Source organism: Macrosteles quadrilineatus, unplaced genomic scaffold (assembly GCF_028750875.1).
Source record: "Macrosteles quadrilineatus isolate MER2022 unplaced genomic scaffold, UCM_ALF_1.0 Scaffold_2__2_contigs__length_208266976, whole genome shotgun sequence".
Lineage (NCBI taxonomy): Eukaryota > Metazoa > Arthropoda > Insecta > Hemiptera > Cicadellidae > Macrosteles > Macrosteles quadrilineatus.
The window spans coordinates 47,109,556-47,169,649 of NW_026542595.1; the positions used below are offsets into that span (position 1 = coordinate 47,109,556).

The 60,094-nt window shown below is 34.7% G+C and overlaps 2 protein-coding genes and 1 long non-coding RNA gene across 3 annotated transcripts; all 3 read right to left on the reverse strand.

Moving 5' to 3' along the window:
- Positions 1-900: 900 nt before the first annotated feature.
- LOC128986586 (importin subunit alpha-1-like) lies at positions 901-25,155 on the reverse strand. The gene is made up of 10 exons (XM_054407025.1): positions 24,992-25,155; positions 22,642-22,734; positions 11,234-11,399; positions 8,454-8,601; positions 7,665-7,920; positions 7,127-7,265; positions 6,301-6,476; positions 5,338-5,703; positions 3,437-3,583; positions 901-1,315 (listed from the first exon to the last, which is right to left on the reverse strand). The coding sequence occupies exons 2-10, from the start codon at positions 22,711-22,713 to the stop codon at positions 1,220-1,222; spliced, it is 1,566 nt and encodes a 521-aa protein (XP_054263000.1). The 5' UTR covers positions 22,714-22,734; positions 24,992-25,155; the 3' UTR covers positions 901-1,219.
- Positions 25,156-29,948: 4,793 nt separating this feature from the next.
- Positions 29,949-32,969, reverse strand: LOC128988034 (uncharacterized). Its single transcript, XR_008490316.1, has 3 exons — positions 32,744-32,969; positions 30,862-30,997; positions 29,949-30,152 (listed from the first exon to the last, which is right to left on the reverse strand). It is a non-coding gene; the product is annotated as an uncharacterized LOC128988034 (long non-coding RNA).
- A 14,925-nt stretch (positions 32,970-47,894) lies between these two features.
- Positions 47,895-54,570, reverse strand: LOC128987259 (probable spore coat protein DDB_G0283555). Its single transcript, XM_054408016.1, has 3 exons — positions 54,443-54,570; positions 51,898-51,958; positions 47,895-48,206 (listed from the first exon to the last, which is right to left on the reverse strand). Exons 1-3 carry the CDS (start codon positions 54,533-54,535, stop codon positions 47,959-47,961), a joined length of 402 nt encoding a protein of 133 aa, XP_054263991.1. The 5' UTR covers positions 54,536-54,570; the 3' UTR covers positions 47,895-47,958.
- Between the last annotated feature and the right edge of the window lie 5,524 nt (positions 54,571-60,094).

Here is a 60,094-nt window from a genome sequence, read left to right on the forward strand (position 1 = left end):
ATAATTCTGTAGAATAACTAGCTGTACCCGCTGGCTTTGCCCCGTTAACTAATTAATTTTCAAGATGAGCTCGTTCGCATGGCTCAATCACGTCCTGGTTGGAGCTCGTTCGCTGAGCTCACTTGCCTTGGGGTTAACTCGCCTCCAGGTTGAAGTTCGTTCGAAACGCTCACTCAGCTTTTGGTTGCAAATTAGCTGTTGTCATAAATTGTTTAATTGACACAGCTGTTAAGATTCATTAATTCCTTTTAAATATGAAAAATCATAAGGTTAACATGGGAAACTCCATTGTGTTGGTGTAGTAAGCGTTGCAGGAGGTCTACTTTACACTGAATCGACGTTCACTTTTATTGCTTTTGATCTTCCGGCACTGTTGACTCAGCGAAACTGAACTTGTATTTTACCGTATTTCGTTATATTAAAACTGCTGTTGCATTAGGTCAAATTCCCAATAAGTCAATTGCTTTAACATAGACCACGTTTTTAGCTCGGACTGTATTATTTGACTTACTGGGACTTTTGATCTACAGACACTGCAAACATTGTAGTTTTTGACCTAGCGGCACAGGTATAAATTATTTGACCTTCCGGGACTGTTGACTTTCTGCAACGCGTCCCTCATTTCCCTGCCAGGCGCCGACTGGTTGGGACGTGAAATTGTAAAACTCTGTTATCTCTGTACTAATTCAATATTTTTAAACCCTCTGGAGCGATTCGGATTTTTGACGTTTCAGTTTTTTTTCATTAAGATTTTTGACTCTCTACTGTAGCTATCCGATACTCTACTTGACAATACTAGTGGATTCTTTAGTTAGCCAGTTCTGTTACCACCCAATATCTCCTGTTGAGTGTCCAAGTAGAGGAATGTAAATGAATGGATAAACAACATAATTAATACAAATGATTTTTATTAAAATTCCAGCTTATTTCTTAACGCACCCTATCAAAATATACAAATGAGATAGAGACCGGAAGGCAGTCCATAGGACTGAGATCACAATTCGAGATCGAATGCGTTTGAGCTGACAATCATAGTACACATATAAAATTATCTTAGAGACAATATCAAAATCAACAAGAATAAAAAACAATAAAAATTGATTACGCTCATAAAAAATCAAGTAGGATAATACATTTTGATGATATACCGGTAATATGGCATGTAAAATTTATTCCCTTAAATATAATGTGAGCGAGGTTCAGTCTTCAAATCATATTGCTAAAAATTGAATCCACCTTGAGGCACATTTTGTTGAGCATTAAACTCAATTCCATTTTCAGTAGTGGTAGGAGCCATGTTAGGATCCTCTTCCTCCTGAAAAGTAAAATTGATGAGTTATTTTAAAGCAAATAAAACTGTTACAGCAAACTTGAAGACTTAACTTTCACTTGCTTTTTATTGGATTTTGGGAAGATTCGTAAGAAAAGGAAATTTCCACTGATCTAAGACAAGGCCCAGTCACGGCAGCACTTAGCACGTAAGTGTCGTTCTTACTGAATGACTGGTGTCTGTATCTTGGTGACTATAGGTGTGGAACTGTATATACGTTGTACGTTTTATATGTAGGACTCTAACTTCTAACTCCAAATATCCGATTTGCTGACTATCCGAATCACTAAGGCCTATAGAAAGTATTTTAAAAACGACCGTATTAAAAATCTTTATTAATTTAAAAAAAGGCAGAAACCGTGATTGCACTAAAATCCTGAACATCTTACTCTGTCTTGCAGACATCATTGCCTCATTTGATGTGGCAAAATCTAGATTATCTCTTCCGGTTGTGATCGTGATATCACCGTCGTCTCCTGCGGTCATGGAAAATCATCATCCTCCGCAACAGCGGCGAAAGCATAAATTTTGCAATAGTTAAATCTTCGCAGATGCGTTCTGCGATCGCGATATTAAAAGCGAGGATTGACCCAGCCTATTTAAACCATCCAAATTTCAATTGATTTGGGTAGTTCTGCTGTACTTAATTGTGTATGTCATTTTAAGCTAATTTAAATGGCAATAAAGACTTTAGTGGAGCAAACTCTCTCTCTCTACTGCTATGATAAATTGGGAGGGTTCGTAAACCCCTACAAATAGATTTCTTCGTGAAGATACTAGTAGGCTCAACTGAATGGAAAATAGCAGGGCTGTGCGAATAGTTCGAAAAACGAATCGAATCCGAATCTTTTAAGAGATTCGATTCGGATTCGAGAACGAATCTACTGTTTCTAACTGGATTCGGATTCGGAATCGATATTCGAATTTACTGGTAAGAGATCCGGGTTCGGATTCGATATTCGAATTTCTTGGAAATAGATCCGAGTTGGGATTCGATATTCAAATTTACTAGATTCTGATTGAATATAATTTTCAATATAATTTTTTAGACACTAAAAAACTACTTGTGCACTCCGATTTGCTGTTGACTGGTTCATGTTAGGAACCTGACCAACTTGGTGTTAGGCTTTAGGCACATTAGTGTAGGTCGTATTTGAACCCTATCTTGGCTATCAGTAAACTTAACCTCACAGTGTTAGTTGTTACTTGTAATAGTAATGCAGACATAGGCTTGTGTGGAGGATTAACACCGAGGTGTATAATAGGCTGGGCCTATGTTTTAGACTACACAAATTGGTAGTCCATCACTTTTAGCGAGTAACTTAGGCCTAGGTGGTATGCCTAACTTATGCCCAACTTTTTAGTTTCAAAACTTCAAATAGGTAGGCCAAAATTTTATAACTTTTTTATTTGGCCCATTTCAAGAATTTTTTTAAGCAATTAAGTTATTTCAGCCCCAGAAAATGTGGTCTAAAAATGTGAAAATTGGTACTGCTGACTTTCCTCGGATTTGGATTCGACTCTGAACACGTTTAAATATTCGGTTTCGATAACAGTTTTAAATTTCAGATTCGGATTTGATCCAGGTTCGATAATGGCTGTAAATTTGAGATTCGGATTCTACCCAGATTCGACTCGGGATTAATTAAAATATTCGGATTCGATAAAATCTGTACAGCTATGATTCGGATTCGAACCAAAATTTCTGTATTCGCACAGCCCTGGAAAATAATCCAACTCACACAATGAAAAAAAAAAAAAAAAAAAAAAAAAAAAAAAAAAAAAAACTTTGCACAGAACATTTGTACCTACACATTATACTATCCCAGTTTGACCTATTCACTCATTTGGAAATATTTTCTTTCAGCAGTTAGGACTTTCCTGTACGCCTGCTATCCTCACTAAAAAACCTAAGCCCTTGAGTTCTGTTAAATCCTTGACCTCATCCAAATATACATATTATGCTTTACTTGTTTTAGGTTACCTAAATGTCTGTCATAATTGGAGAATTTTTATGACAGCGTGCTTACTTTTTGGCTTCTGGGAACCCTGAAATAAAACGTAGGCCTACAGTGGTCCCAAGAAAAGTGTTTTTGGTTCACTTACACTAGAAAAGTAGTTGTCAATGATCTGTAGAACTTTCAGATAAATTTGTTCATTTTCATGAGTCTGCAGAGCCTCCAGCTTGTCCAACCCACCACACTCTTCTATAGCCACAGCAACAGAGGTCACTTCGTTCATCTTCTCAGCTGCCTAGAAACACAAAGAGGTTACTGATCATGCTTCGTTTTGTCAGGAAACCCAGAGTGTGGGTTATATATGAGTGTCACTATACACTATGGACACAGTCTAAAATTTAAATAAGGTATCAGCAAACTGAAACATTCTTTCTCTCATTAGCTTGTCAACAACTCCTATGAGTAAACGTAGGTGGTAACTATTTTATGGAGGAAATAATAAAAATTGCAATAGCTTTTCAACCATAATTTTCACAGCATTAGGGGTTGTTCCATTTTGTTTAGAGTTAAGAAAAACCATAATGTTCTAAGTTTTATTCAAAGATTTTTATACAATTTGTGAAATCCGATTTTTCTATTATTTTAAGGGCCAACGTTGTGTTCGTTACTTCATTCACTACTATTCTAGCTACCGATTGAGTGGAACAATTTGTCTGGCCATACTATTGAAAAACATTGCAAAAGAAAATTGACGCTCCTGCTAAATAGATACGATCGGAAAGTAAGTTCTGTTCCACGATTCTTCGCTGTAGTGCTGCGATCACAGTTCAGCGCAACCACGGTAGTTACTCTGTGTCAACTGTAAAGAAATGACGCCATTTTGAACTCTCTATTGTTGCCGTGCATTTCGTAGCGCTTGTTTTGTAAATGGCTGCGTTAATTGATAACACCAACAATTGTACGGCGATATAATTTCTTAATGCAAAAATGTTAAAGCAATTGACATTCACCGACAAATCAGTGAGGTTTATGGAGACAATGTAATGAGTGATTCTATAGCGAGAAGATAGGAAAGGTCAAAGAGGAACGAGATACAGTCCATGATGAGGAATGAAGTGGATGTCCACCTATGGTGAACGATGAAATGATTTAATCATGCAATATTGATGAGAAGATTAAAAGTTTACGATTAGTGCTCTTGTAATCTTGTAAGTGAATTTCTAAGTTTCACCAACAGTAATTTACAAGATCGTAACTAAATAAACTGGATTTTTGTAAACTTTGCGCACGTTGGGTGCCTAAAATCCTTTCTGAAAGGAAAAAAACACCAAATGAGCAGGGCACTTGTTCTTGTTTGGTTATGACGAGGATGGCGATACATTTTTATTGCAGATGGTCACAGGAGACAAAACTTATGTTGCTTATGTTATTACCTGAAACCAAACGTCAGTCAATGGAATGGAGGCACACTACGTCCCCATTAAAAGTCAAAACCAAGCAAATATTGACACCTCAAAAGGTCATGTGCACTGTTTTCTGTGAGAGAAACGGCATTTTGCTCATTGAATTTTTGCCTCGAGACCAAACAATCAGTAAAGATGTTTATTGCGAGACGCTCAGGCTTTGGCTGGCACTTGTTTGACCATCCCCCGTAACAGCCCCAACCCCGTTCTGAGCAATTTTTATTTGTTTCCCTATCTAAAGTCTTTCTTAGCAGTCAGCGGTTAAAAAGCTATGAAAAGCTGATAGAACATGTTACCTAGTTGTGAACTACACACTGTGGCAGCAACATTATAAGAGGAGGGTATACTCAAACTTGTGCTATGCTATGACAAATGCCTCGAAAACCATGGGAGTTGTGTTGGAAAATACTGTAAAAGTTGTAGTAAAAAAAATGTCTTTGCTTTATCTGTGATCGTTATTATTTTATTTCATAACAGCTTACTTTCCGTATGAATCACATTCTAGGAAGAAATATAAATTTAGTCAAATAAATGAGAAACAGTGAAAATAATAGTATCAATCCAACATTGCTGAGGTGCAACTTACAGACAGTATGTTGGCAATGCCGTCCAGAGCTACGTTGATAGTCTTGGAGTCCTTGCTACTCAGTAGGTCACACATTCCAGAGAGAGTGTCCATCTGTACCAACATGGCTATTTGCTCTACAGACCCTCCACTGGTGTAGTTGGTCACAGCCCAAGCTGCCTCCTTCTGAGACTTGTAGTCCCCAGTCTTGAGTATATGGATGAGAGGTGGGATGATGCCTGCATTGATCACTTCTTGTATCTGATCCACATTGCCTGCTGTTATGTTGGACACAGTCCATGCAGCTTCCTTGACAATGTTGGGACGATTGTTCTGCAGTAACATCCCCAGGTGGTGCAGTCCCCCTCCCTGGATGATGGAGTCTGTCTGTTGGCAATACAACATGTCCAGTAAAGTTACCATAATTACAGAGAGTACTACAAACAACTAACCCAAACTGTAACTATGATTTTGGAAATAGCAGTCTTACTGTTATTTGTGTCCTATAAAGTATTAAATGTCCTCCCCTCAATGCACAGACAAGCCTAAATACAAATAAAACTAACATAAACATCTATTTCCATATCAGTTATTTTTTGTTTAACTTGAAGCACAATAGTATGTATTTTTCTTAAAATCATTCCTAAACATTTCTATGTCTATATTTTCTCTAAAAGAGTTTTTAATTCTTTTTTTGGGTGCAACAGGGGAAAAATAATTTTGAACAAATTGGAAGTCATTAGTTTATTTGGAATCAACGATTGTAAACCAACTTTTAATGATGCAATAAATTATAACTGAAAACAACATTCAGTTTGTTGTAGATATAGAATGTACAACAAAGGAATCAACCTATGACAGTTTTTTTTTTTTAATTGTGCAATATCAAAGTAACACACAACAACCTTGTAATTTTTTTTTCTTATAACACATGGTTGGATACATATTTCTACAATTAGAGCAATGTTTTACACTTGTTTGTACCTGCAGGTCGTTTCCGGTGACGATATTGCCCACAGTTCGCAAGGCCGGAGTAAGCACCTTGACATCAGGGTTGGCCAGCAGTTCTACTAGCCGACCTACAATCCCTGTGTCCACCACTGCTTGAATCTTGTCATTGCTCCCATCTGTAAGGTAGGACAGAGCCCAGCATGTGTCCGCTGTGAACATGTACAAGCAACAAGTTATAACCAACTCCTCAACGAGCAGTAACTACAAGCATTGACTATTGGATACTGAAGTAGAAATCCCATCTATATGGACCAGCTGTCGCCATGGACTACAAATAGCCATGGTTAGGAAGGTGCTAGTGTCTAAAATTCTATTTTACATCTTATTTTTTGTTGCTGACCAAGTTGATAGTTCATAATAATAGTTGCTATAGCTCACAAAAATATACTTTTTCTATTAGACCTAGTTTGATTTGGGAGAAAATTGGGTATTTGACAGAAATTAGTAACTAAGATCAGTATAATCTGTCAGTGGCTTACATGAACTACGACAATTTTGATTTTTAAAAACCGACAACAACTTAACTATGGAGATGGAATGTCTATTTGCATTAAAAGTCAAAGCTACAAGTCATAACTAAGTTATATAAAACTCAAATGGTTTACGTGTTTAAACATTATGAGAAACAAAGCCTAAAAAATTTTCCTTTTTATAATAATGTAATTTTTATTTTGTACGCGCAACACACAATACCAGAGTGAGTGTATATGCAAAAGTTATCGATAGGCTAAATTCATCGTTAGGTTTTGCTTTTACATTGATAATATTAATAACTATGAAAGCACAAAAGATGTGTTACCTAAAACATCAGCATCTGAGTAATGCAAGAGCTTGCTGAACGCAATGAGGCAAGGCCTGACGCTCTCAAAGCTGGGTGGTGGATTCTTGTTGCGGCACAAGTTTGATAAGGTCCAAACAATATTGCGGAGGAATGGAAGCTGAAAACCAAATACAACGAACAATTAAGTAACTAAAGTGTTACATACCCGGAACACCAACAAAATTACTGTGAAATCACAAATGAAGCAAGCCACTACTATTTTTTATAAATAATAAAAAATAAGAGCAAAGCAATCTTTCTAACTTTTGAGTGGCAAGACCAAACTAATCAATGTAAGTTTGCATTGCTCTGCCCACTCCGGCGACAAGACACGGTCCCCCATCAGTGACGATGCTACTCAAAATGTGTTGAGTTGGCCGATTAAACATGAGACAACACACAATTAAGTGCGCTGTGAATAGTCAAACAACATTGCTTTGTCAATCAAACCATTTCCATTTCCACTTTAGAGTAGTGGTGTTTTCATTTTCAGAGGCCCAAGAATCTTCCCACTTACCGGAGTGTCAGGGTTGATGAGTGCCAGTAGAGCCTCTACAGAGTTGTTGTTGAGGACGAGGTCTCTAGCCACAGCACCGTCTCCTGCAATATTACCCAGCGCCCACACAGCTTGTTCTGCCACATGTGCAAACGGAGACTTGAGCAGAGCCACAAGTTTAGGCACAGCTCCGCCCTTGATGACAGCATTGGTCTGCTCGGATGTCCCAGATGCTACATTGGTCAAGGCCCATGCTGCCTCAAATTGTAAGTTAGGGCTGCAAGCAAAGTCATAACAATTACTCCCCTATGGGATGAACTGTGTGCTCCATGGCCTAACTGTACTCCTAAGGTAAGCTAGCTGCTATCATCTTTATTCCACAGTTCAAAATATGTTATTAGGTAAGTTAATTGTATTCCTTCTTACTTAATGTGTAATTGATTGCATAAAATTAAGAAAAAATCATCAACACATGAATTTGCAAATAAAACCAACCAGTTATTGTTACAATCTACATTTTTTAGTCCTCACAGGTGTTATGTCTAATTTAAGACCTACAAACTGGAGTATTTTAGGGGTGAATTAATAAAAGGTGTTGAGTATGAATCTCATGACATCTGAGATTGATGGTTTGGAATCTCATCCTTATACCTTTACACGTCAATTTTGCTTGAGTCAAATTTTAAAACTCACACATACAATCACAGAAATATAATGTTTAAATATGGTATTTGCTGTTCAGTATAACTAGGTGAAATTTAATTAAGTTTGTTTGACTAGATAATACTAAACAAAATGGCATAACCTTACTTGTTAAAGTTTGAAAGGAACTCAATACACCGTGGTACAAGACCTAATTTAATCATATCATCGATTGGAGGATTTCTTTCTCGACTTAGAGTTTTACGGGCTGCAACAGTTGCTTTCAGCTGGGCATCTTCATCAGAACTCTTCATGCCTATAATCAACAAAGATTAATAAGAGTAAAATGTTATTTTTTATACTTTTATTTGTTTGATTGATGATACAATGTTCAATATCAGTGGTAAGGTAAACCTTGATTTACATGAAACTGCAATATATAGTAGGCCTATTGATTTTCATTTTATATTAGGCATATAATATTTTAAATCACAAATTTCAAGACACTATTTCAAAACCGACCAACTGGAAGTAGGCCTACTGTATTGTGAAATACTCCCGCCGCAGCAAACATGCAGACTAAGCGAATTTCCATTTGCCTGATTGGATTTACAATGAAATATCTCCTAAAAATATCACATTTATTCCCAATCTAAATCTAAGAGGATTAAACATTAAGGAGAGGACACGCTCGAGTTTTGTTGCAGCCAGCCCGACCGCATGCCGTACCGTAGTGAGGGGGGGGGAGGCTTTGTGATCAGAAACATACATAATAACATTTTTAAGGCTAACCAAACCAGCAACCGAACACACCAACCAATTAGGACCGTTATAATGTCATATTAGAGATTTAGTTACTGAAATAGCAGTCAAGTATTTAAAAGATTTATTTAAGACTACATCGCGCAAACAAAATTAAGAACTTAAATTAGAATGGCAATATTAGAAACCTAACCAAGAGGAAGAATGTATTCATGAACCATAGAGTAAATTCAAAGATGACCAGTTAATCTGTTTTTTTCTTTTCAGGATGAATGTTTTGTTTTTTGCCTTGCTAATATTGTGTTAGTATTGATTATACCATTCATAATCTGACACTCAAATCATAAAGTAATATAAGTATTTGAACATTTTTATTTCATAAAAAGAAATTAAATAAGTTTTGAAACTATAAATTAATTAATGATACTGTACCATGATACGTACGCACTGTGGCGTCAAGAGGATGCAAGAACTGAAAGATTTCACTTTTTACTCAAAGTTTATTTAAAATTTCCTAACATAAGCAAATATGGTAATATTTCCATATAAGCTAATATTTCCTAAATATGGCTTAATATGATGTAAAAAAATCAAAAATTGAATGGCCAAGAAAATATTTTACTTTTTATATTCGTAATTTAATTGGAACGGCTGTGAGTGTTATAAAAGTGAACACAGCTTTAAATTTTATCTTGACTTTGGCTGTTTCAAATTATTTACCTAGCACAAAAATGCCTTAAAACTAGCCTAAACTAGCCTTAAAAGATAAAATGGTATTAAATATTCGAGAAAATAAATTAGGAATGTTAATTTAATATTTATTTCATCATTAAAATTGAATTTTTGATTTAAAACCTAAATTTAATAACCTTGTTTTAAAAACTGTAAAAATTAAAAAAAAAATTAACTTTTGTTAATACAATTATTAGTAAACATATTATTTTTATTTCGAGAAACTCTTAGGGAATAAATTGATTATGTGTATAGATACGTCATATTTATTTCAAAATCGTAATTTAAGTAATCATTATGTTCAAAGTCCAAAACAACACGTTGAACTTTGATCTTCAATAGTAAATAATAGTTTTATAGAAATGATTTACACCATTCGATAGGAAATTTAATTTTTTTTTTTTTTAGAATGCCATCGCTGAATAACACAGGTGTTTTAGTTTTGCGGCAATTTTAATTCAAAACAGCTCACGTTGCGTTTTTCCCTGTCTCTCCCATGCCTAACCAATGGAGAGACTCTTGCATAGCTGCGGCTTTTTGTCACTCTACGGCTCCGCGTGCCCCTCTAGTGTTCTGCCACAGCTGGCTTCACCGCAACACATATATCCCTATTCGTGTGCTCTCTCCTTAATGTTTAATTCTCCTAGATCTAAATAGCATTAGTATAACGGGTAATTAGGTTTGCTGCAACAGGGAGGGTAAAAAGTGTTTTTTTTATGTGAAAAGTTAATAGTTTAGTATAACATCAATGCATTTTCCAAATTTAATCAAAATATGTCCAAAAACAGTTTATTTATTCTCCGTAAGAATAAAAGGGGAATTTTAAAATTAAGATTTTTTGGAATATTTTAAGTAGGGTAAGCATTAGGCGCATGATAACACTTCAACATACTAAATTATTAGTTTTTTAAGCTCTACAAAATAGATGTAAAAGAAATTTAAAGAAAATGTTTTTAGGGCCAAAAGTGGAAAACCCCCATTTTTACCCCATAAAATCCCGTTCCTATAGTCCGATCATGCTGGTTCACGAACTCGTTTAAATAAATGTAGGTTTACACCAAATTTCATTAAAATCGGATCATTTTTGCACGAGTTATCATGCTAACAGACACACACATATATATATACATTTATGTATATATATATATACCTATTTGAACGGATGAAAAAAAATGAATTTGATTGGATGGTATTTTTGGCCTCTAGGGACCTCAAAACAAAAAATTTAATCGGTCCCTGGTCCAGGTTTTACCATGAGTACTATGGTAATAGCTTATTCCCTATATTGGAAATTCGCTAAAACAAAGAACAATTCAAAATGGATTAAAGAGTCCAGAAAAAGTTGTTTTTTTTTAACAAAGCTGCTCAAAGTAATTCAAATGTTTTTATTTACTTCAAAATTGGCTAGAAGAACAGAAGCTAGAAGAGTTGATTTAAAAACATTTTATCCTTACCATCAATGATTGCATCCATGCTCAGTATAGGTTGGGTGTTGGCGTTGTTTTCTTGCAAAGGACTAGCAATCTCGTCCAAACTGATATTCCTTCTTTTAAGAAGTTGATCATCTTTTCGAGCTTTGCGAAGTTCAACACTTACTTCATTACGTCTCCTCCGCATTTCCTGCACAAGTTTCAAAGCTCAATTGAGGTCTATTCTGATCTCAAAAGTCCATTCGGGCTCCGCCCCAGTGGCTCTGTAGTTCCCCATGTTGACCTTATGAGTATTCATATTTAAAAGGAATTAAATAATTCAGTCAGCTGTTATAACTATTTAAGTTGGTTCTATGATATGCAATAGCATTAAGTAGTTATAGGTTTACCAATGGGGAGCGGTGCAGCACTACTTTTTGGAACACTTACGTTTTGCAACAGCTACTCAGTGGAGTACCGGTGCATCCCCAGCACAATTAATGTTTGGCAGGAACTTGAGAACGAAGCTAGATCACTTAAACACGTTCGCTACTGCAATAGTACGAAATTTTTCATTAACATGGACCAGCGACGCACATATGCGACGGCCGGTATCCACCCATAGACTGCCGTCGCATATATGCGATGGCTAGTCACATTCAAATAGACTGACGACGCATATTTGCGTCGGGGTTATAATGTTATTAAAATGCTTATATCTTTGTAACGGTCTATTTGAAGGCACTGAATTCCCTGCAGTGGTCTACAGACTGCACAACTGCGTCGCTTGGTCTGTGGATATGATAATTGGTGACGCCATATGATAGTTGGAAAAACTGGTCTTAACTTTTTTGCATCACTGTATGTATGTATGCAGTATTTATGCTGCATTATCCTCTGTAGCTTTTATATATGTTCAGTTATAAACTTTTCTTGAATAATCTGTTTTTTTTTTACTTACTTTTACCTCAAAACACTAACAAAAATGGTCTATTTAAAGAAAACTATGATAATTTTCACTATTGTCTTTGCTGTAGACCGGGCGTCGCAAATATGCAACATTACAAAAGGTTATAAAAAATACAAAAAAAAAAACAAGAATAAATTATTTACAAACACGATTGTAGCACATTACAATGTAAATGATCACTGTTTTACAGGTTTTCTCCCGCGGTCTGTGTGTACGAAACCAAGTGACAGCCGGTCTATGTGTAAGATTCAAATGTATACCTCGGTCTGTGGCAATGACCACGGCGTCGCATATATGCGACAACGTGTTAAGGCCTGGTGAAGATGACAATGAGGCTCAACAACAAATATTTAACAAGCATTACAATATTGGCGAGAGAGTACAGTCAAGAAATTATGTAGGATCATCTCTGTGGAAATTGTGAACTGCTCCTAACAGCTGCCCCTAAGATTCGCTGATCAAACGAGAATCAGGAAATCCATCAAAAGGATGGATTTGTAAATGAGCTTTCTCTCAAATAAGTGGGGAGGAATTGTTATATATATATTTAAAACTCGTATATATTTTGTACTAGCAGAGTACCCAAATCTCAAGGGAAATCACTGAAAGTGTGTGGATTAAACTTAATAAATCCATGTTTCTTACGTGGACAACTTTTTTTTGTTTTATAAAGTTTTTTCTGGAAGTCGATTCCTTTTGACTTATTCATGAGTAAAATGTTGGGTTTACAGTAAAAAAAATCACGTTCTTAGTCGGATTTTTTCCAATGAATATTGAGCACTACCAATTGAGTTGTTGGGTAATTGAATGGAAAAATATGCTTTTAATTAGGGGTTTGCGAATAGTGATTTTTAACCTCGAGCCAAGCCGTTTTTCATTTCTTTTCGAGCTTGAGCTTTACCTTATCTCACCTGATCTAAATTATTAAGCATAATATACTAGGGGTGTGCGAGTACTCGGATCTTCGAGCTTTTTAGTCAAGTTTTTCATTATTCGACTCGGCTCGAGGCCAGGCCCGTTTTTTACAATGTCAGCGCCCTAGGCACAACTAAATAATAGTAGCGCCCCTTTGCAATATAAAGAGTGTCCTCTAAGTAAACAGCCAAACTCCGGGAAATGGTTCTATGGGTCAAAATAAAGAGAAAATCAAGAATAAAATTTTTTTTTAAATCGCTTTGTTAACCAGATATTCACCATTTTGTTTTTTTTTCACATTAACATTTTTATCCTTTAAGTTTTTCAACCGTGATTTATGAAACTAGGTACTATGTTAAGGTAATACTGACCCATGTTAGAAAAAAATTCATCTTGACTCGTCATCCAATTTCATAATGGTAGCCATTTTACTTTAGTAAACATTACAGTACTAAAAAATGGCTGATTTATAAAAAGAAAAAAAAATACAAGAACACTTTTATTTGGTTTTTTTAATTTCCTATCAAACGATACCAAGCTCAGAAAGATTGAATCAGAAATAGCTGAAATATTACGATTTTGAGTTATAATATGGGGTAGAAAAAACTAGGGTGCCCCATTTTACAACTAAAAATCGTAATATTTAAGCTATTCCTTATTCAATCTTTTTGAGCTTGGTATCAATTGATAGGGAATTAAAAATGCCAAATAAAAGTGTTTGTGTCATCTTTTCATAAAATCAGCCATTTTTTAGTAATTTAAGTTTAAAAAATTAAAATGGCCGCCATTTTGAAATTTTATGATGAGTCAAGATGAATTTTTTTTCTAACATTTTCTCTATTACCTTTAATACATACCCAGTTTCATAAAGATTGGTTTAAAAATAAAACTTAAAGATAAAAATGTTAATGTGCAAAAAAAATCCTGGCAAATATCTGGTTAACGAAGCGGTTTTGTAAAAAATGTTATTCTTGTTTTTCTCTTTATACCCATAGAACCATTTACCAGAGTTTGGCTGTTTACTTACAGGACACCCATATAAAAGGGTGACCACCGTGCAGGTAATCCGGGAATTATGTGTGGATTATTTTTAACCGGGAATTATGAGGAAATGTTGTATTTCTACCTGGAATTGTCAATTTTCCGCGATCGCGCATGACAACAGTGACCTTTACATGACCGCGGGAGACGATGGATAATAATTATGTCTACACCCGGCCTAGAGGGATGATCAGAACTTTACCCCGATCACAGAGGACGATGATAATTTCTAGACTACTGCGGGAAATAGTCAGAATATTACCGCAACCGCCGAAGACGATGATGATCTTCACACGACTGCGGGATATGATCAACATTTTTCCGCAATCGCGGGAGGCAATCACAACCGTAGGAGACGATAACGATCTCTACATTACCGAAGGAGATACAATAATGATATCGGCCACGAGGGATTATCAGAATTTTACTGCGATCGCGCAAGACAATGATAATGTCCACACTACCGAGGGAAAAGATCAGAGTTTTGCCTCATTGGCGGTAGACGACGATAATCTCCTCACGACCGCGGGATATGTTCATATATTGCTGCGATCATGGAAGACGATAATTATGTCTACTTGACCGTGGGAGATATATAGAATTTACCGCGATCGCGGGAGACGATAATGATGTCTAGGCTATACAGCCACGGGAGACGATAATGATGTCAACACGGCCGCGAGGGATTATCAGAGGTTTACCGCGATCACTTGTAAATATAATCACCAAATAATTTTTTTATTTTCCAATTTTTGGCGCCCCCCAAAAAAGCCAATTGCCTCGCGCCCTAGGCACGTGCCTACCGTGCCTATTCGGTAAATCGGCCCTGCTCGAGGCATTTTGAAAAAGCTCGAAGTTCGAGCCGAGCTTTTAATAGTAAGTCAAAACACTTAATTTGGGTTATAATTGAAAACAATGTTATCACAATTCTACGTTGTTCATGCATTCGAGGTTTGATAAGCACAAACCTCAGCTCAGTAGCTCAGTCAAGACGCAATGATTATCAATCGTAATTTTGAGGAGATAGGAAAAGAGACAAACGACCACCTATCGCGTTGTCTTTCTAACAGCTATTCATATCGTAATATACAACGCAGTGCGAGTGCGTGATTGGCTTGTCGCTATGACGACACACGGTTGCTGTGACAACCTACAGTGCGCACTGAGCACTGCGCCTTGTGTGGGAGGGGAGATTATACCAACAAACAATTTCAGGAATTCTATTTTGGGACGGATGAAAGATAAGGAAGAAACAAAAAGTAGTCACGTGTGCAAATTTAGTGGGCAACACAATAAGGCTGTAAACGAGTATCATCGTGTCTCGTTGTTCCTTGTTTGTTTACTTTTCAGATTCCTTATCAAACGCCCCTATCTGCTATCTCTCTTTCTCTCTCTCTCTCTCTCTAACAATGTACTGATTAAACAGATTGTGGTTGAAGGCTTTTCTATTTATAAGTTTCCCTGCAGTTATTTTAGTTCAATCAATCCTATAACCTTTCTAATGTTAATCAAAATAATTAATTATCTGTTTTGTATTTTATTTCCTTTAAACCAACCCCTATTTACCATATACCCATAGATTAGTTATGATGTTTTCTAATCCAGAGGTAGCTACTACCTATCTATATTATAACTTTTGACACTTTCTGTAGATTTCACATTCTATTCAATGAATAACTTTTTACGAGCGTTTCATGGTCATGATAGGCTATGTATATTTTCAACCAAGTTCCTCTTAACTTAACTTCCCTCGACATAAACATCGTTTGAATGACGTTAAATTTCCTAATTCTAAGCTGATATACAATATATTTCAATTTAAAAACAACAATAAAAAACTAAGTAATTATGCACTTGCCTTTGGTGCATGAATAGTAGGAGCTATAATTAGTAGGGCTAAGTTTATTTATAGACTTCAAAAAAGCGTATGATAGCCTATTCAGAGCAAAGATTTGGGAGAAAATGGAAAAATTCGGAATACCAGATAAGCTTATTAAATTAGTAACCACATGTGTCTCAAACTCTCGTTGTAAAGTGAAGATAGATGGAGAAACCACAACTAAATTTAATGTGAATACGGGGGTGAGACAGGGGGATGGACTCTCCCCCCTCCTATTCAACATTGCTCTAGAGGAAGCACTACAAACAATAAAAAATGCACACATAGGACTAAAACTAGGAACGAATATTAATATATTAGCTTTTGCAGATGACGTAGTACTGATGGCTGAAAGAAAAGAAGATCTTAGGGTTTTAACGGAGATACTAATAAATGAAACTGAGTATGTAGGGCTAAAAATAAATGATGCAAAAACCAAATTCATGATAGTAACAAGAGGAGAAGCTGAAAATAATGAAGAGTTTTTTCAAGTCAACAACCATGAATTCCAAAGAGTAGATAATTTCACCTATCTAGGCGTTCTACTATCTGACAAAAATACGGAAGACATGGAAATTCAGAATAGGATAAATTTAGCAAATAAGAGTTGGTACGCATGCAGTAAACTAATGAAATCAAAACTTTTAACAAGAAAGACAAAAATTAGAATCTACAAAACTATAGTAAGACCTGTACTTTTATATGGAGGGGAAAATTGGATCCTGAGCAAGAACTCAGAAAAGAAAATAATAACTTTTGAGAACAAAGTTTTGAGAACTATATATGGGCCAGTATGTGAAGATGGAGTATGGAGAATCCGCCACAACCGGGAGCTAAGAGAATTATTTCAAGACCCTGATATCATTGGAGAAGTTAAGAGTAGAAGATTAAGGTGGGTTGGCCATATCCTAAGGAGAAAGGAGGAGGGGAGTCTACTGAAGATAGCACTCAGAGGGAATCCGAGGGGAAGAAGACCAATAGGTAGACCGAAAGCCAGGTGGTGGGGTCAAGTACGAAAAGATTTGGAAAGGATGAGGCTTGTAGAGGAAGATGCATGGGACCGAGACTATTGGCGACAGCGTGTTGGCGAGGCCAAGTACCAGCTAGGGTACAAGTGGCCATGGCAGTAAGCAGTAAGTAAGTAAGTATACTTCTGTTTGTTTTAGTAGTAAGAGCGTTAATGTTTTTGTTTGTTCACATAGTATATAATGAGATATTTTTATAATCAATGCTAAGTGAGCAATGCTTTTTAGAAGCAAGATCACATGTTTCTTTTCATTCAAACCATAATATTAACTAGATGTTGTAAATTATTGTTTGTCCATGTATGATTTTATTATTTAAAAGTAAGTAAAAGCTTTGAGTTTTTTTATTTGTTTTATTGTTTGAAAATGTTTTTTTATGTAATTAGTAAGTTAAAAGTTTTTGATTGGTAGGTACATTTATTGGAATCGAATCTTATTTTACACTGTTTTTCATTTCAGATTTCAAAAAGCAATTTAAACATACATCAACCCCGGACGAAGGACGGGTATTCTGCTAGTGTTAGTGTATCAATAAGTGGTGCGTGCTGTAGTGAAAGAATGTTTTATATTATCAAAATAAGTAATGAATTATTAATTTTTGATAATAATACATGGGTAATTGAATACCATAATGTGATGTAGTTTCCTATTTGTAACTTGCAAATAATAATAAATAATTGATAGTTAATTGTGGAAAATGAAAAATAGTGATCGCATTCATAAACCTGTTGTCAAAACAGCAACACGGGTGTAAGGGTTTATTGTTTCATAGGGCTACAAAGGACGTGGGTGTTTCAAGGACGAAGTGTTGGGCCTCCCGGTTTAGGGGGGAGGGGTGGTGGTGAGACTGCAAGAAGGGGAGGAAACTGGTTTTGGTTATTTTTTGATTAGTTCGCCGACCCTTCTAGATAACAAAATTGAGTGATAGTGTTAATTCATAGTGTTCTTTATTTCATTTCTTGTTTACTTTGTGTGTTATTCTATTAATTTTAGTGTTTTGGTCTATTTCCTCCATATGTTAATAATATCTTTTTAATATATAAGTTTACTTTTTCTTGTCTCTCCACCTTTTTGGATCCAAACCAACTATGTTCTTTTTTGATTAATACGATTGATGAAACTAAAATATTTTGTGCATGGAAAACAACAAGAATAATCACGTGTTTTAAAATTTATTTTGTATTTATTTATACAAAATAGAATTAAATATTCATAGTAGTTACAATATACATAATAATGCAATCGACTTGCTAGTTGTTTTGTCGTCATTCAAGGTCGCGTTGCTGTTCTGTTATGAAAGACAATCTAATTGTCTCAGTCTGCACTGCATATCTTGTCAGGCCTTCAATTATCCTTTTATTTCTTGCATCTTAATTTAGTTCAGTTCAGTTCTTATCGTGATTATCTACTATTTGATGTCTTGACAATTCTCAATGTTTTTAAACATATTAAAATAACATTGTGTTTATTTAAAAATTGACTGAACAATTATTATTATGCACTTTTTTAAGAAACGCTAAAACGCTAAAATGCGGCGACGCTAAAAAAAGCTCGAGCTCGAAAATTTTTGAAAAAGCTCGGCTCGGCTCGAGGTTGAAAATCACTATTCGCACACTCCTATAATATACTTTCTAAAAATGTAATAGTCTGACCTAGGCCTACTCTAGAGGCTGATTGAAAACGTAGAACTAAAAAACACAGATAAGGGTCTATCTATATCAAGTGATCCAACAGGGGTTGCTTGACCATTTTTAAAATAAATAATATTTTTATCCTAGATACCTTTATCAATTCTGGGTTCAAAAGTGATTTTAAATTTTTTTTATCAATTTTGTTACTCCTACGGCGGCCATTTTTGTTTTGCAGAACACGCAAATCTTTGCTCATGTAAGGGTTTGCGATAACTTGCACAACTTGGTAACCATGAACACTAGAGTGATGAAACAAAAAGCATTTTAATCTGGAAGAAACAGCCTAAATATTATGTTCAGTACATATTTATTGAAATGTGTATCAAAAACAGTTTTAAACCCATCTCAACATTTCATAAGAAAACGGAAAAATTTCAACTTTTGAAGGCGTATTTACCATTGGAACGAATAAAATCTCAGACTTGATTTTTTTTGTGTGTGTAGCAACTCAGTAGAACTGTTTGTATTTCAAATATCAACCTTAAGTCTCATGGTTGATATTTGAAATACAAACAGTTCATTTAAAAGTTATCTTTTTTCAAAAACTGAAATTTTTTGAAAAATTTAAATTTTGAGCCTCAATATCTTTGTTGGGACAAAGTTTAAAAATCTGAAATTTTTACCAAAAACCCCTCTTATGGTTTTTATACTGCTGTATGAATTTCATCTTTGAGATTTACTTTTAAGCTAAGTTACAGTATCATGAAAATCGCAAAAACCCCATAAGCTCGGCCAACGCGGCTAGTACTGTAGGTAGCTTAAAAATTAATTTATAGGTCTAGGTAATTATTTTATTTAATGTAAACTTACCTAACTTACTTTAAAGTAATGTAGGCCTATAGCCTTTTCTTGCAAATTTCTTGTCTTATGTGAAATTAAAAAAAACTTTTTATCATATTATTTTCATTCAGGTTTACACCTTTTTTTTCAATAGGCCTAAATATTTTGAACTAATTTATTAATTTATTGAACCAATTTCATTTTAATAAAGAATATTAGAAATTTTACATACAAAAGCTGTTTGAAAGACAAGTTCTTAAAGTATACAACTTTTTTTACTTGTTAGTGTTTTTTGTTCTACTTTGATCATGCTAATTTAGGAAGTTTGGATGTTTCTTCATTCAGTTTGGGTTTGTCCTTCCAGTGGTTTTTGTCAGTTAAAAGAGATTTAATTTTCTCAAAACTTTGTTATTGTTTATAGGCACCCAAGCTTGGTCTTTCTAATTTGTTTTAAAGGCGGTTGGTTGTTGGTCCTGCTGGATCTTTATTTTGATAACTGATGTCAATCACCTCTGCCACCCACCACTGTCATACACAAATGCAATAGAGTCTTTGGTATGAAGTGTAATTTTTACAGCTTTCAGTTGCTAGTGAGGTTACGAAGCACCTAACATTACTACTGTCCGGTACAGGAATAAAACAATGGAAGCTTCTTGTTCCAGTAATCTTTAAACAGTTCTCAAATCGGTCCAGGAGTTTGTTGTTGAGGTGTTGAGTGATTTCTTCATCTGTTATAAAAATGAATTATTTTGTTAAGAAAAACTGTGTTTTGTGACTCATTTACGACTTCCTGTAGGTACTGGAGACTGTATCCAGTTCCCACAGAATATGAGTTATTTTTTTTCAAAATACCACAATAAACACTTATTGATTTGTGTTATACAGGTTACGGTACATTAAATCTAAATGGAAAATAAATTTTAAGACCTCAATATAAATGGAATTAACTAAGTTTTATTTAAGTTAAATGGTGAATAAAACTTAAAATTTAGCAGGATTTTATTTATTTTTAGTACCGTAGCGGTACATATAGGCCTAATTTGTACTTTGGGTACAAAGTTTAAGTTAAAAATCTGTTTTGGATTTTTGAAATGAACATTAAGATAAGTTTACATTAAATAAAATAATTACATACACCTATAAATTAATCTTTAAGCTACCTACAGTACTAGCCACGTTGGCCGAGCTTATGGGTTTTTTGTGATTTTCATGATACTGTAACTTAGCTTAAAAGTAAATCTCAAAGATGAAATTCATACAGCAGTATAACAACCATAAGAGGGGTTTTTGGTAAAAATTTCAGATTTTTAAACTTTGTCCCAACAAAGATATTAAGACTCAAAATTTGAATTTTTCAAAAAATTTCAGTTTTTGAAAAATGATAACTTTTAAAGGAATTAAGTCTCATGGTTGATATTTGAAATACAAACAGTTCTACTGAGTTGCTACACACACAAAAAAAATCAAGTCTGAGATTTTATTCGTTCTAATGGTAATGTGCCTTCAAAAGTTGAAATTTTTCCGTTTTCTTATGAAATGTTGAGATGGGTTTAAAACTGTTTTTGATACACATTTCAATAAATATGTACTGAACATAATATTTAGGCTGTTTCTTCCAGATTAAAATGCTTTTTGTTTCATCACTCTAGTGTTCATGGTTACCGAGTTGTGCAAGTTAACGCAAACCCTTACATGAGCAAAAATTTGCGTGTTCCGCAAAACAAAAATGGCCGCCGTAGAAGTAACAAAAGAGATAAAAAAAAATTAAAATCACTTTTGAACCCAGAATTGATAGAGGTATCTACCTAGGATAAAATTATTATTTATTTTTAAAATGGTCAAGCAACCAATTATTTTATTTCTGGATCACTTGATATGGATTGACCCATAACACTCTTTACAAATAATCTTTCATTTCTATATGATTTCATCTGTATCTATTTTAAACATCTTAAACACTTGAAATAATAAATCTCTTTTAAGCTACTCTCACTAAATTTTAAAACTGACAAGATCGTGACTTATATGAAATAACGGTCCAGAGTGCACGCAGATTCAGATTCAGAATCAGATTTTCGGCGCGTGGTTAATCTTAGTCAGATATTTTGTTGGTGGCCACAGTGGAAGCAGAAAATACGCCGCCGGTACTGACTCGGTTAGCAAAGAAGCAAGTCAGTCGTTGTTATGAAATTGTCTGATGAGGTTTAAGGTGTAAAATTATAACTTCTGAAACTGTTGTGAAGTTACAGCCAGTGAAAAATTGTGTTCATAATATTATATATATCTTTTCCCATAGCTAGAATTGATAGAGCTTTCTATATTGAGTTGAATGGAGCCCGAAACCACCGAAAAGTATTATTAAATTTGGACATCGTATTGTAAGAAACTTTTGTTACCCACACAAACAAAACAATTTTCGTGAAGAGTGTTTAGTGGTAACCCTAAAAGTAAAGGTGAAAAAATTAAATATTCTACTATAAAAATAAAATTTATTTAATCAAATAGCATGCAAACGAGCAAAAGCTGAATCGGAATCTGAAACCAGAATGAAGAATACATTCTGGTAAGCAGGTGCCTGCACGCCGGCTCGGAAACCGGCGGCCACTATAGACACTTCCATTTAAATGCAAGTGGGATTCCTGCCGCCGAAAATTTGAATCTGAACCGGCGCGCACTCTGGACGTACCGTAATAGGCAATAGTCTAGTTTCTAGACTATTTTACCTGTTCTTAAATTTCAATTTTTAGTGGTCAAGGTTAAGTCGATGCCGAAATAGTAGCTAGCACTGAACTAGAGTTACAACCGAAGGTAGCACTGAATGAGAGAATTGAGAGACATTGGCCGCCGTATGTACTAGGTGAAAAGTACATTGGAACTAAGGGCTGAATAGGGGATTGTGGGATTGTAAAAAAGCCAAGAGCCAATTAGCTGGTTGATTCTTCAAGTTGGTGTACGAAAATAAAAAATTTTACAGCAGAGTAGCCATGTCAGTGCTACCTCCAGTTGTATAATTTGTAGCTCAGTGTATGTTCTCTATGGATATCAATGTTTAACATTATTTAACAAATGCGCCCGATATTGAGCGCTACCAAATGAATTGCGGGGTAAATCGCTTAATATCAGGTGAATACCAGATGAAGGGTTAACATTACCTCTGAGTCTTTCCCCTTATTCTTGTAGCGGTTCAGGCGGCTATTGATTTCCAGATTTTCTTCGGCTGGCATTTTTGATTCAATATATAGTAACTGAAACAGAGATTAAGAAAATCAAGAAGAAGAAAAAGAAAGAAAGCACATCTAGATGGTGGTGCCTAAATTTTACATGGTAGGCCTACTTAAAAATTCAATTTGTATTTTCTCTAAATTTTGAACCATAGTATACAGTAGAGTCCTACAAAATCGGCACTCGATAACCCGGCAGTCTGGATAACTCACCTGGCTCAGAAAATTAGTGATTTTTTGAGTCCGAGTTAAACATGGGCTCAAGTCAAAGCATTTGCAACTCGTACCAAGGATTTGTTGTATGGTAGGCTACTATATCTGATGACTTAATCTACTTGTAAAATAAATGAAATAAATAATGCAGCTAAAAGGTTTTGGTTGGCTATGTTTGGTTAATTTTAATTTTATCAATTTTTTACATAATTAAGTATTTAGGTCTTCGCAGCTCGAATAAAAATTTTATATTGGCTGTACTGTACTGGAGCGAGTGAACTTTAATCGAAGGTCAGACAATCAGAATATGACGTCACCGGTATCGAATGGATACGATACTGATGGTATCGATACTTTGGTTCCGATACTGAGTAGGTATGGTATCGATACTTTTTTGCGATACGGTATCGATACCAAATATTGGAAAGACAGTGGTATCGCAACATCCCTAACTATGGACACTTGGAGGCTTATACCATAATAAAAAATAAAAAAAATACTTGATACAAGCTGGTGTAGGTAGGTTGGCAGAATTATGACCAACCTTACAGAGAAACTACAATGGCCAGTACTGCTGGCCGTACGACCTGAGAGACACGGCGCTGCGTAAAAAATGACGAGCTGACTTAGAAACAGCTGAGGCCAGCACTACTGGCCATTCAAGGCAAAGGGCTAAGATAGCGATTTGCCGACGAAACTTCAAACTAGGCCTAGGCCTAATGTGTGTTCCAAGTCTGGAAGCTTAACCCTCCGAGTGTCACGCGTCATAAAAATGACGCACAACACACTTTGTGTAGGGTCACGCGTCACTTTTATGACGCACAAACATCGTTTACGGCGAAGGCTCTATGACTGACTGAATCGGATTGAACTGGATCGAGTTAGGTATCGTTCTTTCCGTAATATTCTAAGCTTTCTCCAGAGGTCTGTCTCTAAGCGCTATTCATTTTAGTTCCGAAAATATTGTAGCAGACAGCTGACGTGCGTGTATTTGTAAACAGCTAGGTTCCCCCGGACCGATGACTGATGTGTTTTATTACGTTTATCATTGTTTTAGTGCTAAAAATCAAAAGTAGTGATATACGTGGTGCATTATAAGAAGATTTAAGTGGTTTTGAAGTGCTGGTTGATGATCCTGAAGAAGTAGGTAGTGATATTGATGTAAATTATCAGCCAGATTCCTAGCTATGGTTAGGCTATGCATTCTTAGCTAAACGCTATGTACTGAAATCCGTTTTTCGCTCATAACTTATTTATTTGATAACTTACCTCGCTATATGATTATATATTTGTAATCCTCATTAAATTTAGAACAAAGTGGCTATTTTCAAATATTTATAGGCCTATAATTTATACAATTTCATTGAGCGCGAACTTATTTTTTTTTTAAAATTTTTGAAATTATATTTTTTTTTTACCTAAAAATTTTTTTTTTTGAAAAAATGTTCCTTATGTTTTATATATAATATTGAAGCCCATGATTTTCCAAACAAAATGGTATATAGAACATTAGAATTAACATTGTTTTAAGCTTCTCAGATCCGTTTTAATAAAACCTTGCAAAGGGGCCAAAGTGGACATTAAGGCCTAAACTATGGACACTCGGAGGGTTAAGTTTACTTGGAATAAGAAAGTGAAAATACCAGTACTTTTCAAAATAAAGTTATAGTAGGCCTAGCCTATCTTTTGTTGTACCAGTTTTCACTAATTAGGCTAGCCTGAAAGGGGTTTTCAATATTAGCCTATGCCCAATAATACTAAAGCCATGAAGGTTTTCATGTAATTTCATGATAAGTTAGCCTAGGCCTACTTGTTAGGCACTTCTTTTAAGTTAGGGAATTTACTTAAGGAATAAAAAAGGCTTCACTAGTTTGAGGATACCGAAGTTTAAAAAAACGTTAAATAGTCAAAATAGATTATTTTTTTAAACCAGTCACTTATCCAACTCTGATCGAATCCCACTGAATGTGAAGTAGGCTGGTGGTGGTCTGGTGGTCTCTAAACCAAGAACATACATTTACTGCCTAATGGCAAAACAGTGACTTTCTATTTTAATTAATTAAGTTACCTGTTACAGAGATAATTTAATAATCCAATTCCAGAAGTAGTGTAAGCGTGGTAGCGTAGCCTTTGAAGGTTTAAGGTTTCTCTTCTTCAATTTTGTGGAAGTGGAAGATGAAATGAATTGAAGTATTGAAGTTCGGTTTCGGTTCGGTTCGGTTGTCCCCACCGGTTTCTGGTGTTTTGTAACGTATTCTTTATGCAGCCAATCACGTTGTCAGTAACTTTAAATTTTTGAAATCAGGGATTCCCATTGGCTGATGTGGTGGGTATACAGATGTAACTACTGGAAATACAAAGGAGTAATGCTAGTACAGAAATAAAAAAATATACTATACGAAAAGTTTCAACTTAAAAACTAAAATACCCCCGCTGCAGCAAACCTGCCGACTAAGCGAATTTCCATTTGCCTGGATTGATGTTCAATTAATCTATTAAATTAATATTTATGTTTCGAGTACCTTGGTTAGATGCTACAGGAAAACTAATAAAGTGTTCACAAATTAATAAAGTGTCATTTTTAAGAGTTGTTAGCCTCCGGATTACGTTTGAATATTTATAATGGTTTAAATACCTGCATTCAGTAACCTACAACCTGCCTCGAAACCTGCCTCGAACTACAACTTCCACCCGGTCGCGTCACCTGTCTCATGTTCCCGAGTACTCGGTATTTTTATGTTAAATGTTCGTGTCAATGTGCGTTTTCGTGTGTTCGTGTTCTATGTACTTATTTATTAAATGACGACCTTCATATATGGAAGTGAATAACGACGCCTTGTACGGCCTGAAGATGGTTCCCTGTGAACCGAAACTATAGTTGCCACAAGCAGCATATTGGATTACTGAATGCAGGTATTTAAACCATTATAAATAATAAAGTGTGTTTTTTTTATTGAAATATCAATAGCTTAGTATGAAATAAATAAATCCGCCAAGTTTGATCAAAATATATCCATAAACAAGTCAACTACAACATTTTACAATATTCTCCATAAGAATAGCATGGGAATGTTTAAATTTACAAATTTTGGAATTTTCTCCGTAACCATTCGCCATACAAAAACACTCCGATATACTAAATTATTTGTTTTTTTAAGCTCTTTAAAAAGGTCTGGAGAAAAATTTATAAATTTTGTGTTTTTAGGGTAAAAAAATGAGAAAACCCCATTTTTACCCCATAAAACCCCCCGTTCCCATGGTCCGATCATGCTGGTTCGCGAACTCATTCAAGTTTATTCCACCTTACACCTTCAAACCAAATTTTATCAAAGTCGGACAAAAATTACTTAAGTCCGGACACACACACACACATATATAAAAATTTGAACGAATGGTGTTTAATTTTGGCCTCTGGGGACATCAAAATGAAAAAGTAAATCGGTCCTTGGCCTAGGTTTTACCATGAGAACTACGGTAATAGCTATACTTCCCTATAGGGAAATTCGCTAAAACCCTGTTAAACCTTGTCATTGACTTGAAATTGTGCAAGCAGACTTCTCATAGTATTCTAAAATCTGAATAATTATATGAGTGTTTCGTGTTAGCGACGTTTTCAACTGTATTGTATGTAGGTTTTGGGTCATCGTCATGGTATCACGACCACAACCAAGGCAACACTAAATAAAATAAACAATAAACTTATTTAACAACCCACCAGCTCAGTGTGGTTGCCGGAATTTTATCCCCCTGGAATTTTACCCCCTGGGCAAAGCTGACGTCACTGACGTAGTAACCCGAGCCTTGCCTGAGTGCTCTGAAGTTTGTTCGCGGGAGGAATTTACCCCCGTGGACTTGGAAGTCTAATGAAAATAGACAAATAAAGCGTGATAAATTAGATTAGCAATAAAAACCGGAATTTTACCCCCTGTCTACATAGAAATCATTTAGGCAACTGTAGATGTACGGCCCGGATTTCCCCCCGCGGAATTTTACCCCCCTGGCCAGATACAAGAAATGATTGAGAATGATTAATTTTCTTCTTTCAGTTTTAATTTAATAGTGAACATTTTATTATTAAGAGTAGCCTATCTTATTTTATTTGTAATCTCAGGGCCGGTTCTAGGAATTTTTCAGAGTTAAGCGAACACCCGAATCAGCGCCACTTAGAATCCCCCCCACCACCCCACCCAAAACCCATGAACATTACTTAGGTAACTCTATTTGTGAATTTTTTTTCCAAAGATTTTGGGAAGAACTTTTTTATAAGTTTATGTTAGAAGAATACTTGCAATAAAAGAATGTTTATTATTCCCAGGAATTTAATATTTTTACACTTTTACTCATCGTATAAACTTTAGCAAAACCAAGGCTACACTAAAAAACAGGCCGTAATGCTCGTCAAGTATGACGTCACGATAGAAGACGGCAATGACGTAATGTTTGCCGTTTGTGATCAGCTGCTTGTTTTAATCTTTCCTTGGAAAATAAATAAATAAATACCTACGTCATTGCCGTCTTCTATCGTGACGTCATGCTTGACGAGCATCACGGCCTAAGTTAACAATTTATTTCTAAATGTGAAAACAATTTTTATGCCACACTACACTATTTTGACGAACTTCCCACACAAGGATTTAGTCCAGAAAACAGCTGTTTGCCGCCAGCTTAATCAAATGGGGTTTCATTGCGTACTACTGTACTGTAATGAGTTTTACCGGACACCAATCAGCTGATTACACTGTATTTGGGTGACAATGAGTGGTTATAAACAAAAACATAACCTCTCTTAAAGGTTATGACTAGTGATTTTTGGATAGCCTAGGGTTCACTACGATACTCGGACAGAATACGATTGAATCGATCTATCGAGAGTCTGCAATTACACTATCGATATTGAATTGTGTACACTATCGATATCGGATTCGAATTTGTTGTTGGATCTGAGTCTGTGAGTATTGAGTTTTCAATTTCAATCGGATTCAAATCATCTACTCAATCCACCTCTACAAACAAACTAACTGTAAGCCTACTACAGTAGTTTCTGCTGACTTCTGACGTTCCGACAAAGCCTACTTAAAAGTAGGTAGTGTCGAAAGTATACCATTTCATTGCAAGAAATACGAATTCATATATTTAAAAGTTGCAACTACAAAATAATAGTGAATATTAATAAATTAACTAATAGCCTAACTATTAATTGCAGTTTTAACGAATTGGATCAGTTGCTGAAGAGGTCTAAATCCGAAGGTCTAATTAGATATTCGGCACACTTCCACACGTGTCTGTGTGTGTTCAGACCTATGAAGTCCAATTAAATGTCATTTTGTTTGTAGGTCCTTGGCATATCCAGGCATTTTTATAATTTAGAAAAATTTGAAATTCGATGATTTTCCCTAGAATACAGGAAAAATACAATTTTCTCAAAACGGCCCGAACGATTTTAAGTTGATAGATATTTAGTATGTTACCTAGTGTTTTAAATTTTGAACAAAATGGTTCAACTCCCATATCTGTAAAAGTTACAATTACTTTCCGATTATATAACAAAAAATCAGATTTAAAAAAAAACAGCCGGTTCTTATTAAATTTTGTCTGTTATGGTCCTCAAAATATGAAAAGAAGTGTATAATACTTCCAAATGTTTAATAAGGTGTATAATAATTCTAAACAAAATAATACAGCCCCCATTGTTGGTTTGAATTTAATTTGTAATTGCTGTAACAGTTGCAGTTCAAGTAGAAAGCCTTTAGCACCATCTGTTCAATTCACATACAGTAGAACCTCGATAACAAGTCGACCTTGATAACAAGGGTTATTTTCAAATCCCCTTGAAATTATTTTACCCCTAATCATATGTTATTGCAAACCTCGATAAGAAGTCAACCTTGATAACAAGTCTTATTTTATAATCCTTATAAGAGTCTTGTTATCTAGGTTCGACAGTAAATTATAGCCTATACCATAGATAAAACATACTCCCTTATACTTGTGCTGCTTAGTTTAGTCTATGCCTATACACATATAATTCAAAGTCAAAATTAAGAGTACAAATAATCCAATTATGATGAAATTTGTTACAAACGTGTAAAACAACGTTTGTTGTAGCGTTCCGCTCGCGAACCAGCATGATCGGACTATGAGCAGAGGTAAAAATGGGGTTTCCTCATGTTAGACATTATAAAAACTTTAAACATCTTTGTAAATAATTCATTAGATATTGAAAAAAAATTATCAACCTATATCGCAGATAGCTAAATGGTTACCAGTGAGTTGAAAAATAAAAAAAACATGAAAATAACTTGTTATTTTGAAGTAGAATATTAGGTAAACTTGTTGGTTGTATTTTGGTTTGTTTATGGGTTAATTTTTATTTTTTGTACAATTCAATAAAACTTACCAATCTAAGTACATTTGGCCAAGAACACACTTTACCTTCCTTTATCTTATAACGCTATTTAGCAAACATAGCCTACATATTTTAAAACAAGAAAACAAATCTTACATTCATTGAACTGGGTGATGAGTATACTACACTTGTCAGTACCTACCGAGCTTACATGGCAATTAAATATTTTTTAAAGATTTTATTGAAGGAAAGACTTATTTCAAATAACTATATTCCCACTTGGTGTGAACAATTTAAGTTTTGTTGACCGATAGGCCTACTATGATTAGTGCACTTTATAATCAAGCTTCCACTTTATACTTGACTGTGTGGTAATTTTTAACAGAATATATATAAAAGATAAATACAATATATAATTAAGATGTTTTTGTAAATAATTTAAATTAGATATAGTTAACACGATAAGAGAGTATTTTAGTATTTGATTTGATAGAAGAAGTAAAATATCAAGAGGGTTATCCCAATCGAGATGGCTCTCAATTAATTATTTAGTTTTTATTATTATATCAAATTGTTTTTCTATAATTTGTGTTCACTTATTTACATTAAGTTTCTCTATAACCTCTACAGAGAGGACAAGAACACAAGAATGCAATACAAGAATACAAGAGAACTTTATTTTACAATTTTTAAGATTGAAAAAGGCATCAATACAATATGTTATCGATTAAACATCTTTGTTGATTGGAGTCCTTGCAGTAGAAAGATGATTTAACTTGTAACGTAGTCACTCTAGTTGCTGCCAAGACATATATTCATCAATGCTGTAGAAAGGTCTAAGTAACAGCCCGAACAGCCCCTGTGATGTTCCTTCTTCAGTCTTCTAGAACAGAGAAACTTTACATGTTATTTAAATAAGGCTTGTGTAGGATGAATGAACAATAAATTCTCCTCGGCTAGAATGCAATATTAAAATTTTAACGTGTCTATTTGGGTTGAATGGAGCATGTTCTCGAGAAATTAACATTTGCAGACAAACTAATGCTAAAATTCATTGAACATCCACAACATTTTATTCACTTGTATTTAAGTACGAGTTAGATAGCATTTTTATAAATTAACATAATTTAATTAAAATGTCCCTTTTGACCAGATTTATTTCTACCTCAAATCATGGTTTTCTCAATAATTAACACTTTCAACTTCACTTTTTTTATGAACAAAGACAGCTTATGGTTTACAAAAAATATAACCCATACCTATTTTAAAATCAAGACTAATGCAGGTTTATTTTAGCAATAGCAATGGTTTATCTGTATTAGGCCTGGAAATATAAGTTTAAACATAAATTTTGTCATAAATAGGTGACAGAGGTTTTGGAACACAGTCCTAGACGTAAAAACAGTTTTAAAAATAGCGGATTTTCCTAAGGTGAACCCCTGAAACCCCCTCCTAATGTAATCACCCCTGTTAGCCCTTCACAACGTTCTAATTAAGAACCACCACTAATATGACAACCCTACATGGGATCAGAGGCTGTATAGAAAATGTTACTACTATAAATAAACAATTTAAACAAATAAATGTCTTACTTGTTCACCGCTGGATTTATTTATTACGTAATAGAGAGATCTGTGACCACACTCCAATGCATTTTACAAATGTTGGTTAGAGGTATGCAAACTTGAAATCTGACTAGGCCTAGAGTCGGCTGATTAGAGTATGAACCTGCAAAAACATTAATAAGCTTATAGTCAATCAATTTTAAAACATCAATCTACAATTCCAAAGAGAATAGCTAAGATATTATCGATGGAATAACTTATTAAGTTACTTACGGTAATACATAATGGAATAACTTATTACATAATATAGCCTAAACTATTGAATAAACTTAACATATAGTAAGTTTAATCAATAGCCTATTAAGTTATGTAGGCCTATAAGTTATTGAATTTCAATATTGATTTGATGTTAACTTATGAGGATTCTCAACTACATTATCGCCATTGACTATATATACCTACAGGTAACTTGTATATAGTAGGTATATATAACTTAGTCAATATTATCGCCCACCAATCTATAACAGTGTGCTGTAGCTTTAAAATTAACTTAACTTGGGTTTTAAGTAGCTAACAAAACTTACAAAAAAGGATACGATTACAAATTGAGGTCCAAGTGTAAATTTATTTGTTTAAAAACAATTACTAGATATAGCATAGCCTACTTATCAACTCTTGTGTGTATACAATTTACATACAGTAGGCCTTGTTTATGTAATTATCTTAAACTACCGTACCGGTAACTTAAACTAAGCCAAAGCAAAATGTTAGGGTACTTTGGTATTATCCGGAGGCCAATTATTTAAGAGGGATTTTTTACTGGAGAGTCCAAAAATATCTACATAGGCTACTTTAATAGGAAAAAACCTGCTTTAATTGACTGACTGTCCAAATTTGACATGATTACAATTAGCGGCCTTTGAGTTCTGTCTCCCAGAAAAAAAGGCAGCGATGTTGGCGAGGATTGAGTTGAATGCGTCGCTGCCGCTATACTCCACCAAGTAGGTATGCAGCACGCTGCGGCGGTCATGTTAGGTTGGATTATCAGAAATATGTTTATATAAAACTTTCCTCGTTACGTTATGAATTTAACTATACCAAATGAGTCATACTTTCGCCCGCCAAATACCCCAGATACAGGTGGTAACAGGTGATGCATGCTCCGGTCAATGACCTGGCTAAGTACTTGAGGGGATATGGCATGCAAAAGTAATTTATGACTCATCTGGTATTGTAAGATTCATAAAGAAATTAGGAAAGTCCTGCAAACAAACATATTTGTGAAAACCAAACCTAACATAACTGCACTGTGTAAAGGTGGCCTCCGGATAATACCAAAGTACCCAACTTAACGGCCACAGCACGTGTTAACGAGTCTTTTTGAAAAGCATAAGTAACTTAAATAAATAAGTTATTCAAGTTATATCCAAGTGAAAACTTCTACTGATAGGCCTACGATAGAAATATTAAACTGAATTTCCATCTGATAGTAAGTTAAGTTAGGCCTAGGCTATAAGTTAGGTTCTCTACAGACTTGTAGGCTACCTATCGATTCAATCGCACCGACAACTGCAAAAAATTGCAACTAAGCAGCATCTTAGGAAGCAACTTAAGTTAAGCTTTCATAACTTTAATGTTCTTAAGAAACCGATAAAATCTTACTGATAATCCTAAAAATGTTTTCAAACTTCATCAAGTCCCTACGTTAACCTTATTACTTAGGTACAATTACCTTACAACCACTCCTCAGAATCTTCTGATTAATACTTTCCAGGCTTAGAGGTTAATAATCTAAGTTAATCTATTTAATTTTAGTCAATTATCAAATCAAGGAGACAATAAACATGAATGGATTTATTAAGTAACTTTATAGCCACGAATAGTATTCGAGGTAATAACATATTTCTACCTGTACTTCTCGTGGAAAAAGCAAATCCATTTGATGCCAGCCAGACAAACATACTAGCCTAATTGGTCAAATTCTTCCTTTGACCTTACATTATAGCCCGAAATATCCTTGGCGTATAACAATTTAAATCTGTTATATGTGTGTTGCACAAGCTTCCATCTCTTTTAAAATTAATTCCATTTTAAAATCTAATTTACGTGTATCGTGTACCTGGCCACCTCCAACAACTATATAACCAAGTCACACAAAAATGACAACAATGTCAACAATAACAACATAACACGTAAACAAACATATAGTACAGGCAAAATAGATTAAAATTCGCCAAAAAAACAAAAAAATTAGTTCAGGGATGAAACTTTGGTTTTAACTTCGTTTTACCAATAGAAGTCAAGATCCGATGAGTCCCTAACAGTCCCGATGGGGGAACGTGGTTTTTAGGGGGTGGGGAGGGGGAATTTTTATATAATTCATTATTCACGATTTGAAGTCATTTAAGAAGTTGTTTTTAAGGTTTGTATACACGGTGAATCGATAGGAACTATATTTAGGTCGATAGAACCACCTCCATAAGAGATTTAGCATATTGGTACAGGTTTAGTTGTTATTTTTTCTAGGAGGGGTAGGGGGAATTTTAAATAATTTATGATTTTTGACTTATGACTTGTTGGGTGTCGTTTTCAATGGATGTCTACATGCCAAATAGAATGGAACCACTATTTTGTCGATATAACTACATTATTAACAGATTTGGAGTGCTATCTGACTGAAATAAAATAAATGTTTGTGCATAAAATTAATTATTTAATATTTAAACATAAAAATTAAAACTATTATCTAAACATAAAGTAATAATTGAATGAGTTTATTTTTACAATTAATTCAATTTTCCCCATTATAAAAAATACCCCCGCCGCAGCAAACCTGCAGACCAAGCGAATTTCCATTTATCTGGCAGGATTTCTACTAAAATTTGTCCTAGAAACTATCAGATTTATTTCCTATTTAAATAACATTATTTTTAATTAATAATTAGGTTTGCTGCTACAGGGATGTAATGGGGGTTGTTTTTATAAAAATGTTGATAGCTTAGTATGAAATAAACAAAATTGCCAAGTTTGGTTTAAATATATCTACAAACAAGTTTATTTATGAACAAAAGTTTATTTATTTTCCACTAGAATAATTTTAAATTTACATTTTTTTTATTATCTCCTTAACCGTTAGGCGTACAACAAGGCGTATACTAAATTATTAAATCTTTTAAGCTCTAGAAAGTGGTTTGGAAAGAAATTGTGAAATTCTTTGTTGATGGGGTCAAAGATGGGAAAAACAAAATTTCTCCCCCCAAAAGTCTTCATAAACCCATAATACATTGTAATACTCGTACATTGACATTAAGTCAAGGTTTAAACCATGTTTTATCATTTAAAGTTCAAGTAAATATCTATTAACCTTTGCGTAGTCCCTACAAAGTTTGTATATATTGTTTTTTATGTTTTGTACATATGTATACTGTTTTTATATCCTTCAGCAAGTCAAAGGTATACATTCTAAGTTACAACGGTGTTTTTAGCGAATTACCGAATAAGCTATTACCGTAGGTCTCATGGTAAGACTTAGACCCGGGACCAATTTACATTTTTGTTTTGAGGTCCCCAGAAGTCAAAAACACCATCCTTTCAAATTCATATACATATGTGTCCGTTTAGCGTGATAACTCGAGCACAAATTATCCGATTTTGATGTAATTTGGTACAAACGTGTAAACTTAAATTTATTCGAACGAGTTTGCGAACCAGCATGATTGGACTATGGGAAAAGGGGTTTATGGGAATTTGTATGGGGAGAAAATTGGCTTTTCCCATTTTGACCTCATCAACAAAGAATTTCACAATTTCTTTCCAAACCACTTTCTAGAGCTTAGAAGTTTAAATAGTTTAGTATATGCCTGGTTGTACGCCTAACGGTTAAAATCAAATCAAATCAAATTATCTTTATTCATTTTATACATTTTACATACATGAATAGTGTCAAAGCATACAAAATTGGTTATACAACTTAATCTAAAAGACTTAACCATATAGTTTTACAATTATTTTAGAATGTATAGCTAATTCCTTTTTTATTTAGAAACTCATCTATAGGCCTACTATAAGGAGCCAGATTAATTAAGAATGATTTTAATTTCTTAAAAAAATTTGGTTTGTTTTGATCTTTTTTTAGTAAGGCAGGCAAACTTCTTATGAATAAATTGTCGATATACGAAGTTTTCATTTTTGAAAGTTTCAGCCGATGATGACTTTTTACAGTAAGATTTTTCCACCTTGTGTTGTATTTATTGGATACTTCAGTGTTTTTATCTTTATAAACATGCTGAATAGTCTTAAAAATATACAAACCATACACTGTAAAAAATTTCACTCCATCATTACATTGTAAAAAATTACTTTAATTTTTTTTATTAAAAAAGTTTCTTTTCATTTACGTTTCTTTTATTTACTTTCCGTAAAAATTAAAGTAATTTTTCACCGACTTTTTATCCTTAAGGATTCTTATCCTATATGATTAAGGAGATAATTTTAAAAAATGTAAATTTAAAATTCCCATGTTTTTCTAATGGAAAATAAATAAACTGTTGTAGTTCGCTTGTTTGTGGATATATTTATTTAAACCAAACTTGGCAATTTTGTTTATTTTATACTAAGCTATCAACATTTCAATAAAAACAACCCCTATTACCTCTCCTGTAGCAGCAAACCTAATGACTCATTAAAATTAATGTTATTTAAATAGAAAATAAATAGTAATCCTGCCAGGTAAATTAAAATTTGCTTGGTCTGCAGGTTTGCTGCGAGGGGGTATTTTATTATAATAGGAAAAATTAAATTTATTGTAAAAATAAATTCATTCAATTAATACTTGATTTTAAGTTAATTGTTTTATTTTTTATGTTTAAATATTAAATAATTAATTTTGTGCCCAAACATTTATTTTATTTCAGTCAGATAGCACTCCAAATCTGTTAATAATGTTGTTATATCGACAAAATAGTGGTTCCATTCTATTTGGCATGTAGACATCCATTGAAAACGACACCCAACAAGTCATAAGTCAAAAATCATAAATTATTTAAAATTCCCCCTACCCCTCCTAGAAAAAATAACAACTAAACCTGTACCAATATGCTAAATCTCTTATGGAGGTGGTTCTATCGACCTAAATATGGTTCCTATCGATTCACCGTGTATACAAACCTTAAAAACTACTTCCTAAATGACTTCAAATCGTGAATAATGAATTATATCAAAATTCCCCCTCCCCACCCCCTAAAAACCACGTTCCCCCATCGGGACTGTTAGGGACTCATCGGATCTTGACTTCTATTGGTAAAACGAAGTTAAAACCAAAGTTTCATCCCTGAACTAATTTTTTCATTTTTATTTAGCATTTTTCCTGTACTAATAGGATACGATACGAGATACGATGATTCCGTCGTCATAGAACCGATTCGACTTCAGTATGAAAGAAAGATCGCATAGTCCCGATAGATCGATTCAATCGTATTCTGTCCGAGTATCGTAGTGAACCCTAGGCTATCCGTGATTTTTATTCCTTTAGTTGGTGGTAATCGTGGTAATATGTAAGGATTTGTACAGATTTAGTAGTATGGCGTAAACTATCGTACAACTTGTCCAAAATGCGTTAACCGGATTTGTATGGTAATCCCGTACTCGACCGTCTCGCACGGGAACGACCACACTTGTCCGGTTAACACTTATTTGCAGGACTAGTAACGTAATATACTATTACAAGGATAACTTGGATACGATATAAGTTAAAGCCTATTACAATGAAAAACAGGTGTAGATAGATGACAAGAGAGGAATTTTTAACTGAACACATTAAAAATGAAGAAAACATGATAAACCAAATTATTACCTTGACAAAAAGAATACAAAATTATCAATTTGAACAGTTCAAAAGCTCTTTGCAGTTAAAAATTAATTTTCCTAGCTTTGATCTTGGCAAATTCTTTAATTGCAGAGTTGGTATCAATCTGGTTCAGAACATCAGAATGTGGTTCAGAACATGAGTCATGAAATGAAACCCACAGGCGCCGCGCTGTAGTACGCTGCCGACTGCCGACTGCCAAGCGTCAGTTCACTACAAATCGAAACTACAAATGGCATTAAGTCCTTGTAGTCCAGTCGGCAGGTAGAAAAAACAGGCGTTAGATGGAAAAAGGTCGGAAGTTAATGAAACTTAGGGATCTTGTTCAGGGATGTTAAATCAACATTTTCCCAAGTTTTGGACCTCGAGGACCCTGTGGAAAAAAGATGGTGGCGGAAAAACTTCAAAATTTTTGACACTTTTTTATTTTTTTCTCAATAACTTTTTTCCCTTATTTCCTACCGAAAAAGCATACATTACACTTTTGTAGAGAGTTAAATTTCCTAAAATTCTACAGTTCAAACATGTTTGTACAATAATTTGTTACCGAGCAATAGTATTGTTATTTTAATGTATTTAAAAAAAATACCCCCGTCGCAGCAAACCTGCATACTAAGCGAATTTCCATTTACCCGGCTTGATTTCTACTAAAATATTCCCTATAAATTTTCAGATTTATTTCCTATTTAAATAACATTAATTTTAGTGAGTAGTTAGGTCAGGGCCGGATTTAGCATTTTGGCGCCCCTAGGCCCAAATAATTTTTTCGCCCCCTAGTCTGGTCACAGTTTCTTTCCTACAAACCTTTATTAAAAACTATATCATGCCTATAGGCCTATGTTAATTGCTTGAACACCACTCCTCGTCGAAATTTTATCATTGCAAGGTTTTTTTGAAGAATTGTCTTGGTTAGCCTTAACAAAATGCCCTCTTAAACACTTCAGTCAATTTTATGCTTTTGGCAAATGCTCACGCTTGTGGGACTGAACTGAAACAAAACAATCCGACCCTCAGAGCATTCCTGCAAAAAAGCATATCCATTGATTCCGATTTCAGGCCCCAAAACATGAACTCCATAACAGTGCGTGATACCATAGAATAAACATACTCCTTTAGTAGATTTGTCATCCTTAGGGATTAGCTGAAAACAATTCTTTTTATTTAGGTTATTTAAACCTAGTTTGTTCAAAATAAAACGGTGTAATCACAAACAATAGGTCGTCCCTGGTTATATTACAAGAAATTAAAACACACACCATAGAACTATCCCTAAAATAATAGAAACAAAATTACGTCAAAAGTAACTTCCAGTGTCACCAACATATATGAACTAGACATGAAAAACAATATTTAGAATTAACAATGTGATAAAACGTCGACTTGAGTTTATGGTCTATGGTAGTACTGCATCCAGATTATATTTGCAAAGAAAAACAAAGCAATAATCCCGCCGACCATAATTATCCTCAGTTCTGAGCTGAGGAGAAAATGACACCATTAATGGTGCTTTGGAGGCGATTTAATTTTTCTAAAGCCTGTTGCAAACTCAGACAAATATTTTTTTCGGTATTGAATTTTAAAGATAAACCTATCGTATTTATAATATTCAACAAAACCCCAACATATAATATTCAACAAAAGTTAATATTTTAACTTGACCCTGTAGGTAAAATGATCAAAAGATTAGTTAATAAATTTTGTTCTTGTAAGGTGAGGGTGGTAATGGTATCTAACACGCATGCGCCCCTAATCACTCCGATCAGTAGCTCCGAGCCAGCATAGCGGCAGTGCAAAGAGTGCAGTGGCAATACGATGCGTACCGCTCGGGCTATCGACAACATCCCTACAGCCGTCGTATAACCAATGTTCGTTATCAATTTTGTAACGAAATTTATGTGTTAGAGGTTAAGGTTAGAGGTTAACTGTAAGAAAGGACCGTGAGGTCCTAAGTTTGCCTCAATAAAGAAGGATTTTCATTTCATTAATTTCATGTGTAATGTTGAAAAAAAAGTTTAAATTTTCTAACAGTTATTTCTTCCAATGAATTTTAAGATTATAATGCTTTATTGGCAAGAGTTCTTTTTATCAACTCGCAAAATATGTTAAGCTATGGCTATTAATTTTTTTAGATATTAAAAAATATGTTTCTTCTCGGCCGTGCGCCCTGTGGGAGCTTGCGCCCATAGGCCCGGGCCTACCGGGCCTATTGGGAAATCCGGCCCTGAGTTAGGTTTGCTGCTACGGGGAAGATGTTGAGATGTGTTTTTTCAATTGAAATATTGATAGCTTAGTATGAAATAAACCAAATTGCCAAATTTGATTAAAATATATCCATAAACAAGCAAACTAGAAAAGTTTATTTATTCTCCATAATAATAACATGGGAATTTTAAATTTAAAATTTTTTAAATTTTCTCCGTAGTCAATGAACATTCAAAAACACTTCAATATATCAAATTATTTGTTTTTTTAAGCTCTTCAAAATGGTCTAGAGAGAAATTTAGAAATTTTAAGTTTTTAGGGTAAAAAATGAGAAAAACCCATTTTTACCCCATAAAACCCCCCATAAACCCCTGATCCCATGGTCCGATTATGCTGGTTCGCGAACTTGTTCGAATAAATGTAGGTTTACACGTTTGTACCAAATTTCATCAAAATCGGATCAATTTTGCTCGAGTTATCGCGCTAACGGACACATATATAAATATATATATATATAAATATATATATATATAAATATAATATTAGTAAGATATATATATATATATATATGAATTTGAACGGATGGTGTTTTTGGCCTCTGGGGACCTCAAAACGAAAAAGAAAATCGGTCCCGGGTCTAGGTCTTACCATGAGACCTACGGTAATAGCTTATTCCCTATATGGGAAATTCGCTAAAAATCACCAAAATATGCAAAAAAGCTGATTTCCTAAATATTTTTTCTGTTGCACGCAAATTATCACTAAATTTTGTAGTAATTATGGTTCCAAGTTATAAGCACCATATTTGTATACACCCTCCCTCCACTCCCCCCACCATACTACCCACCTTTTCAAAACCCAACCCCAATTCTCAAATATTTTGTTCCCCGATGAAAACCAACCATATTCAGATCTTGTCGGTATTGATATTAGTTACTCTTCGCAGCTGAGGTGTTATCGAAACCACCTGCTGTGTGGAGGAAAGGAGCAGAAACTTGGAGAGTAGAGGACACTGGGATTTGTGCCTCTTCCACTTTTTATGAAGATAGACGTTATTCGTATTATGTAGTTCCTAATGCTATCGCGTCGGCGTCCTCATATGCTTGTGTTATATTTCCTGTTGACAAGGTTTACTTTCTCTAAAGGAGTGAAGAGTGAGTACATTACAGACTTGTTCCCTTGCACATTCCTTCCTCGATAAAGATTGATATGGGTATATAAGGGGGCGAGTTCAAACTTTAAGACCTTAATTATATACTACTCAAATATTTTTGTAACACAGACACACTGGAAAAGAGTGAGAGGATAGACAGTGAGTTTTTACCATAAATTTTCAACGAGCATGAAACAGAAGTGAGAATCACCACCTTGTCCTTCCGTTTGAGTTTCAATTCTTCCAAATTTTCATCCATTATTTTCTTAATGCATGATATGCTTATCTCTCGTGCGAACAAGGCAGTTAACGTCAACATGACCAATGATTCCTGTGCTCAATGAATCTATCTCCTGGGAATTGGGATGTCCAGTGAACCATGCGAGCAGTTTATCAATGGCCATGTTGTCTCTCACTACACGGGTTGGTCTCATGTCTAAATGTTGCTCAGATGATGTCTCTGAGCGAAAATCAGCGAACAATTCTACTTGCTCACAAATGCTTTGAAGACACAGCGTGCCTAATGTACATCTAGAAAGCACAAAATCGCTTACTCCGCATCCACGAGTGAGTCCTCCATAGCTCTTCATAGCCCGCGTGAGGAGCATATCTGGTAGACTATACCAACCAAACGAGACTAAACCCAATATATAACTGCAAGCAACACAGCGCGGCAACACGATAGAGTATATAAGGAAAAATTACTAATTAGTGAGCAAAGATTAGTGAAGAGAGAAAAGAAACCTTGCAGACTGATGGATGTTTTGATGATAGGCCTAGTGTTTAACAACATATATATATAAAGCAATTGTAATTATGAAATATCCTATAATACATAGAAGATAATGTAATATTGTGGTAGTGTGAAACCAGGGTGTAGAAAGCCACCTTGATCAGCTGAGTGCGGGGTAGTATCCGGATATGGTGCTTATATCCTGGAACGATAATTACTAAAAAAATGTTGTAATAATTTGCGTGCAATAGAAAAAATAAGTAGAAAATCTGCCTTTTTGCATATTTTGGTGTATTTAAAAAAAATATACTAAAATAAAAATACTATTGCTCGGTAACAAATTATCGTACAAACATGTTAGAACTGTAGAATTGTAGGAAATTTAACGCTCTACAAAAGTGCAATGTATGCTTTTTCGGTAGGAAGTAAGGAAAAAAAGTTATTGAGGAAAAAACAAAAAAGTGTCAAAAATTTTGAAGTTTTTTCGCCACCATCTTTTTTCCACAGGGTCCTCGAGGTCCAAAACTTGGGAAAATGTTGATTTAACATCCCTGAACAACATCCCCAAGTTTCAATAACTTCCGACCTTTTTCCATCTAAAACTACCTGCTGACTGGACTATTGAGTTGTAGTGCTGTGCAAATATACGCATTTTTCATATGCTGTTGGTACAAACAGAATAAATGCCTTTATTGTGGTGCTTTGAATACTTGAACTCTGAGCGAAAATAAACAAAATTACGTTGTTCACTAAAAAAAAATGTTTTGTTGGCGCCACGGCGCCAATTTTTCGTGGCGCCATATGCGGCCGCTTAGTTCGCGTATGGGTTAAACCGGCCCTGTAGTAATCTCAACTAAGTTTACAGGTTTCACTGTTTATATTGATATTCGGGATTTGGGTTTGGGGCCAACTATTTTTGTTGTTGTTTTTTTTTTTTTAGGGAGAGGAGGGAACATGCTTTTACGCACAAATGTGGTCAGCCTGTAGTGTGAGACTTCTGAATTTATCACATACTACTCACTAAAAAACCCCCTCCACTCTGTTGGACAGACCTGGAATTGTTTGTCACATTACTTCAAGTCAGGCCAACAAGTTACCTAAGCCCTCAGGGCTCTCACCGTTTCTGGCATTTAGATTCTTTATGACCTACACACCACATCCCGGTCAAGGTCAAGCTTCTTGGCACGGAGAATACCCTGGATGTAATGTGACACACAGGTCCAATTGTCTTCACCCTCCGTCATCATCCGTATGACCGTGTCCACCGACAGCAGTACTGTTGAGCCTCTAGGCGGGGCCTTTCCCAACGCTGACAGTGGAAAAAGGCATGTTTCACGTCATCGGGAATGCCTGGGCAGTATATGCAATCGGGCGACACGGCTTTGCCCATCCTGAACAGGTACGACCGGAAAAAGCCGTGACCCGTCAGGAACTGTGCAAAGTAGAAGTCCGCCACTCCGCACCGACGATTAACCCAAGGTTGGACTTGCTGTATCAGACGCATGGTCCAGCGTCCCAGTGTCTCCTGTTTCCAGCTCTCCTGCCACAGCTATGGTAGTTGCAGGTGCGTTCCTATGTTCAGGCCTGGTCCTCCCAACGGCGCTGATAAATTTCCTTTCTCTCCGCCGCCAAAAGTTTGACGGGGTTGACTCCAGCAACCACCAGGACGGCGGGTTCGGACACTGTTCGGTAAGCGGGTGCTACTATTAGGCCCCTTTTATTCACCGCGGTTGCCTGCCAGCGGGCGACCGCTGCACCCATGTGTCACCTGCGATCGACCACTGTCACGTGGATAGTGTAACAGTGCTGCGAACCCTTGTTTGTTAAAACCTTAGTTTTTTTTTATGTATACTCATTCAATCTAACCAGTCTACACAAGTTTACAACTGAGAACAGTCATCGATTCACTTCAACGGCTGCTATTTAAGCCTGAAATCTAGCTAAAAACACACTTTAGCAAAGGGATATCCTTTGTAAAAGTTTCAAATAGTGCAAGAGTGGTGTTCAATCTAAATTTTATTTACTGTAGATAATTTCAGACAAAATCTTTCAGTATTTATGCCCATAACATGACATGAAGTCATTTTAAACGGTGAGAGGTTCAGCTATGTACACGACCAAACAACTAGTATGTAGTATGTAGTATGTAGTAGACAATGCACACAGCCGAATGACTACTTTTAGACCACGTGTAGTGAGTGACTCTGGTAACTTGAGTTGGCAGCAATGCGAGACCGACGGTGGGCTCCCGCATTGAATAAACGATCCCATATACAATGCATATACGAACCGCTACCCGCCGGCGGTTTCTAAGTGCAAGCGGGTGAATTTACAAACCTCCGCGGACACCCGCAACTTCTGAGACCGCTCCTACATGAATAAAAACACCCATACGGCATATATAAATTCAAATTTATTTTAAAAATTGAAATCTTACTACACATACAATTTATAAAACCGCGGCAGTTGCCACCTGGCGGGCAACCGCGGTGAATAAAAGGGGCCTTAGTGCTGTCTGACGCTGCATTCGGGCGAGCGCATTCTATACCTCCTTATTGAGAGCGTCTGCCCGCACAATCCCTGTCTAGCGGGCACTTCGACGTTTTAGTGTCACAAAAAGAACCCGTTTCTCCTTATTGTCAGCAGATCCTGGAATCTCAACAAAATACATCAATACGTAAATGGCATAGCAGTTGCACAGACAAACAAAGGAAAAGGGAAGGCGGAGAACGCAAGCAACAAGTACAAACAAAGTCATCCTGAAAGACATTTCTACAGATTCAATGGATGGTGAAAATCCATCAGCAATGACATATAATCCGAAAAAAAACTATGAAGGAGATAGCTCAGTGGCGATATGACGTTCATATGTATAACTGCGAGGCCTTAAAATGGAAAGAAGAAACACTGGGCATTTGCTGCAACGGTGGTAAAGTTCAACTACTACCTTTGCAGCACCTACCTGAACCTTTATCCAGTCTGGTCATAGGAAACCACCCTGAGCATACACACTTAATGGACCGGGTGAAACGTTATAATATAATAGCTGTTTGATGACATCGTTTGGAGCAAAGCAGGTTGTAGCTGAATTGTTGACTGAAGGTTGTTTGGCACTTAAACTCTAATTTATTTAATATTTCAACCAATTTGAAAGTTTCCGTAGCAAAGCTCGGGTATTCCGCTAGTAACTGTATAAAATTGTAGTTGTAGGCATCCGCGGTAAAAAGTACTCGACCGATTGTTGTGTTGACTATGTACCCAAAACAACCCAAATGAAACCCAAATGTATATACATATTAACCAACACTTGGCCCCAAAAATCGAATCACGGAACTCGAATATAAAAATTAAAATTCAAAACCTCATTAGTGGTAAGGTTACAAATAAATTAAGATAAGCTATCTACTTAATAATAAAATGTTCACCATTAAATTAAAATTGATAGAAGAAAATTAATCATTTTCACTTATTTATATATCTAGCAAGATGGTAAAATTCCGGGCCGTACATTTTGAGCTGACCTCATTAAGGGGGTAAAAGTCCGGGGGTAAAATTCCGGACCGTACACTCTATGTTTTTATCATTTGATGTGTTCGTGTTCTGGTTAAATTCACAACCGTAAATTATATGTTTAATTCCGCGCGCGTTTAATCCATCGAACTGATGTCGCGAAACTCAAAAGTTCGCAGCCGGAATTTTACCCCCTGGTTTGTGACATCACGTTTGCCCAGGGGGTAAAATTCCAAGGGATAAAAATCCGCTACCCCGCCGCAAGTAGTGCTGCGCAGTCTCATAAGCTAACATTGTAAAACAGGCGACGTCCGCTCATTTAATCATAGATAAAACATACTATGATTAATGGAGTCAATGTTTTCATAAAATTCCCATAAATAAAATTTTCATAAATTTATCAGTAACGAAGCTTTCAAATTAATCTTACTAATATTATAAATGTGAAAGTTTGTGTGTTTGTTTGAAGTTCAATCACGAATAGTCGAATAACCACTGGACGGATTGGGCTGAAATTTGGCATGATGATAGCCCACATTCCCGATTAACATATAGGCATATTCTAATCTCAAAATCCTTCCGGGCTCCACCCCAGTGGCTCAGTAATTCCCCCATGTTAACCTTATGAGTATCTATTCTATCCATATAATTAATACCACGATTACTAGAAAAATAGTAATCGTGATTAATACGCTACATGAAACTTTGTCGGTTGAACTCCTCCTCCATTTCTTAACCGATTTTATCCATTGGAAAGAGCGTGTCGCGTAGTTTTGCAAACTGGCCTTACATTTTTTTAAAAGTCCCTTGGGCTCTGCCCCAGTGGCTGTTAAAGTTCCCATGTTATCCTTATGAAGAATATAATTGTTCACATTAGATCAGCTGTATAATTTAATTGCTGTTATTTATTTTTCAATTCAATGAAATGCATTGAGTACATTTATTTACTATTTGAGTTTGTGTAAACATAACCCCCAAGACGGATCGTGTTTGTATGGTTGTATCTTAAATCTGTGTATTTATCGTTGTTTTGTGTCGCTATGACGGATCGTGTTAGCATGATTGTAACTTAAATTTGTGCATTTATCGTTGTTTTGTGTAGCTATAATTTGTTTATTTGTTGTTTTATTATTCTAAATGCCTCCAACGCGACGACAACGACACATATAGACAGGAGGTGTAATCGTGATAACGACCACAGCTACAGAACAGTGGCGCGTAATAGGCTTAACTCATCACCGTCAGCATGACCCTGGACAATCTCAACTATTAGGTTACAAATGCGCCCTTAACACTACCCCAAAACGACTTTTCGTTCTCAATTGGCCCTCTATCAATGACCTGTGTTGCCTGTACAGCGAGGCATTTTGAGAAGGAGGAAACCGGCCGGAATGTTTTAGGTTTATCAATAACGAAGATAAACATGGTCTGAGTTACACACCGGCAATCTTTGAGTTGACTCTTTTAACACGTTCGCGGCGGCACGTCAAATGGCGGGCGTATCCCCAGTACGGCGCAGCCCTCAGCGCCGAACAAACCCGATTGCCGCGTGTGATTGGCTTTTCAATTTCGGTCTGACGAATAGCAAATAACGTGCGAGGATGTCCTGCTTTACAACGAGAGTCGACGTAGTTCGCTGAACACCCACAGATAGCAGCACTGCTTGGAACGTAGCCGGTCCCATTGGAATTGTATTGCCAAATGGAGGGAAAAAGACGGGACGAAAAGTAGATTTTAAAATTGCCAAACGGGGATTTTACGGGGAAATTTACTACCAACCTACACCACAACAAAATACAGTATACTATTGAGCAGTACTGTGCGAGGTTTCAAGTTTCTAGCTCTAATCCTGGCTTAAAAATAAAATCATTTCGTACCGCATTGCAGCTTGGGAGCGATCGCGCCCACAAGGATGGCATTAGGGTTCCGTATGGGAGCGATCGCTCCCATGCCGCCGCGAACGTGTTAAACTCATTGTAAATATGACTGTTATTCATTTTGAAATAACTCCTGTAATACTTTGCAATTGCTCGAATTCGAGCAACATATACACTAGTTCATATTTGAATGGAATTAAAGAATTTAGTCAGCTGTTTCAACTAAAAAAGTTGGTTCTATGATATACAAAAGCATTAAAAAGTTTTAAGATTTACCAACAGGGTGCAGCACTATAATTATTTTTGCATTTATTTAAAAAGCTAATTTGAACTACCTACAGCAAAAAAACACTGTGATACGCAATGAGAACTGTCAAAGGGGAATGGTTTGTACCGTACTCACAGTTATGTTCTAGTTTTTAATGTCATGAATAATTTGTGATTTTTTGTGAATTTGTAATATTATTTTTTGTTTTTATTGTTTAGGTGAAGTGGTAGAACATAATGCTATGGTAGATGTGCAATACCGTATACTGTCAATTCAAAGAAGCAAATTTTATCAAACTTTGTCCTCCCCCATTGCAAACGCAAAGCTTGAGTATAACTGCAATAAGTATTTTTAACTTGTATGCCAACCCCGTACGAAGGACACACTCTGCTAGTTCTTAATAAACGGTAGGTCTATAAACAATATGACACATACTTTCTCCCAATAGCTTGTTAACAACCTTTAACATGGGTACTTATAAGCGGGGGGTGTAACTTTGATATTTTATAGGGAAAATCATAGAAGTTGCAATGAATTTTGAACCGTAATTTTTTCAGCAATGATTGCACTATTTTTTTTTTTTTAGAATTAAAAGGACCATAACACATTAATTTTAATCAAAAAACCGGGTTTTTCCTTAAAACAGATTTTTTGTTTTTTTTTATGGGTAGGCTACTAACACAACTTTTTGCTGGGTGATACAACTCATTAACCATAATTTTTTTATGAAAATGTGATTTGTACCATTTTGTTTAGAATTTAAGGGGCCATAACACATTAATTGTCTAATCAAAATCTGGTTTTTCTAAAATACGACTTTTTGATAATTTAGGTTTTTTATAGGAAAACTAGCAGAGAACCCGTCCTTCGTACGGGGTTGGCATCAAGCTTTATTTTCAACATCTAGAATATTATTATTTTTATTTATATCTGAGTATATGGTTGGTCTGAAAGTATATGTTCAGCGTATGAGGATTTTTGCGTTGTCAAGTTATTTGATCTTATTGCCATAACACATTAATTGTCTAATCAAAATCTGGTTTTTCTAAAATACGACTTTTTGATAATTTAGGTTTTTTATAGGAAAACTAGCAGAGAACCCGTCCTTTGTACGGGGTTGGCATCAAGCTTTATTTTCAACATCTAGAATATTATTATTTTTATTTATATCTGAGTATATGGTTGGTCTGAAAGTATATGTTCAGCGTATGAGGATTTTTGCGTTGTCAAGTTATTTGATCTTATTGCCTGCATATGGTCTTTGTATCTGACTTCGAATTGTCAACCTGTTTGACCTATTTAGTACTTTTTACAGTTGTTACATGATAATTTGTAAATTCCCGATTTCTTAAATACATTTGTGGGGTTAGGTCTCGGATTTATTCTTCTTTGAATTATATAATATGTCATAATATTAACGGTAAATTAGAAGATGAGTAGTAAAAAAACAAAAGTTTTCTTAACAGTAAAAATTTAATGGTGAGATGAACAAACAGCAGTCACATAGCTGAACTCAGATTAAGACGCAGGTGCCGGGGTCTTGGGATCGGGCTGGCAGGCTGCAGTGGGAGGGTTTCCTCCGATGTCCACACAATGTTTACCCTTGGGGCAGTTGAGGCGATTGCAGGGGGGAATGAATCGACAGGCAGGCTCTGGCTTGCACGGAGGCTTGGAACAGCTGGCCACAGGCTTCAGGAAACACTCCTGAGCAGCTGATTTACACTTGAACTCTAGGTCAGCTGGGCACTTGGGTGCACACTGAGTCGCTATCAGACAGCATAAAAATGTTAATTCAATAAGTCAAAAGGTTCAGTTAAAATTCAAGGTATAATGCTTATCCATCTGTAAGATTCCTCTATGAAAAGTAACATATATCTTATGTTAAATGTTCAGTAAAACCCTTAAAATTCTGTTAATTTCGGTAAATATACCTAAAGCAGATGATTAGACATTTAAGGCAACCTTATACAGCTTTGTAACAGTTAAATTAAGTGTTTTATGCTACCTTTCAAGAGGATGCTATTGTGCCTAATACCACACACAATAATAATCATTCATCATCTACCTACTTGTAAATTAAACTCTTTAAAGTTATTTCAGTAGGCTGATATTATATTGCGTGTGGGTGTACAAGGCATCTAATTTCATTCTACACTCATCATTCACCCATATTTGGGTTAAAATGCACACCTAGGTGGTGGCGTCCCCATCTTAATTGGTAATGATAATGGTAAATTGTTAGGGTTAAAAACCATTGGTATCCCTCAAACCAAAAACCATGTGACAGTACGTACTCAGTGTGCATAATGATTAATGATTAAGAGGTAAACATATGCGGGTATTTGTTTTCCTAAAGAAAAATGAAATTAGCTTATACTTATAGAAACATGTTTCAATTATTATTTTTTTTTTTTTTTTACAAATGCCTATACTTATACTTGGTGTATACTTGTTGTACTTGGTGATAAGCTCTGGGTATGTTTTATTTGAACATAAAAGTTACAGGCCCTGTAATACAGGTAAAATCCCTGTATAACAAAAAAAGTTACAAGTTTGTGTTTCATAAAGAGTTTTCCCTGTAAAAAAAATTAAAGGCAATTCTCCTGTATTAAAAGTAAATAATACAGGACATCTTCAGTGTAGTGTCTCATAAAGAGCAACTCCTGTCTCCGACATTGTTATTATTCGGAGCTCAAGATGTTTTAAAAGAAGAATTATACGACATTAAAAAATTACATACCGTAGCTTGCAATATTAAATTAGTTTTGGTCAGATTTTGAACCCAATTTGGAATGAATATTAAAAGAGGAGTTAACGTGATTAAGTTTGTGAACCAGTAAGATTGGGTCATCGAAAGGGTAATACAGTTTAAGACTTTTTCCAAAAATGGGGGTTTTATAAGTTGTACCCAAAATACATGGAATTCCCAATTTTATTGCAACCATCATGTAAAACTTAAAAAGACAAACAATTTTGTAGAGTAGTTAAAAACTGTTTTACAATTAATTACGGAAATAAGCGGTATATTACAAATCCCAGTGCTTGTTTACGCTATATTTTTACTAAATTCAGCAAATATATTTATTTCATTCTATTCTATTATTATAAACAAACACTTTTTCTTTTCACGCAGCAGCAAACCTAAGTCCTCAATGTACTCTAATGTTACTTGAATTAAATATGAGGGATTAAATGCGAATTGTTTATGGAAATATAAAATATATCAGTAAAAGTCCAATCTCACACTAATCAAAATTCCCATAATCTACTGGTTTGCTGTGCCGGTGGTATTTTTCTGTACATTTAGCCATAACATCAAAGGCAGTAACATAAAATTTCCTATTTACAACCCATACATAGGTTATAGCATCTGTAATCAGCAGACTCATGATTTAGAATTGTATGTTTTGAAACTTTATTATGTTACTTTGAAAATCTGATAAAAAGTAATTAATTTTAAAGGGTAGTGAGTTTTTAAAATGTTATCAAATAGTAATAGAGGAAAAATTGATTTAGGATGTTTTTCCATCTAAATAATACTGGGAAACCTTTAATTATTAACAAATTCAAAGTGCAAGGGGTCATGTTGTGGTCTTATTTATTGTTTGGCAAGTAAAAACATTTAGTAAATGATAAGAATAGAAACTCTAGAAACATTACAAGGGCAACAAGAGAGGAAATGGGTTTGTTTTAACCAATCCACATAAACATATTATTGTTTATTCAGGGAAACCATGCAAATATATTTTAGGCGTTTTTTCAAAAGTCATACTTGATTGGGATAGAGACTTCTATTTTTCGCTGATATTCTTCTTCAAATAGGCCTTTAAAATTGTATGTAGCTGGATGAAGCTTTATATTTAAAATCTTAAAGTTGTCCCTGAAATGTACCATTTTGGGGTTCCCAGCAAAATTAATTGTCATACTGACCAACAAGACTAAGTTTTTAATTTTTTAAACGTTTTTATTAGCTCGCTTTCTTGTCCGGTACAAATTTTGCAATCAATTTTATACTAAGTTCCCCATGAGCTAGAGACTTGAAACTTGAAACATAGCTCACAAATGGATGACAATGAAATATATCATTTAATTTTCATATTTCCCTTGGGCTACACTCCAGGGGCTTGTTTTTATTAACTCGCTTTCTTGCAAATTTTGATAGGCCTACTTCCCGATGAGCTAGAGACTTGAAACTTGAAACATAGCTCACAAATGGATGACAATGCAATATTATATCATTTAATTTTCATATTTCCCTTGGGCTACGCCCCATGGGCTTGTTTTTATTAGCTCACTAGTCGCTTTCCTACAAATTTTGATATCAATTTTAAACGAAGTTCCCGATGAGCTGGAGACTTGAAATTTGAAACATAGCTCACAAATGGATGACAATGCAATATTATATAATTTAACTTTCATATTTTCCTTGGGCTTCCAAATTTTCCATGTTTACATTTTGAAAGAATGTAAATATATCAATTAATTTAAGTCAGCTGTAAATACTTAAATTTTACAGTTCGAAGAGCAGAGGTTAAGAGGTACAAGTTATGCTCCCAAGAGATTCTTTATACAAACAATTTCAAAATAAAGATAATCTGACTGCAGATATAAAGGTGTTTGTTAATAATGTCATTTGTTATTTATTTAGTATTCTATAAAGTAAACAATAAATTAAAAAGATTGATATATTTATAGTTAGTAGGTAGGCCACACATTCAATCTAATACCGTACATAAATATATGAAAAGAAACACAAATAAACCTTAGATTTCACACATGCCTCTGTCTTAATCTGATATAGATGCTTGAAATAGATTTAACATCCACACACATTAAAAACTAAAAAGTAGAAAATAATTTATAAATAAAAACTTTTTGCGTTTAAAAACGTATTGTTTTAAAAAAGTTTTTTATTTATAAATTATTCTGTTATAACACATAGTTAGGAAGGAATTTCAAAACTTTTGCCTGACCATGAATATATATATTTTAGTAAAAATTTGTTAATGAAATTGAAGAAAATTATTTATATTTATGATTTATGGCTCAATTAGAGTAATTAGACACAGCAGAGTAAAATTGTATATAGGTCTTGTCATTTAAATGAAGAAAACTATTTGAAGTTTGAACTATATTTCAACTTCTTAGTGGCTCATGAACAACACAAGGTGAACAAAACCTTGCTTGTGTTGACTTGAGTCAAGTTAGTTAGGTTGTTAGTCCAAAAAAATGTAGTTATAACATTTTCGTTTGTAGATTTTCTTTCTGCAAGCTGGACTGCCAGTGATTTTACTTTGTATTGCTTTGCATACCATGAATGAAGAAACTGTCAAAATTTACGAGTATTTGTGACAAATAAAGAGTTGTGAGCCCTGAGTTATAGAAATAAACTACTGCTTGTACCTAATACTGGGCACTGGCTGTTATATTTATGTTACAAGTACCTACTGTACTCACCTTCCACACACTTGGTGCCAAGGCAACAGCCTGAGCAGCATTCCTTATTAGTGCCTGAACACTGGAACATATGTCATCATAAAAAAATATTGCGTAATTAACTAATTAACCCTCACTCATGATTAATAAATCTCTTTCTCTCTTTAGCCTGATGAGGCAGACACATAACAGCCCAAACTCAAAACCTTAAGAATCTGGGGGTTGTATTTATCGGGTATCTATTTTATAGGGTGCAAGGAACATGTACCACTGACCGCAGATTTTCAATGAATTATTTTAAATTTTCCACTTTGTTAACTAATAAACAGTACCTCAGCAAATCCTCAGCAATCTGCCAATCTGACACATACTTTCTCCCATTAGCTTGTCAACAACCTTTGTCATGGGTAAGCGATGAGAATAACTGTGGTATTTAATAGGTAGAATCTCAAAAGTTTCATTAACTTTTGAACAGTAATTTTAACAGGAATGAAGGGATGCACTATTTCGTTTAGAATTATAAGAACCATAACAGGAGGATTTCAATCAGAATCGGGTTTTTTTCAAAAAATCAATTTTTCCGTTTTTTAAATGGAGTTTTATGGGAAAATAACACATGTTACAATAACTTTTGAACCATAATTTTTACAGCAATGGGGGGTTGCACTATGTTGTTTGGAATATAAGTATTATCACATACTAATTTCAATCTAACTAACCCGGTTTCTTTCAAAAATATGATTTTCCCTTATTTTATGGGGTTTTTAATGGGAAAATAACATAATTTACAATAAATTTTGAACCGTAATTTTTACAGAAATAGGAGTTCTACCATTTTAATGGGAAAATCCACATTAAAAATCAAAATTTCAAAAAAATGAAAAAAACCCCTGGAGATACCATGGATTAGTACCTACATACCAAAACCAAATTTCATAAAAATCGGACTACAGGTGTAGTCTGTAGCTCTGTACACATCCAGACACACACACACATAGACATCACTTTGAAAACCACTTTTTTGGGTCCAGGGGGACCCAAAACGAATATATCCACTCAAAACTCAAACTATTGACGAAAATAAAAAAAAAAAAATACTTTCTCCATATGTATAGGGAGAGAACGTAAAAATACCTAATGAACTCACGGGGTAAAGCCAAAGCCTGAAAGGAATTTTAAAATAGAAAAGTGTCCATGTCCCACTCTGATTTTAAATTCTGTTCCATTAGTAAAGTGACCTGATTTCAAGCGTGAGCTTGAAAACCAGTGTGATGAACTCTATTTTTTGTCATATTACAAATTGCAACATTAATTAACAAACTAAGCTAGAGATCAAAAAAATTCTTTTCATGTAAAGATAACTCTCAAAACAATATCCGTCCCGTCCAGATTGTTTTCAATTCTGCTAATGTAAATAAGCAGCTGTTTAGTAAATGATTCAACCATTCGTCTTTTACGAATTTACGATTGTGTTACACTGTACATTATACCATCAATATGTGGAACTATTGACAAGACTGCAACAATAAGCTAAAACCTTACCTAATAAATCGATCGATTTCGATTTATGCCCTTGCTACAATAGAAATGTACAACAGTTTAAACAGCAGATTTTTACTTTTTTTGGGAGTAAAAATGCTAATTTAGATTGTCAAATGTATAAAAAACCGCTGTATGGAAAAATTCAATTAGATTTTGAATAATGCATATTATTCCTGAGGAAAGTCTGTAGTTTTTAAACACTGTTCTTATCATTGGACTTTAGATAAATACTGTCCAATCTAAAAAATTAGCTGATCTCAATCAATAAGAAAGGTTATACCACCCTATTCTATACACTTAATCTGCATTCATATTATCCAGCTTCAATTACAAAACAAAGTGAGTAGGCATACTGCTGTGTTAATCCAGTTTGTAATTTTTTATTCTGTGTTAAATAACAAACATTCAAACTCTCGGCATTTATTGTTGAAAGGATAACCGAGAATTTTTGTTAATAGGCCGAAATTAAATAGAGAGTGAAAGAAACAAGGAGTTAACTCCGTAAGAAAATTAAATTACTAAATAATATGAAAAGGAAGGTGGATCAACAAAAAGTTTTATTTTTAAAATACTTTTAGAGTATAGTAAAGATATTTACATTTTATCAACACTGCATATTTATAACTATGAAATATAAAATAAGAAAGGAGCAGTATTCGTTTTTTATTTATGTAGCCTAATATAAAAAAGTTAATTTCATTTAACATTTAATTAAAGTTCTTGAGTAAGTTATTAACAGTCTTGAATATGCAGGATAAGAGCAATCCTGCATCAAGTCGTTGCAAGTTTTAAATTGTTCAACAAGAATCATAAGAACTATAGAACTATACAAAGAGAAAGAAGCAATTATGGTGTTCTCCTTGTAGTAGGGGGGGTTTAACTTTATGTTACATCATGTACAATAATAATATAGAATCCAAGAAAAGTAGGTACTTGATTACCTACTAAAATGTTTATTAACAATAAACTACAGGGACGGAACTCACAAATGAGGTTAACAATATTGAATCTACAGGTTACAAACCTTTTTGTTGACTGCATTGCAAGTCTGTGCAATGGATTCAGCCACTAAGGCCACCAGAAGGATGGAGAGAAGAGATATCTTGCCTGCTGCCATGACGAGACTGACTGGTCAGGCAGATGCTAGGTACACTCACCAGTTAGTGGGTCACCACCAGAGGTCACTGGCCAGATTATACATTGTTGATCAGCTGATTTGCAGCTTCTTAACCGGTATCACTATTGATCAGCTGATTTGCAGTTTATTAACCAGTATCACTGTTGATCAGCTGATTAACTGGTATCACCTACATTGGCCCTGTATAGAGATCAACAATACAATAAATATAAAAAAAAACAGGTCAACCTTTGTTAGTAATGGATACTTGATAGGGTCTTGTAAAAACTTAGGTTTTTTATCCATAAAACTAGTTTAGTTATCTTATCTGCTTATCAGATGTTATATATAGGACAAAATTACAGTAAATTTGAAAAATGTTCTCGTGACTGTTGTTTAGTAATATTTTTTTCAAATATTGTAACTTGATTATTTTGTGTTAAAAAAATGGTGTAATAATACATTTATTCAAGTTACAATTTCTTAATTTGTTGTTTGGATCTGAAATGCTTTTAACAGTATCTTATGCTTCGGTGGGCAATGAATTTGATTATTAATTTGTCATTACAATATAAAGTTTACAGTATCTATATAATTAATACGCTACATGAAACTTTGTCGGTTGAACTCCTCCGCCATTTCTTAACCGATTTTATCCATTGACGTCTTATTGGAAAGAGCGTATCGCGTAGATTTGCAAACTGGCCTTACATTTTTGAAAAGATACCTTGGGCTCTGCCCCAGTGGTTTTGAAAGTTCCCATGTTATCCTTATGAAGAACATAATTGTTTACATTTTGATCAGCTGTATAATTTAATTGCTGTTATTTATTTTTTAATTCAATGAAACGCATTGAGTACATTTATTTACTATTTGAGTTTGTGTAAATATAACCCCTCAAGACGGATCGTGTTAGTATGGTTGTATCTTAAATTTGTGTATTTATCGTTGTTTTGTGTCGCTATGACGGATCGCGATCGTGTTAGCATGATTGTAACTTAAATTTTGCATTTATCGTTGTTTTGTGTAGCTATAATTTGTTTATTTGTTGTTTTTTCTTCTTTTAAATGCCTCTGACGCAACGACAATGACACATATAGACAGGAGGTGTAATTGTGATAACGACCGCAGCTACAGAACAGTGGTGCGTAATAGAAAGCTAACTCATCACAGTCAGCACCTGACCCTGGACAATCTCAACTACTGTATTAGGTTACAAATGTGCCCTAACACTACCCCAAAACGACATTTCGTTCTCAATTCACCCTCTATCAATGACCTGTGTTGCTTGCCTGTACAGCGAGACATTTCGAGAAGGAGAAAACCGGCCGGAATGCTTTATAGGTTTATCAATAACGAAGATAAACATGGTCTGATTTACACACCGGTAATCTTTGAATTGGCTCTTTTAAACTCATTGTAAATATTACTGTTATTCCTTTTGAAATAACTCCTGTAATACTTATTGCAATTGCTCGATTTCGAGCAACATGTGCACTAGTTTATTATTATTTAAGTTACAGTTCTTTTTATATCCGTTTGTACAATAAATAATGTAAAAAAAAAATGAAAAAAGTGTTCCTTAGGAGCTTTGCCCTCCTTGCGTTTAAATTATTTCTAGAGTTCACTTGCTAAAGATCCATTGTTGATGACCAACTTTCTTTATAGTGGTTTAAAGGTGAATTGTAACAGCTGATTCTTCTGTTGAATGTTTACCACAGTCAGATTGTAAACAAAAACTGTTTATCATAATGGTTTTTAAATAGGCTATTTTTTTGAAATTGCAGCCTGATTGAGGTGTAAGTAAATCATCGTCAGTCTTTTTGGTGTAGATCTATATTTAGAAAAAGTATTATACTTATACTAGGGCATTGCAATGTTATTTTTATCTTGGAATTAAGTTTTGATCCCTAAAATGTGCAGTTTTCGCATGGGCCCCATCGCTATAAGTGCTCTAGATATCTTTATCAATCTAAATTATTTTTGTTAATGTTAAATTTTTCAATATTTACATCAATATTTATACAAACACCATAGATACAGGAAATAATTATTAACACTTCTTTAACCCCTATCTCCTGCTTTGAATATTTCAAATTCAATATAGTAGCAGGAGAGGCGTCTGTTGCATCTGTGTTGCCAGTGAAGGTCAAGCCGTCCAAGGCCCAAGGTCAGACACAATTGATGGTCCAAAGCAATTCTCACGCCTTTTATAGCGGAAACATCCAATCAGCCAATACAGACTCCACTTGAGATGAGTTGCTTAGTGCAGCCTCAGCTAGAACATTGTTGTGATGGGATGCACAATACTGTACAAGTTGTGGGGATATCAAGTTTTAGCACTGAATTGCATTAGGCAATTATGATGAATGGTTAACAGGCAGGATTGGCCAAGGCAAAGAGACCAACATTTATTTAATTTTTTTAGCATATAGCTACAGTTTTTATACTGGATGACCTGTTGTTATAATATAACATTATATGTAAGTTATATACAAAACACTATACAATTTGTCTGCAGAACTTAAATGGTGCAAACATCAACAGTGAATCAATTAGATATGTATTTGAGTAAATCCTTAAAACTAATAACTGCCGTTTGTTTTATGCTTAAGTTTGAGCAATCTGATGTTGTATCTTTAGTGGGAAGAACTCATTGTATTACCATGTTAAAGATACATCCAATTTTAAATTTCAAATATATCCTATACTCTAATAAGAGCTAGGTCTGTTTGTCTGTATGTCTGAAATATAGGTATATCTGAAATTCAGAAGAAGGATTTCGATTAAATTTTGGAATTAGGGACTTGTAGCCCTAAAAATGTTATTGGTGACAGGCACTACCTCAGGAAAATTTTTATTTTCCTACAAAACTCATTTGAAAATTAAAAAAATTAACATTGGTCTTATGGGTTGATAAATAACTATGTTGGTTGGACAAAATAACAAGGAAAAGGTCAACAAAATACTTGTAACATGTGTTTATAACAAGCCATCTATACAGAATACTAGCAAGTTAAAAAATACAGTACAAAGGGGAAAACATCAGTTGGAACTATAAAGCAAAGATTACAATGAAGATACTCAATATAGGGGAAAATAGAGCAATGTTGATGAGTGTTTCCTGTGGGTGACATTTCAAGTGCTGGCGTAAACTTAATGTTTGGTTTCACTCTTATTTAAGGGTGGATTTTACAATTTTCATACACCCCTTTATATAGTTTACATAATTAGGAGAGAAGGAGGTTTGTGAAGCCGTGCCTACAGGAAGACGTCCGTTGGGTAGGCCTAAATTAAGATGGTAAGTCAAAAAAGATGTAATCCAATGCAGAGGAGAAATCCGGATGGCGGAGGATAGAGAAGAGTGGAGGCGGCTAATCTACGAGGCAAAAAATCGACTGAGATTTGTGACGCCCCATCAGTAGTAGTAGTAGTAGTAGTATTCATTCAGTTGAATTAGTATTATAGTTAATTGTATTAAAATAATCTTTCTTTATAGTAAACAATATACCTTTAAATCCAACTCATCTGTCTTCAGCTAATCCATCATACGAGAGTATTTTAGAGAGAATACTCATGCTGAAGTTTTACTTTAATTTAAAGAGAGATTTAGTTTTCATACCAAGAAATTAATCACGCTCTTTACAAACGCTGTATTAATGCTACTGCAGCTGAATGCTACTCATTGTATTAACCTGTAATTGTATATTAATTCCTACAATAGGAACTAAAACAAAAAAAATATATTTTATTAATTTTTATTTATTAACAAGATAAGAAATGTGGGCGATTAAAATAAATTAATGTGTTGGATTACCAAGTTAAAATTCCCATTATAATAAATAGAAATTCCACTGAAACTTAAATAATAAAAGGCAAAACTAGTTGTAAATAAAACATGAGTTTCCTTTATATTGCTTTTACAATCCAAATAGCCTAGGCTAAATACCAGTCCGCTGGTACTAATGTTAAATTTAGCCACCAATAGTGTGTGCAGCTTTGAATAAACACAGTTTTTTTTAGCATGTCCACAGAAAGAACTAAAGCTGTCTAAATCATGATTCATTTGAAATATTATTTGATATTACCTACTCTGCAAGTAACTTTTCAATTTTTTCTTAAAAAAAAATCTGGCATCAGCTACGTTAAAATCATCCTGCATATGCATTACACGAAGTTTTGTCAAAATAATATACTATTGAATAGCACAATATAAAAAGATATTCAGTGAACAACAAAAATATTCATCCGAGCTGTTCAGATGTGATGAGGAAGTGTGCCTGATGAACACAATGTTAATGTTAGGTGAACACAAACAATGTGACTCACTAAACCTTGACAACTGGTATAGCGTAGCTGGAACTTCCTTTCCTGTATACTAATGACTATCAGTTGATGGGGCTCGAAAAGGTAGCATGTGTTTAGGACATTGGGTATAATTATTCTGTGCTAGAATATCCACATGTCAGCTCTTTCATATAGGCATTCTAGGCATCCATACAGAGTGTACAAGTATTTGAGACTGGGCGCTAAATTGAGGTTTTCTTTTCTTTTGGGGAATTTTAAACAAGAACAAAACAAAAGTTTGGTACATATGTTTTCTACCATTGGTATCTAAAGTAGTCCTGGTCATCGCTATGGACCAGTCACAGTCAAATCAAACATGGCTTACTGAGCATCCTACTGTAAAAATTAAATTTTCTCTGTTCATTACATTAAGTAGGCTTAGGTTTACTTGCAATATTTAGATCAGTTTGACTTATAATAGTAGATGAAACTTTGGTGTATACAAAATTTTTTTTCAATTTCCATCAACACCACGCTTCAGTCTTAAAAACATTCCAGTAGTCACAGAATGTAAACAGAGAAAATGTCATTACAGTTCTGGGAATAAAAATTTTTAAATTTTCAAGCTGGTTTCCTCAAGTAGATTAAGTTTGTGCAATGCTGTCCAGAGTAATCTGTTTGCTTATAAATCTTATGGGAGTTGTACCTGAACCTTACATTGGGATAGCCTACTCTGCATATTTTCAATCCATAATTAGCTTTGGCTTGATTCATTGGGGAAATAGTGGTCACTTAAGTGAAGTGTTACTACTCCAGAAGAAGGTAGTAAGAAGTATAATAAACAAAGCTCCAATTAGAGAGCATTGCAAGCTTTCCCTTTTTGGGTTTTGAAGGCGAATTTGTGTGATTGACTGACACTTGCTTTCTGGAGTCTTATACGGAACCCACGTTTCATCTTCTGTAACAATACGATCAAGAAATTGGTCTCTATCTTTGTCATATTGTGTAAAAAATTCAAGGCCCCATGTGTTTTACCTTTTGACCGCCGTCAAAATTTTAGGCACCCACTTTGTTGTAACCAAGATGATCTGTCACTATCTCGTGTAGGAGAGATCGTGTAATTTGTGGAAAAGAGTCATGCAAGGTCGTCAAAGTGAAAAGTCGATTATCCTACATTTTTTCTTAAACTTTTTGCTTCAGTTCATCCATGACTAGTGATGGCCTTCCGCTCAGATCTTCATGCATGTTAGTTCTTCCTTGGTTAAACATGAT

Coding starts and splice junctions, on each gene's coding strand:
- LOC128987259 (XM_054408016.1), bottom strand. CDS start 54,535: ATGGCAGCAGGCAAGATATCTCTTCTCTCCATCCTTCTGGTGGCCTTA. Junction 51,959..54,442: donor GCAATGCAGTCAACAAAAAG/GTTTGTAACCTG, acceptor CATATGTTCCAG/TGTTCAGGCACTAATAAGGA. Junction 48,207..51,897: donor TGGCACCAAGTGTGTGGAAG/GTGAGTACAGTA, acceptor GCTGTCTGATAG/CGACTCAGTGTGCACCCAAG.
- LOC128986586 (XM_054407025.1), bottom strand. CDS start 22,713: ATGCCAGCCGAAGAAAATCTGGAAATCAATAGCCGCCTGAACCGCTAC. Junction 11,400..22,641: donor ATAAGGGGAAAGACTCAGAG/GTAATGTTAACC, acceptor AAACTTGTGCAG/GAAATGCGGAGGAGACGTAA. Junction 7,266..7,664: donor TCATCAACCCTGACACTCCG/GTAAGTGGGAAG, acceptor TTTGGTTTTCAG/CTTCCATTCCTCCGCAATAT.